This window comes from Natator depressus, chromosome 4 (assembly GCF_965152275.1).
Source record: "Natator depressus isolate rNatDep1 chromosome 4, rNatDep2.hap1, whole genome shotgun sequence".
Classification (NCBI taxonomy): domain Eukaryota; kingdom Metazoa; phylum Chordata; order Testudines; family Cheloniidae; genus Natator; species Natator depressus.
Window position 1 is genome coordinate 60,780,825 of NC_134237.1, and position 72,089 is coordinate 60,852,913.

At 40.4% G+C, this 72,089-nt stretch overlaps 1 protein-coding gene across 7 annotated transcripts; it reads right to left on the reverse strand.

The window, feature by feature from the left end:
* Positions 1-19,462: 19,462 nt before the first annotated feature.
* Positions 19,463-50,673, reverse strand: MAP9 (microtubule associated protein 9). Of its 7 annotated transcripts, none has more exons than XM_074951038.1 (15): positions 50,655-50,673; positions 49,631-49,796; positions 47,906-47,990; positions 44,029-44,268; positions 41,179-41,414; positions 39,399-39,510; positions 36,003-36,262; positions 35,013-35,071; positions 32,985-33,150; positions 31,448-31,537; positions 29,998-30,165; positions 29,380-29,525; positions 28,706-28,838; positions 28,322-28,396; positions 19,463-24,188 (listed from the first exon to the last, which is right to left on the reverse strand). In XM_074951038.1, the coding sequence occupies exons 2-15, from the start codon at positions 49,703-49,705 to the stop codon at positions 24,066-24,068; spliced, it is 1,968 nt and encodes a 655-aa protein (XP_074807139.1). In that variant the 5' UTR covers positions 49,706-49,796; positions 50,655-50,673; the 3' UTR covers positions 19,463-24,065. The 7 variants fall into 7 exon arrangements, with proteins under 7 accessions (XP_074807139.1, XP_074807138.1, XP_074807134.1 ...); XM_074951037.1 differs by lacking the exon at positions 50,655-50,673 and adding an exon at positions 50,178-50,244; XM_074951033.1 differs by lacking the exon at positions 50,655-50,673 and adding an exon at positions 50,052-50,233.
* Between the last annotated feature and the right edge of the window lie 21,416 nt (positions 50,674-72,089).

The following is a 72,089-nucleotide window of genomic DNA, read 5'->3' on the forward strand; positions in this document are numbered from 1 at the left end:
AACGCATCATCAAGAATCTACAACCTATCCTGAAGGACGACCCATCACTCACAGATCTTGGGAGACAGGCTAGTCCTTGCTTACAGACAGCCCCCCAACCTGAAGCAAATACTCACCAGCCATCACACAACAAAACCACTAACCCAGGAACCTATCCTTGCAATAAAGCCCGTTGCCAATTGTGTCCACGTATCTATTCAGGGGACACCATCATAGGGCATAATCACATCAGCCACACTATCAGAGGCTTGTTCACCTGCACATCTACCGATGTGATATATGCCATCATGTGCCAGCAATGCCCCTCTGCCATGTACATTGGCCAAACTGCACAGTCTCTAGGTAAAAGAATAATTGGACACAAATCTGACGTCAAGAATTATAACATTCAAAAAACAGTTGGAGAACCCTTCAATCTCTTTGGTCACTCGATTACAGACCTAAAAGTGGCAATTCTTCAACAAAAAAACCTTCAAAAACAGACTCCAGCAAGAGACTGCTGAATTGGAATTAATTTGAAAACTGGACACAATTAATTTAGGCTTGAATAAAGACTGGGAGTGGATGTGTCATTACACAAAGTAAAACTATTTCCCCATGTTTATTCCCCCCCCCCCACTGTTCTTCACGAGTTCTTGTCAACTGCTGGAAATGGCCCACCTTGATTATCACTACAAAAGGTACCCCCCCCCCCGCTGGTAATAGCTCACCTTACCTAATCACTCTTGTTACAGTGTGTATGGTAACACCCATTGTTTCATGTTCTCTGTGTATATAAAATCTCCCCACTGTATTTTCTACTGCATGCATCCGATGAAGTGAGCTGTAGCTCACGAAAGCTTATGCTCAGATAAATTTGTTAGTCTCTAAGGTGCCACAAGTCCTCCTCCTTTTCTTTTTTGGATTACTCCACAGTGCTAATCAGTGTTCTTGAGGGGATATCTGCAGATACCAGGAAACCAAATAAACTGAGCCTACGAGCTGATCCTTGCTCCACAGGAAAGTGAATGAGTCCCAAGGGTACTGCCACTATGCAGTCAACAAAGCGATCCTTTCTAGCCCCAGGCATTGATAAGAAGTTAGGGCAGAGAATTTGGGAGGACATTTGCTGCAGTGTGCACAAGCTCACTGTTTCTTCATGATAGCCTATAAATACTACAAAAGGAGGCACTTGAAAGTTGCCTTAGACTACAGTTTTGCAGCCCAAATAAGCCTGTACATTTGTACAAGAACCCTCATGGTTAAATCGCTAACACCACCAGCCTAACATGCTGTTCTCCAGTTTTATTATCCCAACCCCATATTGATCCCAGTATAATAGATTTTGCCAGTACCTTATAAGGCAGAAAGTTCTAGACTTATTCTGTGGGAAAAGAGCCCCCATGCCAATGAAAAACACACACACACACACACATATATACACAAGAGGCTTAGATTAGTTACCTTTCCTGTTTCTTCCTAATTCAAACAATGTTAGCTAGCAGAACTGCCTCTAAAAATGCCTATTCTTTACAAAGTCATCTCCTCACACCAATCCTACACTGTTTGTCCAACTGTAGATTAATGCGGCCTGGGTTACAAAGGACAAATTCTAGCCCTTTGTGATCCTGCATAAGGAAAGTTATTCTCATTCTCCAAAACATTGAACTGCTACTAGGTTATCAATTACTTTCAGATAATCTTCTGCATCAGAATTTTGAAGGAAATGTAAGACATTATGAAGGGGCACTTACCTCAAGAACTTTTAAGTATCTGGGTGCAGTACCACAATCCTCTTCTTGTCCCTGGTGTCTCTGTAGACTGCCAGCCAACATTGGTAGGGCTTCAGTGGCTTAGCACTTCAGCCAAGTCACAAAGTCCAAATTCCTTCTAGGATATCATAGTGTCCAAAAAAATAAACATTATTTGCCTTCAGTAGGGTCTTAGGCCAAGCTCTCAGCCCTTTAAATTCAGCCTTTTGTGAGCCTCTTCATACTAGACCTTTCTATCTGCAGCCCTATCTCAAGGGCAACACCCTCATGCTCTTCTCTCTGCAATCCCAGCTGTGTAAATTCAGCCAGCCATCAACTCTGTCTAATGATTAAACTAGTTTAGCCAGCAAGATAGCACATTCAGCCCTCACCTGCTCCCAACTAGACACTACACTGCTAAGCCCCAGAAGCTACTTTTATGTGAGCTACCAGGGCGCCTGATTGACGGTTGCTAGCCCCTCTAGCCCTTGGAGGACCCTCCGTTGCTGCTCTTCTCTTCTCAGCTAGTTGCTTCTTGGTGAGGCATGTAGTAGGACAGCAGGGCCCCCGGGGGGGAGTTTCAGTGGTCAAATACACCCCATAACAGACATGTTCTGAATCATTTAACCATTAGATCAAATTAGAAGCAGAAGTTTAGTTATTTTGTTAAATGCCACAGAAGTGGCACTGGGTAGAGAGTTTTTGAATTGGTCTTCAGTGTCAGATAGTGAGACAAAGTTGTTCCACTTTGTTTTTAGCTGCCTTCATTGAAACCGAAAGATGTGTGTTTTCTGGCAGGAGCTTCCTATGGAACATCCATGAAAGTGAAGGGGACATCTGGAGATACCAGGGTAATCTAGGGTTGCCATACGTCCGTATTTTCCCAGACATGTCCGGCTTTTTAGTTCTTAAATCGCCGTCCGGGAGGAATTTTTAAATATCTAAAAACATCCGGGAAAATAGGGACGTATGGTAACCCTAGATGGGAGCTGCCGGAGCTGCGGAGCGGGGCTTGCAGGCGCCAGCAGCGCTCAGAGAGCCCTCCGCCCTGCCCCCGCCCAACCCGACCCTAAGAGACAGAGGGACCTGCTGGGGGGCGAGGTGGGGAGTCCCATCGGTGCTTACCTGGGGCGGCTCCCGGGAAGCATCTGGCAGGTCCCTCTGGCTCCTAGGGTCGGGTCGGGTCATGGGGCAGAGGGCTCTCTGCCCACTGCCGGCGCCTGCAAGCCGCAACCCGACCCGACCCTAGGAGCCAGAGGGACCTGCCGGATGAATGTTCAAATATGGTAACCCTAGGTAATCTAGCTGTACTGGACTCTTCTTTTCCTTCGAGGTCACATAGCTCCTAAGTAACTAGCACATTCACAGTATATGGTCATAAGCAAATAGGTTTTGACGTTAACATGGCATTAAACTGAACAAAGCAACCTTGTTACTGTGAGTGTTGTTATTTGACTGCTGACTCAACAAGACAACAGTGTGCTAGTTTGTATTTTACGGGTCATCTTTGCAACCGGCAAGACTACAAGCTTCAATTAACAGCAAAACAAATACAAAGTTTTGATACCAGGGGAAGTATAGAAATGCACAGGCAGACTTTAAAGGCTAAATTTCAAAGTAAGCCAACTAAACAAACATCAAAATTGCCATGCACAGCCATTGATCGAACAAAACCTGCATTTGTGTATGCAAATGGGCACTTGTATCCGTACATGCTTTTTTTGTGCATATAGGTTCTTGTTTTGTATCTGCACATATAGTACAATTCATGGTACTCGATATCAGTAAAAGTTGACCCTAGAGCTACAGATTGAGATTTTTTTCCCACAAATTAATCACACAAATAAGATATTCTGAGTCTTTTTGCAAGTACATGTTATATTATTTAAAAATTAGGAGTTTAGGATTTTGGTAATTATTGAAGTTTACGATGTTTGAATGAAAATTTGCTTTCAACATACATTTTGATGTACTGCAGAGGCTGCCTGCAGTAGTTAGAAAGACTGGCAATTTCTCTAGTTCTAGGGCTATTGTTAGGCATCCCATGTGGAATGTTTCCTCCCCCCCCCCGCCCCACACACACACACCGAGAGTGGAGGGAGTATGGTCTAGTGGTTATAAGTGGGGACTGGGAGTCGGTCTTCCTAGATTCCACTAGCATTTTGACATTCACTTAGTATGCCTCTGTCATAAATATAATGGGAAGGGTAACCACCTTTTTGTCCACAGTGCTATAAAATCACTCCTGGACAGAGGCAAACCCCTTTCACCTGTAAAGGGTTAAGAAGCTAAGATATCCTCACTGGCACCTGACCAAAATGACCAATGAGGAGACAAGATACTTTCAAGGCTGGAGGAGGGAACAAAGGTTCTCTCTGTCTGTGTGATGCTTTTGCCGGGAACAGATCAGGAATGCAGCTCAGAACTCCTGTAAAAAGTTAGTAAGTAATCTAGCTAGAAAGGCGTTAGATTTCCTTTTGTTTAAATGGCTGGTAAAATAGCTGTGCTGAATGGAATGTATATTCCTGTTTTTGTGTCTTTTTGTAACTTAAGGTTTTGCCTAGAGGGATTCTCTGTGTTTTGAATCTGATTACCCTGTAAGGTATTTACCATCCTGATTTTACAGAGGTGATTCTTTTACCTTTTCTTTAATTAAAATTCTTCTTTTAAGAACCTGATTGTTTTTTCATTGTTCTTAAGATCCAAGGGTTTGGGTCTGTGTTCACCTGTACAAATTGGTGAGGATTTTTATCAAGCCTTCCCCAGGAAGGGGTGTAGGGCTTGGGGGGATATTTTGGGGGGAAGATGTCTCCAAGTGGGCTCTTTCTCTGTTCTTTGTTTAACACGCTTGGTGGTGGCAGCAATAGGGTTCAAGGACAAGGCAACGTTTGTACCTTGAGGAAGTTTTTAACCTAAGCTGGTAAGAATAAGCTTAGGGGGGTCTTTCATGCAGGTCCCCACATCTGTACCCTAGAGTTCAGAGTGGGGAAGAAACCTTGACCGCCTCCAATTCTTGACTGTGCTAATGGTCGCTTTAATTCAGCAGGATTCCAAGCAGAGCAAGCATGTGTATGGAAGACAGAAGCAGGCCTTTTGTGACCTTTGACAAAATCATGTAACCACTCTCTCGTTTCAGACCTCTGCAAGTGGGTACTGCCCAGTGTCACTATGAGAGTTAGTGTGTGTAATTGTTTAGCTTTCTGATGTTATATAAGATGTTTTGTGCAATATTGAGTTATTATTCAGGTGTGCTCCAATCTACAGTGATAATGTTACATCCGGAACTATAGGGATATGTTGCCAGCATATAATTAAAAGAACAGTGCATGGCCTTTGAGGGCAGGGAAAATGGTATCAAAAGGTGGGCAAGAAAAGTCTTGTGCATTTGGATGAGATTAGAAATGCTGAAGGGATAGGTAGCCCCATCAGGTGATCTTTTTATGACAAAACTACTCCTAAATAACAAGCACAAAACAATCAGATTTAGCTGCTTTAGGGACAGAAAGCTATATTGAGTGTTGCATGGTCTTCTAACTCTGCTTAGGTGCATTCACTTTTGTCCTTTGAACTTTAAACCACCATGGGGATGTCCTTCCTCAATTATAAAAATAGAATGGAGCAGATCTGAAAGAGTCTGGGTTCTGTGAACTGGTGAATCAGAATGTTTTCTGAGCTTCATGTTCCCTGAGCACTGTATGGAGGGGTGCTGTAGCAAAGCCTGCAGATGTTGCAATGGCATGAAACTAAATACATCTGGATAAACACGCTAAGATTTACATGTGGCTGACTGGATTATTGAACCACTTCCCGGCATTCTCATAAGCTTATTTATTGTGAAACAGCGTGATTTGTGATCAGATGCACATCACTTGCCTAGCAAGGAAAAAAGTTAAATATAGACCTAGAAGAATGTTCAAAGATGTTCTTGACAAGCTGTTGATCACAGGGTCAGAGAAGGCAACATTTTTAAGAGGGCTGGACCAATGGACTAAGATACTGACAGACTTTTAGAAACAAGCTAAGTATTATTGATTTATCCAGATTCAAATCTCTGCTTCTCATATCAGAAACCATTAAGTCTTATAAAGCAACTTCACCTGAAGAGCATGATTGGCTGTTCTGAATTTTGAAAGGCTAGATAAATCTTCCCTTGGTTCAGCGGAACCACTTTAGTACTAGCTGGCAGCTTGCGCAAACTAGCTCTCTCAGAGCACTCTGTATGTTAATTTTTGAATATTTTGTGCTGAATGAATAAGTCAAGATATGAAACTGTGTTATAAAAGGGCCATATTCTCTGCTGACTGTTCACTAGATCTCTTTGGTTTGTTTGATGAAATGAAAGGAAAAACACATGGACTAGCCACTCATTGTGCTTTATTTAATGTTTTGTAAAAGGGACACAAAAAGGGAAGTTTTTTAAAAGCATTCTTAACAGACATTTCTCATTTGTTCATTTTGACACATTTCATAGGCTTTCATGCAATGGGACTCATGCCCTTTGATGCACATTTCCTACTTCTAAAGCTATTCAAAAATCTTGTCTATAAAGCACTCAACTCTTCTAATTTACCTTTTCATCAGCCTTGCAGCCTGGTGAAACTGTTCAAGATTTGTCTGGGGCCAAACCCTACATATTTTACTCAGCTACTATGTCAAACAAAACCCCTGGGGTGAAAACCTATCCCTAACTGAAGCCCATGGAGTTTTGTCATTGACTTTAAGGTTGAGCTCCTGGTGAAATTTTATTGATTTTTCTCTGAAGTGGGAAGCTGCCCCAGAAAAACAATTTTTCACCAGCAAACCCAGAGGTATTCTGTTGCAACTCATATTGGAACGTTGAGGACATCCACTAAAGTCAAAACCAAAACTATCAATCCCAGTGGGTAGACGATCAGGCTCCAAGCATAGACTGCTCACTTGGCAAGTCATGCCACGTCCTTGAAAAGCAAGCAGCCCATTGCTATGCTGCCTGATGTGAAGTGGAAAGTATTTTAGAGCCAGGATGAAATGACAGGTATTAGCTTGGATGAAATTGCAGTGGCAAACTAACTTGAGATGAACTGCCCCTCAAACTCTGGAATATGTTGGGCATTCAAAGGAGTTATTTTCTATGTCTGAGTTTTTAAGTGTTGAAAAGATTTCCCCTCCCCACCCCTATTTTAAATGGGCATAAAAAACCTACAAAAGACATTAGAAAGAACAATGTTCTTTGGCCTGTGCTTCCATTTGATGCATACTGTAAGTGGCAGGTTAGGGAAGGTGCACACAGTGTGTTAGGTGGTGGTGAGGGAGAATGGTTTTCGGAGCGCTGTGTATTTTTAGCATACTGTCTGTTTTTCAAGTGTAAAGGGTACATTGCCAAGCCTATGCAAAGTTAATGATTCTCCAGGAAATCTGATTTTATTTGACAGTACATGCTACTTTTTGGAAATGCGCACAAGGTAGGGAGAATACAATTTAAACGTATTCTTTGGCTGAGGATGAAGTCCCTTTTTTTTAAATTAAGTAAATAGGGTGAGATCAGAATCCTTTAGATTTAAAAAAATGTGCAAACAGCCCCGTGTCCTATTCTGGGACACAAATTATCTGTGAAGTGACACGCAGGTAGAACTAGACTTGAGATACCAAACGTAAGTACAGGAACAGTCCTATACCTGCCATCCAAACAACTACTGCTAGAAGGTGTAAAACATGGTTTGAGAAAGAACCTTATGACAATGTCCATAGGAACAAGCTCCTATATTGAAACCCTCCTGGTAAAGACTTAGCCAATTTAATCAGCTGAGAAGAAATGAAACACTCTATTCAAGATATTGGATTTCTTTTAAGAATGTTTCTTCTTAGATAACATAAGGCAAGTGTATCTGTTAGGGGTTATATCCTGCCATCAGTCCACACACTGAATTCCCAGGTAGAAAAAAAATGAGTGTTTTGTTGGGGGGGAACACAAACAACCCCACCCTCCAGTGGTGAGAGATGACCCATATATGCAGAACTTAACATTTTTGTACTTAACGGGGAACAGGAGCAATAAGTGAGGGCTAGCTAGTATTTGTATTGGGTTCTCTTTTCTCTTCATTTTTCATGGGCATTTTAATGTTTCAGGGAATTAAGAAACGACAGTGAAAGACAGGTGCTTGGATACTATAAGGTTGAGCACAGTATACTTTTAAAATAAAATAAACATAAAATCAGTTCTACATCTCTCTCATATTTAGTGTATTATTTTGTGCTTAAAATAGTAAGTTCATTACAAAAAATTAAGATTTCCCGTGTGGCCATCACATTTGCTTAAACACTTATGGAAGGCTTTGCTGCTACGTCGTTTGCCAGTTCATTGCAGATGAAGGCTTGATTTAGTAAGTTCTCTGCGTGAAGAATGCCAAATGACTTCACTGGGACCTGATAATGAGGAAGACTAGCAGAACTGGGTCCAGACACTATTGTCACCAGAAGTGTATGTTTTTCATAGCTATCAAATACAGTTATAACCTAGTAATGGAAGGCTGGTCCCTTTGAAAACCAGTTCCCTTACATGTTTTGAGTTGGGTAAGCTTGCAATATCACCTGCTTTACTAGTTATTTGATATGTAGCGCACAAGCCAGAGTAATGTTCAGATTTTGGGCTCATTCTTCACTGATCCATTACTAAAAGCTGTATAAGAGTGTCCAGGGAGGTGCAGTTTTTGCCTGTTCAGGGACTGCCCAGTTCTCCACCATTAAAATAATGAAGCAGAGGGGTCAAGTGTAAAGATCTTTCTGGTAAGCATTGTTATTAACATACAGAAAAGAGTGAACATCCTGGTCCAGATCCTGGTGTGGGACCACTTTCCACCACATTGTTGTCAGACTCTGGATTACAAACTAGCATAGTCAGCTACTGGAGGATGAGCCCAGCATTAAAAAAAAAAAAATCCTCCAGTGGCCTACATCACTTCCCCTAGCTGTTGGCATAGGGTGTGGCCAGAGGAAAGAAGACATGGTTGGAGGATACCTGCGTGCTGTAGTGATCCCTTGGCTCACTGGTAGTTGATGTAATTTAAGGTAGCCTTCAACTTGCTTTAAGGTACATGGGGGGGTTTGGGGGGGGGAAGGAGAGAGAATGGGTCAGCAGTACAGCTGTGTGAAGTACAAAATTTCCATCCTGTGGGAAACTCTGACACGTCAACTTTTTTCATCACAAATTGTGATAAGTTGAAATTTCAAAATTTGTCATGCAATTCCAAAGTTTCAATTTGACATTTTTGATCTAGACAAAACACTGACAGTCCCAAAAATCAAAACATTCCATTTCAGTTGATTGAACTGACCTGAAACTCTTGTTTCGAGTCGATTAATGTGGATTTCCCCTAGTGACACATTCCAAAGCAACATCACCCATGAGGCACCCTGCTGTCCCTATTCTCCCTGTTGGACTACAGCTTGGCCAAAAGAAAAGGACACATTGAATTATGGGAGATGTAGTCCTTCAGGGCAGTCCAGGAGAGAATGGGGACCTGAACTACCCATAAAGTAACATACCACAAGGGAAAGGCAGTTTAATGTTTTGTTGAACTGATTTGAAAAACAAAACATTTCAGGTCAGTTCAAAAGACAATCATCCCATTTGTGTCAAACCAACCAAAAATGAAATATTTTATTTCTGTTCCTGATGGAGAAACTATATTTTCCATCAAAAATTCACAAACAGCTCTACGTGGCACACAACCAGCCCAGCATCAAGGCAGTGCAAAGGACACCTTTGCACAATCCCTCCTGAGCTGTACGCATGGCCTAGGGTCTGGTCCTTCCACCAGGCTGAAACGCAGCTACAACAGGACTTCTCATAGTTATAGTCCAACAGAAACATACATAATTTGGCTTCATTCAGCCAAGGTCAAGTAAAAGGGGCAAGAGGATATAACTTCCTTTAGCTAAGCCCCAGACTAAAAGCAACAGGAGTTTCTAATAACCAATCACTCCCCAAATTCAGCCTCAGTGCAGTTTTTCCTGACAATGATGAGATACCTTCCCCAGCAACTACAGTCAGGACTTTGGATGCAGGAGCCTCCAATTTCCTACCATGTAGGAGGAAGAGAGATTCTCTTTCTACTCTCTGAGACAGATAACATAGGACACCTCCTTTTTTATTTCCTCTAGCTTTAACAGATGTCACAGGACTCTTCCTCCATGACTGGCAGCTCTGGTAAACGGAAAGGGAACCAAGAAAGAGAGGAGGAGGAGGCAGGAACAGGTGGTAGCTGGGAGACAAAAGGATCAGTGAAAAAGCAGTGGATGAAGTAATGGCATTTGGGAGAGCAGACGTAGCAGCAATGGGGAGAGTAGGGCACAGAAGAGGTGCAGATGCAGGTTGGGAAAGAGAAAGTGGGAGGGAAATAGTAGAAAGCATAGGGGAGAGAGAAGAGGAATAGGGAGTGGGAAGGATGCAGCAGTGAATAGGTGTAAAGAGGAAGGAGATGTAGCATGGAGGCACCAGTAGATGGGTATGGACAGGGAGTAGGGGAACTGGAGGGTGAGGTGTGTCACATTGCAGGGCTAGCTGCACCTCTGACTCCTGTCTTGCCTAAGTGCACACCTTCAGGTGCCAGACCTTGTGTCTTTACTTCTCCTGGGGCAGAATCACATGATTCTCTCATTCTTAGACTGGGTGCTTGGATACAGTATCCTGTGTATTGTCCGTCCTTACCCCAGCAGGTCCAACTGCATTTGGCACCTGCGGTTCTTCCCTTCAGCAGTGACCATACAGCCTTTTTAAATTCAAAGTATTGTTTAATCATAACAGTAGGAACAAAGCATAAGAGGAAAAGGATTTTAAAACAACAAAGGGACTACACATATCTGGCCTACCTTAGCTCTTCCACCTTGTGATGGGAGCCTAGGAAGGCCTACCTTCCTAGGGGGACATGGTAAAAGTCTTCGGGTACATAAAAGATTGTTATAAAGAATAGCGTGATAAACTGTTCTCCTTATCCACTGAGGACAGGACAAGAACTAATGGGCTTAAATTGCAGCAAGGGAGATTTAGATTAGACGTGAGGGAAATTTCTGAACTGTAAGTGTAGCTAAGTGCTGGAGCAAATTACCTAGGGAGGTTTTGGGCTCTCTGTCACTGGAGGGTTTTAAGAGCAGGTTGGACAAACACCTGACAGAGGTGTAACACTTAGTCCTACTTCACTGCAGGGGACTGAACATGTTCTACATTTCTGTGATTCTTCAGACCCGCTAGTGAGATGCTGTGTGTGAGAGAACAGCTTCCCTTCTTTCTAGGGAAGGCCACAACTGCCTCCCTTCCCTAGAAAGATACTTTTCATTCAGACAAAAGTCCTTTGTCTTCTCAGTTTCCCAGGGTTGGTCCTCCCCCTTGACAAACTGGTCCAGTGAGCTCAGCAGGAGGCTGGAGGTAGAACATCATCCTTAGGCATCCATCTACCCACCAACAGGATGATATCTGAAGCCATTGTACTTTTCCCTGACTATGTGCAGTCAGCTTCTTCTTGAATTAAACCGATAAAACTCCTTACAACAATCAGACAAGTCTATAATACTCATAAAACATACACAGCAGTCCCATTTCTGTCCCATTCTGCCTGGAACCAGGTGAGGTGAGGGAAAGGGGAAGGAACAGGGTAGGAGAACAACAGCTGGCTATTGGTAGGGAGGAGGATGGCTAGGGCCTGGAATGGGGGCTGGAAGGAAAGTGGCAGCAGAGTATTTGCAGTGCATCCTACTTCAGCAGTAGAGATCTAACAAGTAAAACATGTATTGTGGAGAAAGATTAAAATGGTATAAAATCTGGTTCCATTTATAACCCTTTCCCTTCCAGATCATTTTAACATAAACCCAGTGCTCGGATGAAGAATCTGTTCCTAGCAACCTGTCCATTGGATGGCATGTGGAAGGCTTCATAGGAAGCATTGGAACATAAATCTTTTCTTGACAGAGCTATTAAAAGCAATGCAGGTTTTAACTGTGGAAGCTCTTCCAGGGTAATTTTTCTTCATTGGAGGGACCTTGGCATTCAATAGCAGGAAAACATTGCACATAAATAAGCTCAGAAGGTGTCCTACTTGGCAGAGCTTCCTGAGTAATGGACTTTAAAAGAAAGTACGTTCAGGAGTGTTCAGATACAGAGGACATGTGCTTACCTATAACTTTTGGTGTCTCTCAGACAATTGTCTGCTTCTCTCTAATCTCGGGACTCCATTGTTTTGCCCAGTTTACTCTGTTGCTTCTCTAGTTTAGCCCTTTTCTGGGATAGACTAAAAATACTTCCCTTTGCTGTCTCTTCCCTTCACTTCCAGTACTCACCTGTCCAGCTAGCCACATCCGGCCTGATTCAAAGCCCCTGAATTTAATGGAGTCTTTCCAATGGGCATTATATCAGGCCCTTTATCTCCTGTCTCCTGCTCAGGGACCCAATGCTGCAAACACATATAAATATGTTTAACTTGATAAATTTATGAACAGGAGTATATGACATGGGTGCCTGTGGTAGCAGGGGACTGGACTTAATGACCCAGAGGTCCCTTTCAGCACTATGTTCTTATGTTTTTAATGAATCCCATTAGTTCTTTCCCCACTTTTAATCATCTATATAAAAAAGACTCAAAACAAATTATGCTGATATAATATATTACATCATTTTGCTATTCCACTCCTTTCAAATAGTTTATATTCCCACATGTGGGTTATGTGAAGTTAGAAGAAAAGGTTAGTGAATTTAACTTCTCCTAGGGCATGTCATTAGGCCCCATACCTATCCCTTGATTATCTATGAAATTAACATATTTTCTTTAATTATTCTTATTCTTGATTTTCCTTATTTGCAAGTTTCATAATGAACTCTACAAAATACCATGTAGCCAAAAACACACTGACAAAAGATTTTATCATATAAATCATATAATTAATTTATCATATAAAAACCAGTCCAAAATGATTTTCAATCAAGTAAAACATGATGCTGCATGTTCCAAGCTTATTTTTCCATGTGAGAAACAATGGAGTATCCACTGTCGTTCACTAGATTGGTTTCATTGGGATCTTGCGCCAGTTTCTCAAGTAGGATGCACATTTATAACAATTCATAACACATAAACTATTTATTTTGTTCTTTAGAATTTTACTGTCTCTCATTTCAGGTTTGTTTTCTGCTGCAGGGGCCCACAAGCCGTGTAGGCTAGGGCTAGGGAAGAGGTTCTCAATCCATGGCCCGGGGCTGCATGTGGTCCAATTAGCACACAGCTGTGTGCTAAAGGCTGTCGGGCCACACGGGGTTCGGGTTCCTGGATGCTTGGCCACCCAGCACGGTGGGAGTCTGGCACTGCCGGCTGGCCCCATGTGGCAGGGGTCTGGAGCTCCCAGCCAGCCCTTTGAGGTCCAGTTGCCACCCAGCCCCACAAACTCCAGGACTACTGCCTGGTCCTGCAAGGTCTGGGGTCTGGGCTTCCACCCAGCTGCCCTACCACCCAGCCCCAAGTGGCCGGGTCCAGGATCCAGGCTGCTGCCTGGCCCCACACAGCAAGGTCTGGGGTCCCTACTGCCCAGCCCCCCCACCCAGGGCTCCACTCCTGGCCCCACTCTGTGGAGGGGTCTCTTGGCAGGAGGCGCTGGGAGGGCACGCTGTGGTTCTCAACCTGCGGCATATACAGCCCACACTGATAAATAGGTTGAGAACCACTGGGCTAGGGGAATCTAATGGACTCAACTAGGGCATGAACTAACTCCTCAGGGGGATTAGGAAGAAATTTTTCCTGGTGTCAGTTTATCCCATAACTGTCCACTGCAGGACATCTTTCATCTTCCTCTGAAGCAGCTGGTGCTTGCCATTCTCAGAGACAGGATATTGGATTAGATCTGATGCAGTGTTACAATTCCTGTTTCCCATATGCATGAGTAGAAGTCCGTGTAGATGGCTTCTGCTTATACAGATTATGGATGCCTTCCCAGCAGATTGCCAGGTTCTGTAGAGTTGGGAGGAACTGCCTACTGCAAACCTTGCAACCTCTTAAGCCCTCCTGTTGAAGAGGGTACGCTGTGGAAAGCTCAGCAGGGTGGAGCTCAGGTTTCTCAGAGCAGGAAGAATTTGGCCCTGAGCTATTTAACTTTTAAATGCAGCTACAACCATAAATCCTGCTTTTTCCCAAGCATTTGCGATAATATGCAGTAGCATGTTTAAGCAGTTTGATATAAGAATGGGTGAACCAGTGTGGGCTAATTCATGCTGCAGGTATTGTCCATGCAACTAGGCATGAGTAATGCACAGTTATTGCCTGTAGAGCATTTTATTGTGACAACAAAATATTCCCTTCTGTAAAATATTAATGTTCATTAAAGGCAAACCCCAACCACTTCTCTCCACAGACAAGGAGGGTTCTGCCCTCAGGGAAACCAGTGTAGTTTTACAGCAGGAGGGCAGCATTTCAGGACCCCAGAATGCTGTAGCACTGAGTTCCCCAACATGCAGGGGGTCTTAGAGAATAACAGATAGGCAGAGGGACCACATTCAAATCCACTGGCCATTTTCTTTTCCTCCTCTCCCTGCCCTGCCGTGCCCCACCCCAGCAGAGGGGAAACATGCTGACTGTGCATGTTATTCCAACCCTGTAACCTCCACCTGAGCAGGACACCCTTGCACAATATGGAGTGGTGCAGAAGTAGTGGTATGGAATTGTATTCCTATGTGATACAGCTAAGAGGTTCCAAGCAGTGACTGTAATCAGTCCAGTGCATTGTTCTGAACTTCCTAAGTTCAAGACAATGATTTTTGAGTATTATAGTCATAGCTCAGAATTCTTTTATCAGCCAGTGAAATTCCATATTCATTTTTCCTGCCCATTTAATGGTCTTGTTTATATATGTAGTTTGTAGATAGCAGAGGTCACAGAAATGATTGTCTTATAGCACTGAGGATATTTCTTAGATACGTACCTACTGCTGGACCAACAAGAATTCACTATATATCACAGATCTTTATACTCTGACTATTCTAACCAGTACATACAACTGTTGAAGATCTGGGGTGGAAAGATGAAAGTGAATCATAAAAAACTGAGTTTGTAACATGAAATAAATTTAACTTCCAAATGTGTGTGTTGGCTTTCTGAAAACACTTAACATGCACTTTGCTACGTTTAGCACTGTACTATTAATCCTGATGTTTCCACTTACTGTTGGCATGGTGTTGTTTGCACATAATCTCACCTTTGAAATGCTACTTGTCAAGCATGCCAAATTTTATAGATTGCTAGTCTTGCTCTGAGCAGGTTACAAGTTCACAGCCATTTGCAAACAGTAGTTCTTTAATGAGAGATTCCAACGTTTTTGTTGATGCACAAGAACGAGACAAACTTTTCCCGAGCAGAAGCTAATCTTTGCTGCCAGAGGAAGGTAACAAATTGTTTCACCTACCACCACTGTAAAAAAAAAAAAAAAAAAAAAAAAAAAAAAGCCTAAATAATTAATTGATGTTGCATAGCTATTTAATACTATTTGCAATATAATACCTAAGAGAGATACTAGGCCTCCTTGAATAGAAGGCTCTAATATGAAGTTGTTGGATAATACTGATGAATAAGAATGGGCAGAATTTTTCTAAGTTAGAGGAAAGGATAAGAATCTTGAGGCACTAGAGAAGGGGAAACCAGTAGAGGTATTGAAAAAGGGAGCTTGGGAACACAGTCAGAACAAGGGGCAGGGAAGGTGATCTCAGAGGCTGTGTTTTGTGGGGGTGGTGCGATGGCAGTCAAGAAGACTAATTGCTGTGACCACTTAAACCAAGATGGAGAGAGCTTCCTGCGCAACAGATCTGCAGATGCGGTGCTAAGACCACTGCCTATCATGCAACCCAATATCACCTCATTGTTTCCTTATGCTCCCCTATCTCTCTGTCTATCCAGTACTTGACTTATACTTAGATTGCAATCTCTTTGGGGAAGTGACTTTCTTTTTGTTCGTTTGTACAGCACCTAGCTCCAGGACTCGGCCTCTTAGGCTATACTGCAATACAACTATAATACTAGTATTACTGATCTACTTGTAAGGGCATCCATGCATTTAAACTTGCCTCACTCTCTTAGACTAGGACAGCTTTAACCTAACCTGATAGGTTTCAGAGTAACAACCGTGTTAGTCTGTATTCGCAAAAAGAAAAGGAGGACTTGTGGCACCTTAGAGACTAACCAATTTATTTGAGCATGCGCTTTCGTGAGCTTATGCTCAAATAAATTGGTTAGTCTCTAACCTAACCTGAGACACTGAAAGTGTTTTCATTTTGCTCCCTGGACTTCTACAATTGAGGTCCTAGCTAGCTCCCATTAAAACCAATGGCAAAGCTCCCCTAGTGCTGCTAGATCAAGTCCTTGCTGAGCAGCAAATATCATCTCAGCAGTGCTATACCTAGATAAAAAACATGGGGAGAAGTGAGGTGTCCATGACATAGAGTAGTTGGTTGAGAATAAGTCTTTCCACTGTTTTGCCCACAATAGTCAGTGAAGAGATGCTTCTGCTTTGGAAAAGAAATAGTCAGTGTGGCTGCACCAGGGTAACAGAATTGAATTTGGATCCCCTGTGTCTCCTAAAGCCACTTCAAAATGGAACTAATCATTCTATCGAACTGCAGAGATCTATGACCAGACATATATAAATGGGTTCTAAATAGCCCTCTGTGCATTATCTGCAATTACACTTTCCATTTTGACAGGGTACCAATTAAGAAGCTTACCGGCACTCAGTGCAGCTAAGGAAGCTTGTTCCAAAGAGACAATTCAAAACCCTGTAATATTTACTTGTGGAGGATGAAACTGATTGGAGGATATTTTGGAATATTTTTATATCCTTTAACAAGTTAGTTCTTCCTGTTTTTCTCATGACCCCTTTTCTCAAAAGAAACACATAGTCCAGGGCCTCTTTCTGTAATGCCGTGGTACAGATCTGAATGGAAAAGAGAAATGTAATCCCACATGGTAGTAATGGTGAATGTTGACAGCATACCAAGGCCCTGAAACAGTTAAGCAATGCAATGATCTATTTGTAGTCAGAGCAGGCTTCTGGAGACCAGTGGTGCTTGGAAGTAACTTCAGCATCCAAGTCATGTGTTGTCATCCAAAGGCCGGACAGGTAAGTTTATTTTAATGAAAAATGTGATTAGCCTATAATGGGAATGTGATGGAAAAGCAAGGTACCACACATGGCATTTCTTTTCTAAAGAGCAGAGGAAATTTATAGACTTGGCTGTGTTTTAAGCATTCCAGTCAGAATCTACCCAGAAATAAAGGATCACACAAGCAACTCATTCATCAATGAGCAAATCGCAATGTAGAAATATACCTTGCAGTACTAGGATGTTTCAATACTTATTCTTCCCTGCTGCAAGAGCATGACCCAAAACCTGTAACCATTGGTGCTATACAGCAAATATATTGTACTCATTTGAATTCAATGGTACTCTAAGCAAGTAAACAGTGACTTGAATTCACTGGTAATATGATGCTGAATCAGCAAGAGAACAGTTAGGCAATCACTAGCACTCAGCACCCATTTAAGAAAAACGTGGGCACCAAAATCTTACTAACCCCTTCCCCCCCAATTTATAAATTGTTTTTTTTTAAGCTAGTATGGACTCAATGAAAATAAAAATTGAGCAAAAATGTGCGGTTATTCATAACGAAGACAGAGTTTGAAAAGGATGACCCTGGTTAAAATGATTTGGGATACTGAACTTCAAAAGATTTGACCCATAATATTTGCTCTTTTGGCGGTCTTAAAAGAAAAGCCTTCTGCCAGGTTTGCCAGATCTCTCTTCTTTAAATTGAGGTCTATTATCTCAAGCAATTTCAGATGATCAAAGATGCCTCAGGTATCCTACAGGGAAAGGGGTGGTCACTCAGTCCGACAAGATCCAGACTATTTAGGACTTCGCAGATCAAAACGAATATTTTAAAATCAGAACTCAATTGGTAGCCAATACATGGAGCATAGGTCTCTTCATCCCACCATTCTTAAAAACCACAGGCAACTGCATTCTGCACTACCTGCAATTTTCAGCTAGTTTGAAAGTGGAGATTGTACAGGAAAAATATGACCTAGAAAGGGTTAACAGTTCAGAGAGATGTGCATGTATATCTTACTTACTTTTTACATGTTTATTACCAACCCTCTAAAAACTTAAAACTGAATCTTTTCAAGTCAGTTTTTTTCTTTTGTGTTATGTAAACGGTGCTTGTTAGCTAACATCCATCATTATGGCAACCTCTCGTGCTCTAGCTCTAGGAGACTTTCATGAACGCTTTCTTCCACTCCTTGAAGAAATAAGATTGTATTTAAACTGTTAAGTCCTCAAAGGTGGAGATGCTGCTGCACCAAAAGTATTTGACGGAAGGCCCAAGGCAGCATTCCATCACCAGCTGAAGGTAGCTCTCGGGGTTCTGTTGCCCCTAAGCAAGCCACCAGATGTCCATCCTAACAGCCCGCATTCATCCTAGCAGCAATTAATAAAGGTTTTGCTACCATCTGTTTTGCCTCTTTGGTAAGCCAATCCTGCCACCAGCCGCTGAAGCCCTGATTAAAAAGATAAGAAGAAACCCCTGAACTACTCATATGATCCTCCCCAACTGAGAAGAGCACACACGGATGCCCCCCAGTAGCCCTCACTCTTCTGTTCACCAGCATTTGAAACATTATTGTGGACCCAGGAAATCACATTTTATGGATTATATATCATTTGTGAGCCTACAAAGATGGCACAGCTTTATTAGTACTAGTTGCAGTTTGCTCTGCCATACTTGCTGAGGCTAATCATAGATTTGTCTAGAAAAACACATCACACCAGTGTAGCTAGAGCGATTTCTTGGCAGAATAGTGAAGGGAACAAATGTGCTTTAGTCAAACACAAGTTACTGGGCTCAAAACGGGTAGACTGAAATTTAATGGGCTTTAATATACAGAAGGCCAGAGTAGATGGGTTTCTGGACTCAAATGCGATGAAATCTTTGAAGAGTTCAGGGGAAAGATGGAAAAGTATCAGTATAGTATCTTTCTTACCCAGAATGGGGGTGTTGGATAAAAATGCATGTTTAGAATCTATGGTCTTAAACAAAAGAGTAGATTGTCCCAGGCACTCCTCTATCCTACATTGCACTTGTTGATTTACTTAAACTTTCCTTTGCTGAGCAGATCCCCAGTTCTGGAGCAAAAGGGGTGGGGAACGTCTGTCCTTCCCTTTGCACAGGTAGGGACACAGAGCCAGCATACCATGATGTTCTTTGGTTGCTGTGGCTTGGAAAGCATTTATAGTTTAACTTGGTCATTCATTTCTACTTTTAATGCATCAACTTAGAAGCTTGACTGATGAATAATATACCTGGGGGGAAATATAAGTCAGATGCTGCTCATATGTCAGGTACATAACTTTGAAACACTGGTGTTCCCCAGCGGTTTCTCTGTATTGGAACAGAAGTAACAGAAAGTAGAGTCAATGAGCCAAACAACCCTAGACTCCTAGCATGAAGGATGGAATGAAAGGGGAGTTCTGCCTCCAAATCTGAGGCCTGGATTTGTCCCTCTGTTCTATTTATAATATTAGCAATCCATGAAAGAATGGTTTGTGTTCATTGAAACTGATTAGGTGATTTAAATACATAGAAAGTTTCTAGTAAAATTTCATAAATTAATTTAAAATGAAACCACTGATTCCACTATATCAAAATAAAATTTAATATCAAAATATTTTCCCCTATGTACAACAATAAATATATTTACAATATTTGCCTAATTAAGGTAAAATGAGAAGATTTTATACAAGTTAAAGTACATTTATTTATGCTTTTATCAGATTTTTCTTGCCAAGTACGTGTCAACCTGTAATTTGACTTAGCACTTAGAAGATAAATTATACAAAAGTCTCACAACTGTTCACCATAATATTTGAAACACTGAACTTGACACACTATAGATGCCTTTGCATGTCTATAATACTTCTTTCATCAATGGTAGAAGTATGCTCTTTGTAGCTGACACCGGAGAAATTCCCCAGATTCCACTTTGTATTCCTAATCTCCATTTTGTATCCCTAGCTTCCTTCTTGAATAAGCAGGAGTCACTTCACCACTGAGAAGCTGCAGATCACATACCACTGGATGCTTTAGGTCACATGACTGGTGCTGCAAGTAGAATGAGGTATGGCCACAAAGTATTTCTGGGCTGAGCATGCCCAGTAGAATGTAGGTTACTTAATGTTGCATCTGAAGAAGTGGGCTTTTACCCACAAAAGCTTATGCCCAAATAAATCTGTTAGTCTTTAAGGTGCCACCAGACCCACTCATTGTTTTTGTGCTTACTAAGGTATGGCCACAAAGTAATGGTGATCTGGAGCATGGGAAGTAAGGTCAGATGAGGTAATCATGGCTCTGAGGAAAAGCAACACAAGTTAGTATGTGCAGAATGAGAAAATGCTTGGCAATGAGCACCTGCAGTATAAGGGTAGAGAGAGGTCAAACAGCTCCAGCCTGGGATGGTTTGGAGCAGCTTTGTCCAGTAGCTACGAATGAGGTAATGTTTAGTAGTGAGCATGCTCAATAAACAGGAATGAGACCATGTTAGATTGTGAGCATGCTCAATAGAGGTCTGACAGTATCCAAAGCAGTTGTACTGTCATGTCTATAATAAAAAAAATTAAGATATATGGGGCAGGGAGCTGTCTTTCTTACTTTGTTAAATGCCCAGCATGCTTCTGAACTCTACAAAACTATTTAGATAAGACAGCATCCCAAATGTCATGTGCTAGTCTGCATTATTTACTTCAAATTCTTCTGATCTTGATGTGATCATATACAGGGAGCAGGGTTGATATATCTTTCATTTTCCTAAATGTTGCTCACTGTGAAGTTTATTCCCAAGATCAGCAAATCTTGTTCTTGAGGGAATCAATAGGTCATTATACATACATAAAATTCACCTCAGTATATTCTCCCGGACAGCATATAAACTTCTCCGTGTTTTACTTCCCTAATTATTCAGTTAAAAAAAATAAAATAAAAAATGGGTATTACTGTTAAACATCTCCCCATATTTCCATATGTAATCACAACTAACGGTAGCCAGAGATTTATTGGCCAAATTCCCAGAGGGGAGGAAACCACACATGGATTTTGAACCTATGGACTGCAAAACATAATCTTTTAATACATTTAGAAAATTATAACACACACAAAATATGTAGAGGAAGGGAAAAATAGACACAGTGTACAATCTAATACGAGAGATACCTATCCTTCCTTTCCGTAGTGTCTGTATTTTAAAACTGTCCTCCAAAATAAAAATTAGCAAACAAAACTATATTTAGTGACAATTAAGGATGTAACAGGACACACTCCATCCAACCAAAACATGAGCAAGGAAATAAAAAGTTAACAAGATAGTCCTTTCCACCTTCATATTACCTCCAAAGCTATTGACAATGCACTCCAATATTCCATGAGGCTTTTACTTCCATCTCCAGCAGATACCCAAAAGCAAGACATACACCCCTTCTAATATAAACTCTTAACAGCATCCTCCTATGCTTTTACAGAAACAGATCAGCACATCTGATCATTACATATTCCACACATTTATAAAGTTATTCTGCCTTAACACTGCCGAGGTCACTGTTAAGATTTTGTATTAGAGTGAAAGTCTAATGAAGCTGGGGTATGCATTACTTTTTGGTATCTGTGGAGGATGGAAGAAAAAAAAATTTATGGAGTGCTAAAGTGCATTATCAACAGTATATGTGTGTGTGTCTCTCTCTCAAATACAGCCTATGTATTATGTATGTATTCTGGAGTCAGCCCATGAGGAGCAACAATGTAGCCAAAGGGCATGGCCCAGAGTATTTCAGATTTCTTGTAAAAGGGGTACAAAAAAAAGAGAGACAATTCAGCAGGGAGGGGAAAATCACCAAGAGGGAAGAATTTTAAACTCTTAAATCTTTCCTTATCAATTCATTTCCATCAAACCACCATGAAAAATTAAAACAGTGCTCAAAGCTTATATTTTATGTATTGATTTTTGCTATTTCAATAAGATTTTTACAAAATAAAGGTTTAATGTCAACCTGTTTTAAATTGAACTCTGCAGTGCAACCTTCACTATTACTGCTGCACCATAATCTCTCCAAGACTAACATGAAAGAACACTTCTATTTAAAGCTCTTTAAAATCTTTGATCATCTCTTTAAAACATTTTACATAGAAGACAGCAATTTTAACAGATATCAGCTCCTTAATTTTGAAGGGTTTACAAATTAGTCAAGACTAATCAAGCAAAAGGCATTAGAACTCTTTTCTCGTTGAAACTCTGCTCATACAGACTAGATTATACCTTTAGGTACAGTCTTGAGCAAGTGATGAGAGCATAAGATGCACCATCAAGAAGTAGACAAAGAGGCACTGTACCTCAGGGACATCCCTCCAAAAGTACAGTTGCCTCCTTACTCTGGGATGAGAGGCAGTAATTTCCTGCTACTCTATACCAGCGTAGGATGATAATGCCCCAACAACAGCTCAGCTGTGCTAGCCAGAGTGTTCCCTTACCTCCCTACCCACTTGTTGCAGTACGGGGAGTAGTGGATGTAATATTGTCCACTTACTCCTGTGTGCTCCACATAGTCCAAATCACAACATGACCATATTATTTAGGCCACTGCTCTTCACTATTTTTGAAGTGGAGGCCTTTGGCAAAAAACCTTCAATGTGAGAGCCATATCAACCCGACACAGATGGTTGAACAAATACCCGACACAGACGGTTGAACACTCTGAGTTCTTTGTTGGTTGATAGGGTAATATTACCGTTATTGGTAATATTTCTTGGGGTGCAGGAGGGGGTATTGAGGGCCGGCTCTGGGAGAGGGCTCAGGGCTGGAGTGCAGGAGGGGGTATTACCATTACTAAGTTGTCAGTCTGAGTCTGCTGACAGTCTAAAACAGCTATGAGGTCACAAATTCTGTTCTCATATTCTCTGGAATAATTCCAGTTATACTGACAGTTAATGAAATTACTGTGCACATACTTGAGTGTATCTGAGAATGGAATTTGGCCTTTAAAAGTTTCATTAGTACAAAAGGCTCATATCTTAGCATCAATCTTTGCACATCAGTAGGAGCTCTACTGCGGCTCAAGGTAGCATATAACCAGAGGCGAAAGTAAGCCAGTCCGGTCCGGCGTACCAGCAAGAACCAGTAGGCCGTGCCGGACCGGACCAGCTTCCCCAGGCTGGTGCTTTAAAGGACCTGGGGCTCCCCGCAGTGGCCGGAGCCCTGGGCTCTTTAAAGCACCACCAGAGCCCTGCCGCCGCTACCCCAGCGGTATTTAAAGGCCCCACCTCTTCTAGTCGAGGCCACACGCTCAGGACTTCGGAGTACCAGTAAGTCCTTTAAGTTACTTTCCCCGCTGCACATAGCCCTATTATTATAGGCTAGGCCCATGGATCATAAAAATATACTTTGGCCCTCTTCACAGAATAAACCTAGCACCATTGATTCAACACGGACAAAATTTACTTCGGTTAAATACATTCCGGACAATTCTGAATGATCCTTTTCTGGAGCTAGCATTATTAGTCCTTTAAACTCGAACTGAAAAAGCGTAAGATATTTGTGCTGTTGCGAAACCTAAGTTATCCTTACATTCTGCACAACTGCACACTGCAAGTCTCATCATACAGTAAAAGCCTCAGGACTGTTTTTTTTACTTCCTTTTGCTTAATGTATTTATTCCCCCTGCCAATCTTCAGGGATTGTTTACCGGTTTATAAATAATGTAGCTCTGAAGCTATGCTTGAATGATGGTTTCAAATATTTTCTACTTCTTCACCCTGCACTTTGTATGGGAACATATCTAGCACTTGCTTGACCACTCATTTTGGGCCAGATTCTGACATCCTTACTCAGGCTGAATCCACAGGCAGGCCCACGGACTTCAATGGCACCATTTGTGGGGTAAAGCGCTACTCGTATGAGGAAGGGTGTGTTAGAGTCCGGCCCTGCGTGTCCCGAACATGAATTTTCACCAAAAGGGGCCAAATGACACAAAGTTTAACCAAGAAATTAATTGCAAAAAAAAAAAAAAATTCACACAAGTTAATCTTTTGGTGAAATGTAATGGAAAAGAACAATTGAGCTATTTAGCACATACACCCAGTTGTTCCAACTGAGGAGTCTAAAAATAATCACCCTAAAAAAGAAAGGATGCAAGAGCCAGTATCAATTCACTTTAAAGTCAGTTGTTGTGAAATATTGATGATTAGACAGTGTCAGAACTTTGGACATGAACTTTCCTCACAAAGGGTAATGGACATCTCAGTAGTTCCTTGAGGAAACAGCTTTGCCAGGCGGGCTCCATGGAGGAGGGGTTTCATCCTCAAGGATAACCTGGAGCTTCTTTTGTTTTTTCTCAATCTGGTCTCTCCTCTCTTTCGTTTCCTGAAATTAGAGGAGGTTGTGTCAGAGGAAAATTAAATAATTACTATTTTACAAAAGATATTAGTTGAAAGTCCATGATGTTTCATTGGTGCAATTCATAAAATGTAAAAAAAGATGAAAATGGCTGAGAACTTGATCGAAACTGAAGACAAATCCCAGCGATGATTGAACCTGGAGATATTTTAAACAAAAAGTGCTCTCTTCACCCTGACTCAGACCATCTACACTTCATAGTGACACAAAGTCTGAGTGACAAGCCTGGCATCGTATTATAGAGAAGATATAGAGGTAATGTTAATGTGCAATGGGGAGTTGTGCTTGGAAGCTCATCCTAGCATCCCTTATAGAAATACAGCTACACAGCATGAGCAGTGCAACATCCATGCTACAGACATATTTCTCCAAGGTTCGGGTGGATGCTTGGAGCTGAGCTATGCTGTGCACTACCCAAACACGGGCATGACATACAAGGCATAGCAAGCTAATTTCTGTATTTATCTTCAATTGCCTATTCATTTCCTAATGCCTCAAATATACGACCCTTGAACTCCAATATTAAATATTGTTTTCAATAAAAAAGGATGGCATTTGATGTCTATACCTTTCAGTGCTTTCTAAATTATTCCGGCACTATGCTGTAATAAAACAGCTTTTTAACAGTTTAGCTATAACAAATCTCTGTCGTTTTAATGTCATGCTAACAGTGTCATAAGGTTCGAATGACTTTTTTATAGTTTTAGACATACCATTGGGAAATTAGAACAATGATATTGAGCAGAATGTTTGCAAAATATTTTCACGTTACGTGAAATTTTTAGTTTGTTCCGTTGTAAAATATTTATAATTCATTCTGTAGAGAACCTTGGTTTTCAACAGAAATTTCAAAATGGGCAGTCAATGAATTCCCAAACTCTGACTCCTTCTAAAATGCTTTTTGAATTAGGGATAGGCAGTCTGGTTTGGCCAAATTCACATCTAATTGTTCCACCGAAATCAATGGAGAGATGCGAGGAATATCTTGGGCCCAAATGATAATATAAGCTTTGAGGTTCCAGACTAGTTGACTTAACTTTTGCCTCTACAAGCTGCCATTGCTCTCTTCTCCCCACTCCATCACAAACCTTCATTTGACTGACAAAGCCTGAGCTTTTTGACCTTCAGTCAAGCTGCAAGTTACTTCTTTAGGATTTTCTAAGGGAACACTGTAGTGGTTTGCGGAGGAAAGAGTTTGTACTGTCAAGGCAAAATTTTATATATTGTTGAAATACTGAGCTGCATATGAGTTTAGGATGGATACATACTCTAAAAAGGAATAAATATATGATTAGTGCACACTATTTGGAATAAATTCACACATACTGCGGATGTATTTCAGAATTAACTTAATTGCAGTCACTCTGGAATCTGTATTGAGTACAGAAATAAATTTTAGGACTGGTATTTGATATGTAATGATTAAAAAAATAGCATTTATCGTATCACTGGTAGCCCGTACTTAACAAATAACATCTTACTAAGGAATTGCACCTTGCTATATGTAACACTGTATTACTGACTACATGCTGCATAGTATGCTTGTTTAACGAAAAACCTAATTTCACAGCATATACTCCAAGATAAGCATTAAAGCTGGTCTGGGCAGCTTAATTAAGAATTTCTTGATTTCTTGAGATTTCAGTTCCTAACCTTAATTTGCATTAATGAAGGGTTTTTTTTTTTTTTTTAATAGTTTGAGTGTTCTTGTTTTGGTTTTGCTGGTTTTTAAAGATAACATTTGATAAGCAAGTCCTGCCAACAGAGCCCTTCTGCTATTATCTCTCCCACCCCTTCAACACAGCCTTTTGTACAATTAGTCCTCACCACTACTCACAACCCCATGAGAAATAAATTTACCAAAAACCTTCCTCCTCCCCTAATAATATATAAGAAGGTTGTGTGCACACAGGTGTTGAGGGAAGCATAATCAGAATTATGAAAGAGATACAGTAAGAAACAAAATAGCAACAGCAGTCTGTCATACATTAAATAATGTTTGTTTCAGAGACCCTGTGTTGGGGTATGTTTACACTGCAGCTGCGAGTGAGCTTCCCAGCCTGGCAGACAGACGTGCGCGCTAGCAGGGCTCGAGTTAGCATGCTAAAAATAGCAGTAGGGATACCGTGTGTCCAGAGTAGACTTGCCCTAGCCACCCAAGCTCAGGCACAGAGGGCTGACTGGACTTGAGAACCTGAGCTGCTGCCTGAGGCTCAACACTCACACTGCTGTTTTGCACACTTGCTTCAACAGACCTAATGAGTCAGTACAACTTTTCTTCATTTACAACATCTGATAAGACCATAGCCCATGGCAGTGTGGCTGCAACATATGTTTTATGCAGTTAATGAAGCATTAGGAAGAAAGATAAAAGGAACAGTAGTAAAGCCCATGTTTCAGCACTGCTGAGCACTACTACACCACTACTGAGCTAGATTTCCAATATATAAAATCTTTCAAAATAAGCCTTAACAACATGTATCTGTAAAATCATCCGAGTTATTTCCAACATAGAAAAATAACAAATCTGTAAAACCCATCTAATTCAACTTACCACAACTTCTAGAGTGTACAAGGTGCATCATGAGATGAATACTGTTAAAAACTGGGTGTTGAGCAGTGCTAAGCCTCAGAATAAGGGCCAAGCTTCTTAGAGGGTACATAAACTTGCTATACTATACAAATCTCCAAGATCTGTAGTTTTGAAAGAGTGCTTACTTGAAATCTCACTGCTCACCAGCTAGAACCAGGTGTGGTGTCAGTATATATGCTGGCAAACATTATAATGTGCCTACATGCATCTGTTCATCTATTTTAGGTATTTATATGACTCCATGGTATCACAAAATGGAAATTGAACCAATATTGCTATTAAATTGAGTAGCTAAGAGGTAAATAATATCACAAAAGTGGAATTTCCCCTAACTGTAGGGGAAACTTAAAGTTATCTTTTTCATGTTAAGAGTTTTGGAAGTGTTAATAACAAAAACTCTGTCTCCATTTCTAGGGTTTTAAATTTCAAGATGGAAAAAGTCCTGTCCATGCCCTTCCCTTCAGATAAGCATCCCTTGAGATAATCAGTGAACTCTATGCCACAGTATGACACTTCAGTAACAACAGAATTCCCTGTTCTATTGTATTTTTATGTTTTAGAAGTATTTAGGGAGGATTTTTAAATTCTTATTTTTGCTATCCATAAAGGCTGCCATTTGCTCCATGAGCTGAAAGATTTAATTAATTCTCAGAACTAGTTTTTCCTACTGATTGCTAGGGGAAGAATTAACAGATTTTCATTAAGTTACTTGTCTTTTAATAGAACACTTTTACTTATTTATCTTCTTAGAACTACTGACACCAATAATCTGGGTACATACAAAAATCCTCCTAGTTACCTAGATAATAAATTGACAGCTTCAGTCACACAAGTGTTCTTTCCCTAAATTTATAAAAAGTGAGTTTTACATTCTCATTGTTTTTATATAAGCCTAAATACTGCTCTGGCCAGCAGAGCAAGGATGAACAGAAACATTGGCTGATGTGACCTCCAAAATACAGAGACTTGAGCCACAGCCAAGGGCTAGATTTTAGAAAATGGACAGAGGAGATGTGATGTGGGGTACAATCTGCTCCTGTTCAGAAGAGCAGCAACAAGCATGCCAGTTAGGCCCTGATCCTACAAACACTTTTGCACATACCCAGCTTTAAGCATGTAAGTAGGTGCTTCGCTTTAGTGGGACTGTTTACAGGATTGATGCCTCAGCGTGCTGCCGACAGCATCACGACAAGTGCTGGTAGGGATGGGGCAAAAGAAGCTAGACATTCTCCTAAAATCATACCCTTTGAGAGCACAGTATATGTTCCTGTGCATTAGCTGTCTGTCTCCTAGGGTTCCCCTGAGCAGTGGTAAAGAAATCTTGACTTATTGGTTTTTGTGGGACTGGAAAGGCTCCTAATGACTTCTTCCCACAATAGCACATCAGAGGTCACCCCTTCCTATCAAATGGAGGTAATCTCAATCCTCAATGTAACCGTTCTTATTTATTTTGATTTATACAACTCCCCATATTTAAAACTGTTTCCTTGAATCTAAATGCACTCACTTTTGCAGCTGGTGCTGCTTCTAGCCTTTGCTGGTTCTGTGCTGTGCTGAGTTGGCCCTTCAGAGGTGGCTCTTCCTGACATTGAATGGGAGAAGAGAAAAGACTGTACTTTCACTGACTGTAAAATGCAAAGAACTCAATGGCATACAGATAGGGAGAATATATCGCATGTATGCCAGATGCTGTATACACTGCACTTTTAAGTGATTTGCTAAAATAACCCTCAGAGGAACTGTATGAAAAGGTATATACTACTGCCATCACCTGGCCATTTTCATAACATGATGAAAAGCATTGAAGATTATAATTCAAAAGTTATTCACATGCATTATTTGTTAAAAAACACAAGGATAAATGTAGTAAAGTGTGAACAAATATGTTTACCAGCCATCTTTCATATTCCTCCATAGCCCTTTTATCTTTTTCTCCCCTCTCAAATTGTTCTATTTCTTGCCGTCTTTTCTCTTGGATTTTTTCTGTCTTCTTTTGTTTTACAAATTCTTCCTTTTTCTCATTCCTAAATATGGAGAGAAATATAACATACTATTCACTGAATTAAAAAAATGCTGCAAATGTGACTGGTTAACCAAACATCATGGACTCTGCCAGGAACTGACATTTATGTCTACTGACAAATTTGATAACATGTAGTTGTAGTGCTTGCTTTTTTAATCCTGGGTTACTAATTAAGCATGGGATTGGTAGTACAAGGTTCCATGCTACCCAATGTACCTCACTTTTGATTTGCAGCATTTTCAAATCATTGGCCTTTCTTGAGAAGGGACTTTCAATTCAACAGATTGACTAGAAGCTGTATGGCAAGTTTTATAAGGTGGACAAATGGGAACGAAAATAAGGCTACCACATTCACATTTGGGAACAACAGGCCTGACCCTGTGAGGTGCTAAGCACCCTTCCCTCCCACTGATTTCCGTGAGAACTGAGGATCCTCAGCCCCTTGCAGGTTCAGGCCCTCAGGCCAAATATTCCCTGCAAAATGATAAGACAAAGGTGCTGGCCCGTACACAGTTATGCAACTAAATCCTCTGTAGCAGTACCATTTATCAACGGCAGACATGCTGTCTCGTTTCTTTTCTGCAATAACTTCCTCTTCTTTCATCTTCTTGATTCTTTCAGCTCGTTTTTCCTTTCTACTTTGCTCTCTTAAATACTCTGCTTTCTTTTCTTTCCATTTTTCAAATGCCTAAAGAAGACCTCAAGTCCATTAGCAAAGTTGCATAACATCTTTGTTCCAAAACTTCCATTACATTATAGATATTTTTTCTTTCCTACCCATCCCCCTTTGGATTGCGCATTCACAGGGTTGTAGCTTAGCAAAGGATACTGCTACAAGGAGCAAGAATTTACTACTCCCAGCTCATTAGAAAAGCCTCTCTGCTGCCAACACGTTACTCTGTTGATTAACTACTTTACGTATATGGAACAAAGTATTTCACATTAAAAAAACCCTAAATGTCAATAGAAAAAATGTGTGTATGTGCATAGGATGAGAGATTAGTCCCTGCTATAAAGATGACAATCTAGACATGAATTCTCCCAAAGATCGGGGTATCCAGCTCTAGGGATATGGTTTGGGTCCCTCTTTTGTTGTTAACAACTACATTTTTACTAAGGACTCTCTTGAGTTAAGTGTCTGTCAGGTATAGATTTCTCACTGCCTTTTGAGCTGCTTCTTTTTTCTCTTCATTCTGTTCTGCTGCTCTCCGTTTCTTCAACTCCTCAAGCTTCTTTTTTTCAGCTAGTTTCTTTTTTGCTTCTCTTTCTTTCATTGCCTTCCAGGCTTCAAAAGACGCAATTGCTTCTTCTTTCTTAGCAGCTTCTTTCTACATAAGAAAAGTTTATACTTCAGAAAACACTGCATTTTCTAAACTCTCAAATGTAGCATTAGCCAAAGAAAAAAATGAAAGAAAATTGACTTGTAGAAAACATTCTAAAATCAATGATTCAGTTGTGATTTGAACTACTGCTTGAGCATGACCAACTTTTTTGACCTACAGTATGAGGCTGTTTTCTACAAGATTGGGAGATATAGAAACTACTATGACTCACTTCTGAAGACTGCGTATAAAAAACAGTTCTTAAATAGGAAAAATTAAGAGAATTTATGAAGAAAGATGAATATAATATAATTGCGTACATGTTGCTTTAAATGTAGATTACTTATGAGGAGAGACTGAGGAACTGGGATTGCAGAAGAAAAGAATGAGGGGGGATTTGATAGTTGCTTTCAACTACCTGAAGGGAGGTTCCAAAGAGGATGGATCTAGACTGTTCTCAGTGGTACCAGATGACAGAACAAGGAGTAATAGTCTCAAGTTGCAGGGGGGGTTAGGTTGGATGTTAGGAAAAACTTTTTCACAAGGAGGGTGGTGAAGCACTGGAATGGGTTACCTAGGGAGGTGGTGGAATCTCCTTCCTTAGAGGTTTTCAAGGTCAGGCTTGACAAAGCCCTGGCTGGATGATTTAGTTGGGGATTGGTCCTACTTTGAGCAGGGGGTTGGACTAGATGACTTCCTGAGGTCCCTTCCAACCCTGATATTCTATGATTATGTACAGCTGAATATAGAAGAGCCAAGATAAGAGCATGAAAATCTTCAGATACATGACTTCTTTAAATTTCATTGCTGAAATACAGACTATCCCATAATCATCATAATAAAAATACAAAGATGGACCCAGACTGCTGGCTGTAGTCAAGACGCACAAAGTGAAACAAGAAGGGAGCTGCAAAGGTAGCTTTAATTTATATGGCATCCAAGGATTCTAAGGGTGCAGGGAAGCACCAGCTACACTCCTCTTTTCCCTAGCCATATTCCCTGTGGCAGCCACAAGGATTAGGACATATAAGAGCTATTACATCAGCTCCATTCCACATAAACTGGAGCCATCTTCTTGTGGCTCTCTATGATGGATTTAGAGATGCTTGTTGATGGCAGAGTGGTTGCAAAGTAGCCCCAATGAAGGGGATAACAACAGTTTTCACTATTTCATTTCTGTGTTTCTTTCCTTTTTTAAATACACCACAACAAATATTGTAATGACATTACTCTATAGAGTGGCAGTTGGCTAGCTCCCATTTAATCAAATATTTTAATTTAAACAAACCTTTTCATTTGCATTCTTTAAATGTTCTGCTTTGTTCCTTTTAATTCTCTGCAGTTCTAGTAGAAAGACTCTTTTCTTTTCCAACCAATCCTAGAAGATCAAGGAAAAAGCTGTAGCTGAAGAGTTTTAAGGAGTAACTAGATCTTGTACCAAAGTAACTGAGTATTATTGATAAAGCAACATCTGATGTAATGACCACAGGCAATACTGACAGTATTTCTGTTTTCATATATAACCATCATCATCATCATCTTATGTATGCAAACTACTTCTATAGCAATAAGCCCATCTGGATGAGTGAGGTGTCATTTAAACCACATTCTGAGGATCTGCAGCACAAAAAATATTCTGATCAAAAGTTTCAACTTTTAAGAATAAAACCTAAGAAATTAAAAACTTTATTTTAACAAAAAGATTTCAGTATGGAAATAAAAGAAAGAGAATGTGAGCATGGAAGGGCAGGAAAGAAGAAGGAGCATCATGGTGGGTTTACCTCCAGTGTTACAATCCTGGGGGGTTGAGGGCAGGGAGAGCAGAGCGATACAAATGACATAATACTACTTCTCAAAATCTTCAATAGGGCCTCAGAAAAATAGTTGTTGGGGAGCGAAGGAAGCATCCCCATGTACACATGTACAAGAATGAGCTGCAGCTATTAAACCTTTTAATACAAAATATTTACAACCACTATTTTAAGTTTCCCCTGGATAATTTTTGTTTTAAAAGTACAGAATACATTTTATCCATTTAGGATCTATAGGACCACAAAATTTAGTAAAAAACCTCTAACCTATTATATGTTTAATTCAGAAATATCTACAGTGAAAAGTCCTCAACCCATTGACTTCAAAGGCAATACACACCCACAAAGTTTTAGGAGTGTTTTCAGGATCAGGGTCAAATTTTGTACATTTGTTCATGTGTTTAGTATGTTGTACTGAGAAGCTAAAATATCTTAATGAAGACTACTTGACTTTAGAAAGTGGCTATGAGTCAATGCACACATACTTGAGACAGCATGATATTTAGAACCATTAAACTGTTAAGTGAATATGATTTTCCTTATGCGGAAACAATTTACGATCAATAAACAGATATGACCACAGTAGAGATTTATGCTAATTTTTACTACAGAGGGCAGAATTCAGATAAATTTTTCCCTAAAGCAGCATAATCTAAGATCTGACATCAAGTTCTTTTTACCTTTCCCATGAAACGTAGCTTTGGAACAGAAAATACAGAGAAAAGAAACTATAGGATACACATTAAAAATAAAAAACAACAAATACAATAACGGAGATAATCTATTGTGTTTGAAAACATTTTGCCACAACAGTAAAACATAGATAAGTATGTTTCTTTCTCATCTGAATCTACCCTTCTTGGCTCATATGCTTTGTAGTGAAGCATAATTTTTAAAAATAAAAAAAAGGTCTCGATTTAAGAAAGGTGCATACAGACATTGAGTATAATTAACAGGCTTTTATTCTTATTAGCAGGATCTTTTCATGCAGGCTTTGGATATGCCAAAATTTACCTGATAAACAGCTGCTCGTAAACTATCTGCTTTGTCAAGCTCAGCACTATATTTTTGCAAGTGTTTATTGTCTAAGACCTTTAATGTTCCCAAGTATTGAGAAGATGTAGTTGTAGATGGAGGGATGGTTTTCCCAGCTTTCTTCAAGTATGTAGAAGACAGAGACCTGTGAAGCATCAATTCATAAATATATCAAAATAAGCTTTGAGTTTCTTATAGTGGATGCCAGGTAGAGTGCCTTCTCATTGCAGTTACATCCAGATATTGCTTATAATCCTGTTTTCACAAGCTTATATCTTTTTTTTTTTTTTTGGCGGGGGGGGGGGAGGAAAGGGGAGAGGGGAAGAGAGGGAAAGAGAAAGAGGAGGAGACAGCCTGCATTGTCCATTTCTGTTTTTACCACTACTAAAAGAACCTGCAGGGCCTACAAAAATTCTGCTAGTCAACCCAATAGAGAATGTGAACTCCACAAACACAATAATTTCAGTTCAAAAGTATTAAAAGCCCTATATTCTTTAACCTAACAAGAACATGTTGAGACAGGTACAAACTGTTATTCCTGAGGGCATTCTGCACCAAAAATTACAAATTCTGCACACAATATTTTAAAATTCTGCAAATTTTATTTATCAAATAAATGTGGAGGCTCCAGCGTGGCTTTGGGGAGCACAGGCCACTGGCTGCACAGAGGTGGGAGATCACTGTGCAGCTCCCCACTGGAACATGGACTCGGTGGAGAGGCTGCACCCAACCCTGACAGAGCGCAAGGACCAGACCTGCCCCAGAAACACCCCAGCACTCTGTTCCTCTATGCCAGGTGCACCAGGTGTGGGCAGGCAGGCTCAGCAAGGCAGGATCCAAGTGTGGAGGGGTTTAGTGTGGGGGATCCAGGTGTGGGTTGAGAGGGTTCTGTGTGGGGCAATCTGGGTGTGGGTGGCTCAGTGGGGGATCGGGGGTGGGGGGGGAATCTGGATGCACAGGGGCTTGTTTGGGGTGTTCTGGGTGCAATGGTAATGGGAGTCTGCACAGGTGTGCAGGTGAAGTGGTTGGGGCTCAGCGGGGGGAGGGGAGGGGTCTGGGTGTGGGGGGCTCAGTGGGGAGTTTACATGCTGGGGAAGTGGGGCTCAGTGGGGTGGGGATCCAGGTGCAGCTGGTCGGGGCTCAGTGGGATGGGGATACAGGTGACTCATCGGGGTGGTTCAGGTGCAGGGGGAGTGGGGCTCATCAGGGGTGTTCTGAGTGCAGGGGTGCAGAAGTCTCGATGAGAGGGACTGGGTATGAGGGGATCTGGATGTATGGGGGTTGGGTGGATGGGGGAGCAGATCCCTGTACAGGGATCCCTCTCCCTGCAACTGAGAAGTGATGGGTGCAGGAAGCAGAGGGGTTGAAGAGTTTGCAGAGATTCCAGCAGCTGGCGGAGAAATCTGGGGGCTCCGGATGCTGTGTAGGGGAAGAGGAAGTCCTGTCCTCCCCAGCCCAGCTGGGACTAGCAGCTGAGCCCAGCGCAGGGTAGGAGCCACCAGCCAGGTCTTCCCCAGTCCTGCCCTCTGCCCCACAGTGATTTACCTCTCTGCAGGCTGCCCTGGGCACCCAAAATATACTGCTGGGGAGGGTCATGTGACCACTCTTGTGGCTTCCCTATCAGAAAGTCATTTTTCTGCACGGAAGCAAAGAAATCTGTGGGGGACATAAATTCTACACATGTGCAGTGGCGCAGAATTCCCCCCAGGAGTAAAACTGTGGGCTAGTCATTTGTGGGTCCCATGGCACAAATAGACGAAGATTTTGATAAAGGCCCTTGGTTGGTCTGATCTGCCAGTGGAGATGTGAAGGGTTGTCACCGTGCAAAAAAGCTGCACTCCCCTCCTCCAGCACCCTTTCACAGAAGGCCAAATGTTGGCGACAAGGTGATGATGGGCACGAATGAGTGGCCAGTGTGTGTCGATCATGTGTATCTTACCTTTCTGCAGAAATCACATCAGATGGGACCAGACTGTAAACATTGACATATCAGTATAGTTTACTTACCTGCTTGATGAAGAAGGTCTCACTTTTTCTGAAAGTGTTTCCTTATATTCAAATTCTTTCTAACAAATGGAAAAGGAAAAATAAAAATATTACACTTACTGTCCAACAACAAAACCTGTTCTGCAGCATATAGCCGCAAATGCTGTATCAGAGGCTTTACAAATACAGGAATGCAAAATATGAATGCAAGGACGGTGAACAAGTATTTTCTGCCATTGTTTGTGCTTATTATAATCAACAAAACATAGCCTAGATGAAGTTCAGCATGATCTTATAAATAAAGACCAAAATAAAGTATACCATAATCTCCATTGTAAGTCTTTACACAGAAACATCACTATTTAGTCAGGATTACATTTTAAAAGTCTCAATATAGAATGAGAAAATAGATAGTATACAGTTATTATTCATTATTTGTATTACCAAAGCGCTGAACAGTCCTAGTTATGGACCAGGACACCAGCGTGCTGGGCTCAGACAGAACAAAAAGATTGTCAGCTTTTTAGGGCTGGGACTATCTAAATATAAGTAAATTCTCTTTTTGCCTTGTACTTTAGCTAACAATTACCATATGCATTACACAAATCACTGGTGTGAACAGCACTTAAAACATAGTAAGTTAGACCCTCCGCTGGTATATTCACCTAAACTGATCTAAGCCAGTTTATACCTCCTAAAGATCTGACTTAGTTTATTTTAAATTCTAGACATGGATTTAAATAAGGCCAGCAAGCACAAAGTTTGATACGTTTTATTTGTTTTTAAATATTCATTGAATGTATGTTCCCCTCATCTTCTCAAAATTGATGCTATAACAGAATCAATACCAGAAACCAGGCAGGAATGGGTGGCTTCTAATGTTGATTCTATTATAAAATAATATCTGTATGTATACAGGATGGAACCAACAAGTTTCATATGATAACGTCTTGGAAGCTTCAATGAAAAGTTATTACAAATTATGATACAAATTATATGTTTAAAAGATACCTTGTTCGAGTCCTCTGAAGTCCTCACTTCCGCCATGTCTTCAGATTTATCATTCAGTGACATTTCTTTTATGCCATCAGCAATGAATTTCTCTTCCAATGTTTGCAAATTTTCTTCAAGCTTGTCATCAGTTGATTTCTGTAGTTTCTTAGTTTTCTCATACACTGTAGTCATCATTAGTTCTATCACAGATGGGGATTTTCTGCCATTATTCTCCAGTTTCAAATCCCTGCAGTCATCATCTTCTGTTTGATCCTGCCCTAAAGCAAGTCAAAAAACCAATTTGGGAGATGAGACATCAAGAGATATAATTTTTAAGAAAAAGTGTGGTTCATTAATTCAGATATTTCTATACCGTACCCAGAATATTCATGTATGAAAAAGCTTATTAAGCTTGATACAAGACTTATTATCTTCTGTATACTTTAATGACTTACAAAAGTATACATAAAAATCATATTACAAGTTAATATTACTGCTGCAATAAATGTATTTTTTATTTTAAGGCAAGTAGCAGCAGTTTTGAGATAAAACAGCTCAGCAAAACTGTAAACTATTAGTCACCTGATCATATCTAGACAAGTTTCTAACATATGAAGTAACAGCAAGAAACATTTGGACCACATCAAGAGCTACTCTGGCGTTCACTGAAGTATTACGGAGATTTTTGCAAAACAATGGCAGAAAACACTTTGTATGCTATTTCTGACTCTCATAAACATTTTCCCCTTTGAAAGAGGAAAATTTTGCTAAGTAGCAAAAACGTATGCCTAACTGGAATAGTTAGTAATTATCATTCATTTTAAAAAGGCTTTAAACGGGTATTCCTAATGTAATTTACACTGTGATAAATATAGGATTTCTATTCTATACCTGTAAAACATAAAGACAAAAATCAAGAGGAGCCATAGTAACTCTCTAGTTGCATTCCTGTGCACATTTTTGGTGGAATTCTGAAAGGAGGAAGTGACAGGGAATTAGCTAGGAGATCACCGCAGCTATGGAAGGTGAGCTGGGCCTACAATTTGGAGAGTGTAATCTAAAGACAAAGAATTGGAGAAATCTGTATCTTATAAGGCTTCTATAGGGTGACATTTGGACACGTTCTAATTTGAAGGTGTGAAAGCTAAGTCACTGGAAAGTCCAGCATACTAATGAGAACTCTAATTGTGCACAATTTCTGCATTACTATATAAACAAGTTTCTGTCTCCTGTGGATAAGTAAAGTTTGCATATTTTATTTGCATATCACTTTCCAATTACAGGTATTAGAGGACTTTACAAAAATGAATTAAACTGCAACACTTGCCATTGTCCTATGGAGTTAGTGGACAAGGCACTGGACTGCAAGTTGGGAAACCTGGGTTCTATTGTTAGCTATGCCACTGATTTACTGTGTGACTTTGGACAAATCACTTTATTTCTGTGCCTCAGTTTGGAAGATAGAGATGACAGTACTATCTTCCCATAGTGCTTTGAGATCTCCAGTTGAAAAATGCTATAAGACAACCATTATAATTGTGATATCTTCCTTGCCAGATCAGACTATAGTATTCCCTCTTAGAACCATTCCACTTGTTCCCCCATCTACAGACTATAGTATCAAGTTTACATTTTCTCATTTTCTCTTTCAATGCCCTGAACAAATCTACCCCAGACTGCATCTCAGTATTGTTTGTCTATCGTATTTGTCCTTCTTCCTTTGCTCCATAGATGTCCTCATCTTCACTACCTCATCTCTTCCTTCCATACATGGAAAACCTCTCCAATCAAGTACAACAGGGATCACTATCCTCTACATGTTCAAAGCTGTGCAAAAGACTTGCTTCATCCATAATGCCCACAAGCATTAACCCATATCAAATGTATTCTTCAACCCAAGAGTACAAATTAAATATAGATATTACATGACACTTTCCAGTCATCCCTCTGTTTATATGTTACACACTTTTTCCCACCCTTTGTCTATCTTGTCTACATTGTAAACTATTCAGGGCAAGGACTACTACCTTTTATACATATTCTATAGCACATAGCACAGCGGGGCCCCATTTAAACACTATTAATTTCTCCTATGAGTCTGCCTGTGCATCTTATCTATCTGTGTCAGTCTTACATATCGTAAACTCTTTGGGGCATGGATTCTCAGTATGTTTGTGTCTTGTACAATGCAGAAACAAAGTAATATTTATCATCCCCATTTAAGCAATAGTTAAACAGAATACAGAGAGGATAAGTAACTTGAGCAAGTTCACACAGCCAGGAACAGAACGCAGGCATTGTAATTTCCACAAGACCATCCTCCCATTATACATAAAATGGTGACCAACAGTTTGTCTACTCAGTTGATCTGTGCCTGGAAGGGATGAAGGAAGATAAGGGAGATGCAGGCAGATGGAGATTATTAATTGAAGAAAGTGACTAGGTTGGAATGGAGAGGGAAATTCAGGAGCAGTGGTTTAAGCAAGTCTCAAAGATGTTTAGACAGTGTTAAGTATACAGAATATGAGCAAAGGATGTTTCTGCATTTCTCAAACTTTAGCCTGTCTCCCTAAAAAGAATGTTTATCTGCTTCTTATGTATCATGCTTTGTGACGCTATTCAGAACCGTTTCTAACAAAGAACCTGAAAACAACATCAGTTATGATTTCAATTTGTTAATGTAACTATAGTAAACTTCCAGAAGCCACCTTAGGTTAGGTCAATACTACACACCACTTTCAGCAGTGTGAAGTGTACATGTAGCTACACACCCTGGGGAAAAGTAGGCTGTGTCCACACTGAGGTGTGTAGCTACACATGTCAGTGAAAGGCTCTGGCAAGAGGGAGTCAGCTGGTAAACCCTGATGCCTCCCCGCTGCCAGAACCTTCCCCCAACTGGGGGACGCTTTCCATGGAGGGGAAAGGCTCCAAAGCCGGAACGCAGCAGGACACTACGCTGCTAAAAATAGCCATGTAGATAGGAAGGCTTGGCTTGGGCAAGTAGAAAAAGTGTAGGTTATGTTTTCACATACCTACCCACATCCTTTAAGTTTGTATTTACTCGCCTACGTCATGCCCCACCGGCTACACTACTATTTATATTAGGGGGGCTACATGGGTATGTATACTATAGGCCACCAAAAGTGGTGTATAGCATAGATGTAACCTTATTGATTACTCCTCTGCAACAAACTGACACCAATAATACACAGCTGATGCATATTGTAGCTAGTCTCAGATTTCTAAAGTAAGCTTAGTGGTTGGATCCACCTCTATCAATGGAAACAGACTACATTGACATCATGGACGCTAGTATCAGACCCTTAAAAGTTGCTTATACAAAGCAATTCTATTATTTCACTGGTTGCACATATTCAAGTATAATGGTTCTATATGAAGTATATTGATTTCTACCTTTTGAAGGAGAGCCTTCTCCACACATTAACAAATCCGAGTCTCCAGACATTTCATCAGCTGAATGAAAATGAATAGGGAATGGTGGTGAAGAGCTTGTTAGCCATGGACCCTTAAAGCAGAAAGTGACAGCATAAGCAACAACATGAACAATTCACACCAAATCAAAATCAGTTAACTTGCTTCTAAAACATAGTTTTCTATGCAATATTTTATTTAGAGTTCCTTAAGAAAAATATGGCTACGGTTTAAATTAAAGGAGATGTAAAGATAAACAGATTTTAAAAACGGTGTAAACTCACCACAAATTAAGGTCAAATCCTGCCCTTAGTAATGAAGCAGATGGCTTGTCTATACTGCCCCACAGTTTGGATTACAGGGGTGTGAAAAGAAGTGATGTTAACGTAAACTAGGAACCTTTTAGTTCGCACCTGCAGCATCCACACAGGGAAGATACAGCTCAGGACTTTGGGGCGCATTGCTAGTCACACCCCCTTAGTGCCAAATGTGAGGCAGCAGACATGGCCAAAGAAGAGCTAAGATGCTGTCAGCTGTACCTTCTGCCATAAGAATCCTGCAGGCACACAGTTAGGCACTTTCCCCATGGCAGGACACAGCAACAAGGAGCAGGGTTCAATCTGCCGCTGCTCTTCTGAACTATTACATACTGCTGATAAGTAGCATATATGCTAGTCAGTTTGAGACTCAACATAGGCAACTACCCTTCCTTTGTAGAAAGGTTCTGCATTTTGACATACTAACTAGGTGTACTGCCTAGAGCATTTTTCTATCTTATGGAGGGAGGATCCTGTCCCCCATGACCTTCTTTCCACACCATCATCCACCAATTTTGAGAAAACAAAACAAATCCAGTCATCTTTAGGTCTCTGTTCACAGTATAAAGAAATCTTTACATACAACTTATTTGTCATGTTACATTGATGAAGAAAATGTGTATGCAAAGGAATAGAACTTTTTTATAACATACTTCTAGGCTTGGACGGATTAGATTTTTACTGATAAATGTCAATTTCACTGTGCACACAAATTCACTAAAAATATTTCTGTCAATAATAATAAAAATGTACAGATAAGTAAAAAAAATGCTGCTTGTTATTTGTTTTGTACATTTAGATATAGGATGTTTACAATTTATGTTTTAATGGTTATAAAGCTTTAACTTTCTGAACCTTAATGTCTACTGTCAAATAATTACTGTTTGACCCACCACCACCCTGACTCCATCCATAATTTCCTTCAACAGTGAAAATTTAAATAGGTAAATACAAAAAATGCTTAAAACCCGTAATTTTGCACAACTATGAAAAACTAAATCAATAAAAAAATAGGGAAAAATGCTTTAAAATAAACACTGATACTATCCATTGAAATTATAAAAAATAAAGATCAAATTCTGCCAATACTACGTATCTCCCAGAGTTAATGACCTATAGTTGAGAACTACTTCCTTGTATATCGATAAAGAGATATAGCAAGGCAACAGAACGCTCAAAGCTGCAGATGTAGGAGACTATTTCCTATAGAAGCTCCACTTTTTCAATCCAAGTAGTAATGCTCTTTGAAAACTTGATTAAATGTACCTCTTTCACCCCCCAATCCCTCTTTTTTTGTGTTATGAAAAATGGTATCACAATCACAGATGAATAAAAAGAGTGTTTGGATGATGTTATTCCAGTGTAGAATAGGCAAAACATATATAGAAGGGAAAAAAATAGATAACTGTGCACATATATAATAAATACTACAGTAATGCTCTTACCTCAGGACTAGGGCTTTCAGCAAGTGCCCTTTTCTCGGATGTTGTTATTTTGTCACTCAGCCTAGTTAGGGAGGATGGTGCAGAAAATGAAGGTAATCTGTAACTAGAAGAAGCAGCCTTATCTTCTGCCCTGGCAACATCTTTGTCTTCTACATGGCTGGTCTTTCTTAACACATTTCTTGGTTGAGGTGATGGTTTATAACGATCATCCAGTGCAGAAATGCTGACATTCTCAGCTGACAATAAATATTATTATTTCAACATCATCCACTAAAGATACTTTATTCAGTTTGGAATATTATTTTGTCAATTTAGGATCGACTAACATTTTTGGATGAATCCCTTTCTTCTGTAAATAAGCAGCATTCACAGCAGGTCAATGACCATGATATATTATTTAAAAAAAATGAAGTGTCCTGAGGCTCTTACTACAATGAAGATGAAAACAATCAAACCAGAACAAATGCAGCCAAGTATGAGAGAGAGAGAGAGAGAGATAAAAATTGTATCTTCAGAAATGTTAACCAAAGTTTTGAAGCTCCGAATGTAATGTAAAGACACAGGTCAGAAGTTCATCTTTCAATTTACTTTGTTCTCTGTATAGTAAAGATCAAATTCTTTATATTCTATATATTTAGATATACACTTTGAGTATTATACTTGGGTGTTTATCTGAGGCCAGGAAGACAAACCTAATAGACTGAAAAGGCAGGAAAAACAGCATGTGTCTAATGTAGCACTGCTGTGGGAAGACTTTCCATTGTGATCCTACTCTATTTTTTTTAATAGGCCCACTGAACTCATTACATAAACCCATGTGCTTCCCTCTGCGCAGGGCAGAATAAATCAAATTTGTGGGGAAAAAATAAATACAGTGAGAAGGGTGGAGGAAGGGACCAGGTGACTACTGGGATATTTGCCCCCTTGTATGCATAAATCTGTGTCCCTTTTGTAAAAAGTTAAGGGCTCAGCAGTCACAAAGAAATAAAGTGTGCTGCCAGGAATGGGGTGGAAGAACCTAGGAACAGCCAGTACATTCAGCATTTTCCCAGACAAGTTGCAGAGCCTTCAGAGCAGTGCTAAATTAGTGCCCCTTTTCAAGCAAAAACTCATTTTCCCCAATCCACAGCTGTCCCCAGGCAGCCAGTGGCAGTACAGCTATCTTGCCTGACATCTTTCACAAGGACTAGATTTATTCAGAAGAGAGGGAACAGTGAAATGTGTTGCTTGGTGTGCTCCTCTGCATGCGAACCCACATCCAAAATGAACCTCCAAAGCTAGCCATGGAAGTATTGGTGTATGAGCATTAGGAAGTAACAGTACAATGTGTGTGTGCTTAGTGCCATTTTCTAAAATATCATTTCTTAAAGTGCAAACAAGGGTGAAATTCATCCCAGTGCACAGGGCTCATCAAGGCCATCCACATTGCTTAAACACTAATTCAGCTCTTAGTTGGAGGAAGGACTTGCAAATAAATAAAGTGAATTTGTCCTCAATAAGCCATTAGAATATCAAAAGAGGCCAAGCTTATCCTTCATTAAAGGAAGTCACTGACCAGAGATTAGATCAAATTTTCTAAACATGAGATAATTTTAAATTAGTTGCCTGTTGGAGAAGAGAAGCAGGTGTCTGTGTACTTGCTTTTTTGATAAAAAGAAAAGGAGTACTTGTGGCACCTTAGACACTAACCAATTTATTTGAGCATAAGCTTTCGTGAGCTACAGCTCACTTCATCGGTTGCAAACTGTGGAAAGTACAGCAGATCTTTTTATACACACAAACCATGAAAAAAATGGGTGTTTACCAATACAGAAGGTTTTCTCTCCCCCCACCCCACTCTCCTGCTGGTAATAGCTTATCTAAAGTGATCACTCTCCTTACAATGCGTATGATAATCAAGCTGGGCCATTGTGCTGGAAATGGCCCACCTTGATTATCATACACATTGCAAGGAGAGTGATCACTTTAGATAAGCTATTACCAGCAGGAGAGTGGGGTGGGGGGAGAGAAAACCTTTTGTAGCGGTAAACACCCATTTTTTCATGGTTTGTGTGTATAAAAAGATCTTCTGTACTTTCCACAGTATGCATCCGATGAAGTGAGCTGTAGCTCACGAAAGCTTATGCTCAAATAAATTGGTTAGTCTCTAAGGTGCCACAAGTACTCCTTTTCTTTTTGCGAATACAGACTAACACGGCTGTTACTCTGAAACCTGTTTTTTGATAAAGGACGTCTGAACTTTTGTCTGTCCAAAGTAAGATTTTCAAATTAAAGTACCTGAAGCTTTACTGCCACCGTGTGTATGGAAGTGGGGAATTACAAAGCGTTTGCTATTGTTCATCATGCACCACTCATTGCAGTTTGTGTTTTCCCATCATTAATAGTAAATGGGCCATGGATTTATCTCAAGATAAAATATCATTGCTAAGTGGCAAGTTACTGCATGGCAAACAAAGGTCTGAATCAACAGTGCACAAGCTTGCCACGCAGTAATGTCCCTTGTGGACACTGCTACAGTGTAAAGTCCCAGAGCGTAGCTTACCACATACTACTCTCTATTCCCTCTTTCTGACATAGTCTATCATGTGATTTCAGCAATCCTCTATTTGCCTATAATTTGTTTGTTTATCTAGTTACTTGTGGCAGCCAGTTGCAGAATATTAAAAGGAGCACTTAAAAAATTAGTTAAAAACTGTGATCCTCTTTGATATTAAAGATATTGAAACCACACCCTATACTGAAGTCTAAAAATAATTCTAACATTTTCATTTCCAACATTCGATTAATTTTAAAATATTATAATATGAATATACAAATAGCAGTAACAATATTCAAGTGCCTTCTTTTTACCTGATGATATATTTTTGATTCTGTGCTCCCTTAGCTTTGGTACTGGTTTGTTTTCAAATTCATGTTGAGTAATTTCTTCCCTTTCATTCTGCAGTACAGCCATATGTGATTCATTACAGTGGTCACCTTCATTACCATGACAAGTTGATTTTTCAATGAATGACCATTCTGTTTCATCTTCTCTGTCACCAGTCAAGTTTTGGCTATTCAAAATTGTCATCTGTTGATGTTTCTCTTCATCTAATAGTGAAGACAAGTCATCAGCAATTTCACTTTTGAAAAGGGCCTTTTTCTGAGTAGTCTCATCATCTGAGAGGGTAATATCAAAGGCAACTGATTTCTTATTTGTGTTTTCAACAGCTGAATTATTTTCAGAAAGTTCTTCTAGAATACCCCAAAACAATGTATTTTCATCTACTTCTATATTAGATTTGTATTTCATATATAAAAGGAATACAGCCATCTCATATTTTATACCATAAGAAAATTCTTTGTACAGCTCTGCTCTGGCCAACATCTCTGATCTTAACTCCTATTATGTTGCCCCCGATTCCACTAATCTTAATTTACTTTGCTTCCTTTTCCCACTCCTGTTCTCCTGCCTTTTTCAATTCTAAACCCTATGCATAGAATGCCCTCCCAGTCTTCATTAGTTAATTCATACCAATCACTAGATTCAAGTTCCTTCTAAAAACCCACTTCTCCACGACTACAAGAAGTGAGTTAAGTTAAAAAAAAACAACATATTTCAAGCAGAATCATAAAGATGGACACATACTATAAAATGAGCAACCTTAGGATCTTATTAATGGAACCTTTGTGATACCTCATGCCCTTCTATTGTTACACTCACTGGTTGTGTCCAATAGAAATTTACATTGTAAACTTCACAAATAAGACACGGTCCTTGCCCTGTTCTGTACAACACCCTGAGGCAGGGCCGGACCACCTCAGCAACCGCTAAAACATGCCATGGTCCAAAACCATGTGGGGGGCACCACACAGCAGCGCAGAGCTGTGCACTGCTGGCATAAAGTCAGAAACTGCTCCTGGCTGGCAGGAGAGCGTTGCGTGGCGTGGCGGTGTGGGGGGACGCACCCCGATTTTTCCCTGCTTCCTCCTGGCATAGGAAGCTGGTGGGGGAAGAGGGAGCGGTGATGCAGATTCCGCTTTCCCTCTCAATGTTCCTCTGCGTCCCCCTAAGGGGCTGTGATGGGGGGAGCGAGGAGCGATACCAAGCGCTCCGTGCATACAGGTCACTTTCCCCACCTGTTTCAGAGTAACAGCCGTGTTAGTCTGTATTCGCAAAAAGAAAAAAAGAGTACTTGTGGCACCTTAGAGACGAACCAATTTATTTGAGCATAAGCTTTCGTGAGCTACAGCTCACTTCATTGGATGCATAAAGTGGAAAATACAGTGAGGATGTTTTTACACACACAGACCGTGAAAAAATGGGTGTTTATCACTACAAAAGGTTTTCTCTCCCCCCACCCCACTCTCCTGCTGGTAATAGCTTATCTAAAGTGATCACTCTCCTAACAATGTGTATGATAATCAAGGTGGGCCATTTCCAGCACAAATCCAGGGTTTAACAAGAACGTCTGAGGAACAGTGGGCGGGGGGGAGGAATAAACAAGGAGAAATAGGTTACTTTTTATAATGACTCAACCACTCCCAGTCTCTATTCAAGCCTAAGTTAATTGTATCCAATTTGCAAATTAATTCCAATTCAGCAGTCTCTCATTGGAGTCTGTTTTCGAAGTTTTTTTGTTGAAGGATTGTCACTTTGAGATCAGAAATCGAGTGACCAGAGAGATTGAAGTGTTCTCCGACTGGTTTATGAATGTTATAATTCTTGACATCTGATTTGTGTCCATTTATTCTTTTACGTAGAGACTGTCCAGTCTGACCAATGTACATGGCAAAGGGGCATTGCTGGCACATGATGGCATATATCACATTGGTAGATGTGCAGAGGAACGAGCCTCTGATAGTGTGGCTGATGTTATTAGGCCCTGTGATGGTGTCCCCTGAATAGATATGTTGGCACAGTTGGCAACGGGCTTTGCTGCAAGGATAGGTTCCTGGGTTAGTGGTTCTGTTGTGTGGTATGTGGTTGCTGGTGAGTATTTGCTTCAGGTTGGGGGGCTGTCTGTAGGCAAGGACTGGCCTGTCTCCCAAGATTTGTGAGAGTGATGAGTCGTCCTTCAGGATAGGTTGTAGATCCTTGATCATGCGTTGGAGGGGTTTTAGTTGGGGGCTGAAGGTGACGGCTAGTGGCGTTCTGTTATTTTCTTTGTTAGGCCTGTCCTGGTACCTACTACTGTTCCTCAGACGTTCTTGTTAAACCCTGGATTTGTGCTGGAAATGGCCCATCTTGATTATCATACATATTGTAAGGAGAGTGATCACTTTAGATAAGCTATTACCAGCAGGAGAGTGGGGTGGGGGGAGAGAATACCTTTTGTAGTGATAAAACACCCATTTTTTCATGGTCTGTGTGTATAAAAACATCCTCACTGTATTTTCCACTTTATGCATCCGATGAAGTGAGCTGTAGCTCACGAAAGCTTATGCTCAAATAAATTGGTTCGTCTCTAAGGTGCCACAAGTACTCCTTTTCTTTTTCCCCACCTGGGCTGTGCTGTGAAGCGAGCATCAGGAGCTGCTGTTCTCCTGCCCTCTCCTTACTCAGCCCAGGTGGGGAAAGTGAGCTGGATGCACGGAGCCCTGACATCGCTCCTCGCTCCCCACCTCACAACCCTCTAGGAGTACACAGAGGAGCAGCATTTGGGGGAGCAAGCATCAATGCCAGCTGCTCCATGCATCCAGCTCAGTTTCTCCACATGGGTCTAGGAGGGGAGTGCAGAGCTTAGGGGCACAGGAGAGGAGTGCAAGGGTTAGCGGCAAAGGGTGCACAGTGCAGGGGTTAAGGGTGCAGATGCGGCACAGTGCAGGGGTTAGAGGTGTAGAGGATGGTGGGGAGCCTGGGGCCCGTGTCAATGGGGGGCACTCGCGGGGGCCAGGGGCAATGGGAGGTCACCATGCCCACGGGGGCCAGGAGCACCAAAATACAAGTTTGCCCAGAGTGCCATTTTCCCTAAGGCAGGCCCTGCCCCAAAGTATAGTTTTGATTAAGAAAGCTGTTTTATAGAACCTTGTCCCTGTTGTTACTAATTGCTCGGAGTTGTTTCAGGTTAAAAAAAAAAAAAAAAAAGGCCCACTAAAGAACACAGAATTATCAACGGTTTCAGAGTAGCAGCCGTGTAAGTCTGTATTCGCAAAAAGAAAAGGAGTACTTGTGGCACCTTAGAGACTAACAAATCTATTTCAGCATAAGCTTTCGTGAGCTACAACTCACTTCATCGGATGCATTCAGACATGTAACATGTGTCAAATTCAGGAAGGAAGGGACTTGCTGTGTAGTCTGTATTTAAAGGAATGTCTGGGCCTTTGCACATCAGTGTAATATAAAAGATCTGGACAGATATGGTGAGTAAAACCAGGTATCACATGGACGAAGTGTCTTAAAATTACAACGTAATGTAATGTAATTTATGACATTTAAAAGGCCAAACTTCCTTTAAAGAGATAGGGAGGGAACTGATTCATTAGGGCTTCGTCTGCATAAAAAAAGTAAAAAATCCTTTAAAATTATATAGACCCTGGACTGAGGAAAAACAATGGCCCAATCTTGCACCTACTGATGTCAATAGGAATTCTGGCCCTAACTTTATTGAGCAGGACAGGGTACATAATTTAGGAGTAGTTGTAATGTGGAATCTTAAACCATATTGGCTCCAAAGGATCTTTAGTGATCTATCAGCGAAGGGTGGGAGGGGGAGAACACAAACAAAACTGCTGCTATTTAACATACCATCCTCATCACTGTCAAAGTCATCTGAGTATTCAGCAGTTTGCTGTCTTGCTGCACGAGCAGAAATTGCTTCTTGTAGCTCATCCTGAAATATTTTAATAGATTCCTTTTGAATAAAAGTTAAGATCCATTACTTCAAGTTCAACTCTCATTCTTCCCACTACCAAAAAGTGTTTTGGGACAGTAACAGATATGAATCTTTGGGGGCGAGAGGGAGTGGGTGAGCAAACTGGTGTAGTATAGTGTTTCCCAAAATTTTGAAAGCTGATGCACCTTTCAGGAAAACAACACCAATTGGACCCCCCTCTCCATCCTTGCCACATACTGATAAAAGTCTATGCATCTTAGTTTATATATCTTTTGAGTAAAACCCACAACCCCTTAGAACTTTGTGCTCCCTCTTCCCCAGTGGGCTTGCCCACTCTTTGGAAAATATTTGCCTAGTTAAGAAATTGCTTGACTGGGAGTCAGAAGACATGGCCTGTTTCTGATAGTGCCTGCTGTGTGACATTGGGTATGTCACTTCAGCCCAGATCCAAAGGGACTTAGGAACTACACTGCTGTCACAAGGCCTTACTTTTAGGTGCCTTGAAGAGCACTGAAAACCACAAAGCCTGAGTTAGGTATCTAGGCTCCCTATACAATGAATGGGGAGAGATAAGCATTTAAGAATGGGATCCACAAAAGCAAGCATATTAGACAGCTCCCCTCCTAAGCTAGTCAATAGTAGAGAGTGTTTTCTTGCTCAAAAATTACCAGCCACTAGCAACCTGGAAGCAGTGAGACCCTCCAGTAAAGTGCATATAATCTTCATTGATGTGCTTTCACAAAGAGACCACACAGATCTTTTCAGGTCCTATAGAATCTACCACCAAAAATAAAGGATCTGATGATGGATAAGTGAGGAACTATGAATTAATTAATTAATTAATATACCTAACAGGATATCTTAGAAGCACCACAAAAATCTTCAAGACAAAGTTTTTCTTTTCCTCAGTCACCTGCTGTGTAGTTTATTACTAGACAGGAGACATCTTCTATAAACATCACCTGCAACCTATAAAACTTAAACCCTGATCATGCAAAGATTTATGCATGTGCTTATCTTCAAGCATATAACAAATCCCATTGACTTAGAAATTAAGCATATGCTAAAATCTTTTCATGACCAATACCAAAGCTACTGTAACAAACTGGCTGCATGCAAAAGTTACCCACCCAGGATTTGTAGTCCGAAGTTCCTTGCTTTTATTGGTTTAAACTAGATGTTTTACTTTAAACTAGGACAATTATTGTGTACATTTAGGAGATCAAGAAAACCTCAGTATGATTTTTCTAAAGAAGCACACCGAAACTAAATGAGAATGTCAATTCTACTTTTAAGATAGGAAAGTTTTTGCTTTTCTTGCACATTGACAGCAGAGTTGTTTTCGTCGCTAACCTTAGTAACACAAAGGCCAGGTCTACAATAGAAACTTTAGCCAGTATAGCAATGTCGTTTAGGGGTGTGATTTTGGTGACATTTCTAAACTGGCAAAAACTCCACTGTACATGTACCTGCATAAAAAAGTGCTTTTATTTCACTTGCCAAACGGGTACAGATTATCCTGGCAAAAGCACGTTTTTACTAGGATAAGCTGTACCTGCACTAGGAGGGTTTGCCAGTTTAGCTAGCCTAGAGTTGGCCGACTTTTTAATCGGACAACGTGGGGTAAAATAGTTTACCTGAAAAGGGGTTCTCCTGGAGACCTTGGGGCTCTTGGTATACGCTAAAGTGGTGCCAATATCTTCATCAGACATGGTGAGGAAAAAGGCTGGAGAAATGACTCTTATGCAGGTTCTTCGTGTTTTCACGCCCTCAGCACTGGGCTCCAGTGAACTCAAATCTCTCCTGCGGGTTTAAACAACGGATCAGACAGAGTGATTGAAGCAAGGCTCTGTCTGCCCCTAAAGGGAATGCATCTGGCCAGCTCCGCTCGGGCTGGCCCGGGGCGATGCAGGAGGCGCCGGCGTGCGGCGGATTCCCCCGCCCCGGGCAGGTCTGCGCTGCAGGGCGCACACGAGCTCTGACCCACTGAACCCCAGCCCCGGGGCCGGACGGCGCCCTCCTGCCCCACGAGCCGCGCCCTGCACGGACGGGTCCCACCTCCCGTGGCTGCCTGTCCCGTGCCCGCCTGTCCCGTGCCCACGCGGGCCCGTCCGAGGGAGGCTCGCCCTAGGCGCTGCGCAGCAGCCGCTCCACTCCTGCCGTCGCCGTCGCAGCTGCATTAACCTGAGAGGTGGAAACTGAGCCCCTGCCGGCCCGCGCGGCCATACACGTTACCTAGCAACCCACCAACACCGGAAGTGACCGCATAGACCGAGCCCCCGCTACTCGGGGGACCGAGCCCCGCCCTCTCCCCTGCCAGTTGGGAAGGGGATACGGTCACGTGTCTGGCTCTGTCTCCTGGAGTCCGGGACCTGGCCGCGCTTAGAACCGAACCAGAGCCGGGCGAGCGGGCGGGGGCTGGTGGGGAGAGGTTGCGCGGGGAGTGGGGCAGCCCCAGGGCCCCGCCTCTGCAGCCGATTTGCCGGGGTTTGTCTAATAGCGTCTTCAGGGCCGCAGAGCACGGAGGCGATCCGGACGTGTCCGGCCCTGGGCTGAGTTGTTTCAGATGCTGGCCTTGAATGTACCTGAGCAGAATGACTGGCTGCGCCTTTCACACGCTCCATTTTGCGTCCCTCTTAAGTCTTACCCATTAACGCTTACCAAATGCGTTCCCTCTTCTCCGAGTGGGTCCTGACGCCTCACCCGTTCTGCCAGGCCCGTGTGCTCCCACTGCCCCGTGCAACTTCATTAAACGGCACTGCAACTTTTGTTAATTACAACGAACCTGCGTATATCTCAAAACCCAAGCTTCCCGCAGGAGACCCCCAGCGCTTGTATGGAAAAATGTGTGAACAGCTGTGTCTCTGTTTGCACTGGAAATTATCACTGTGGTAGGGGCAGAGTGGGTGTTTGTGCATGCAAGTGCCATTTAAACACCTAGCTGTTCGCACGTGACTTCTATAATCGTTCACACAATAGTCAAAACGCAGTTGCAAATACATTTTTGCCCATGAAACTTGGGCCTCTGTTTTTGAACATTTGGTTTTCAAGCTGTATGGGCTGCTGGGCACAGGTCTTGCGTGGACCAAACTCCACCCTGCTTGATGCTTTATACAAGCTGAGGGAAGTCAATGGGATTTGTCAGGATTGACTTTAAGGCAGAACCTAACTCCTCCCTTTCTTAGGGCTGAGGGAAAACATACGTACATGTAATTGAATTATTTGGGACTCATACCCTTAAGTATTCAGCTTCCATTTTCTCTAAAATGGTAGGTAGCAGTGCAACCTTTGCTAAAAACAATTCATGCTTGAATGAGTGATCAATTTGCAAAGGAGTATTAATTCTTTTGGGACTGTCTGTTGTGAGTGTCACTAATCTCCTCTATGAGCAGGTTAATGATTGCAAGCCGGCAAATCTTCAGAACATTGCAGCAATACTTAAGTCATCTATATTTGAAAAAAACTTAACTTTAAACCATTTAATTTAAAACTCCACAAACACATGGATAATGATCATTCTCTTTTTTATTAAATCTAGTATACTCACATTCTCTCCCTCCAGATTAAATGCTTGTGATTTCTTCTTTCTGTAGAATAAGACTGTCTTTAATCATTCCAGAGCATCAGTCATCTTAATAACAATGAACCTGACATATTTTTAATATTGTTAAAAGACATTTTTATTATATTTGCATATATTAATCTTCCCTTAACAAACTGCATATACATATTTTGTAGGAAGAAAATCTGATTAAATAATAAATTGGACAGAACCCACAGCTTTAGTTTTTTTTTTTTTTCTTGTTTATTAATATAGAGTGGAGTTTTGAAAGCAACTCTATTGTGCTAGTGCGTGACTGCCACGGAAAAGGTTTGGAACTGAAATGGCACTCTCAAGGTTAATATTAGATTTGAACATATAATACATTGTGAGTAATTTAATCTATGTTTGTGAATTGTCTGTGAGCAGTTTACAATGTTGCCAAGTTTAGTTATTTGAAATCATAGAATAATTTTTGTGAATAATTCTTGGTCTGTAGATTACTCATAAACAGTGTAGGTAATAATGCTGGATACTCAAAACTCTGTTGTTACATTTTGATTGGTTCTTTTCCTTGCATTAGAATAACAATTGGAATGAGGTTTCTAGTACAGACAATCATATATACCAGTTCAACATTTGGTTTCTGCCAGTGTACTTCTGTATTCACTTAAAATGTAATTCAGGTGACCAGACAGCAAGTGTGAAAAATCGGGACAGGAAGTGGCGGGTAATAGGAGCCTATATAAGAAAAAGACCCAACAATCGGGATTGTCCCTATAAAATCGGTACATCTGGTCACCCTAAATGTAATGCTTCTGCAAACATTCCTGTCAGTAAACTAATTTTCTAGAATATTCACAGAAAGTGAACAACAAGGGGCTCAACAAAGTCTAAGGTTTCAGAGTAACAGCCGTGTTAGTAGCTCACGAAAGCTTATGCTCAAATAAATTGGTTAGTCTCTAAGGTGCCACAAGTACTCCTTTTCTACAAAGTCTAAGTAACTTCCATCTTTAATTTAAATCAATATTTGCAGGTAATTTTGAATAATTTACACTGCTCTACTTAATATAATATGACAATAACATGCAGATTTCTGTATCTTATGCCCTGTCTGCTCTTGGAATTAGTCCCAATTTCAGTCTTTGATATAGCTGAATGAGTATAAATCCATAATATAAAAATGGAAAGCTGCCTTTTGCACCAGTAGAAGCAGGGGTAAATTCTACTAGTGCAAATTGTTGCTTTGGTTGTCTACATTAGAGTTTTGCATCAATGCACTTAAGTTGATATGTGAAATCAGGGCTAATTCCAAGTGCAGACCAGAGTGGATAAAAATCAATTATTTAAAAAAAAAATCAGATTTTTTTATTTTGAAAGCAATTCTATTGTGCTAGTGCGTGATTTAAAAAAAATCAGATTTTTTTATTTAAATCGGATTTTTTTGGATAAAATGCTTTTTGAGGAAAAAACCTAATCTAAAGTTAGTTTTAATTAAGATACTTTATAGCTCAAAGATTTCTGATCAGGGATTATAAATTCTAATTCTATAGTATGAGACAATATATTCATGTAAAGTTTAAGAAAAGTTTTGTAAATGAGTTCCAAAGGTTCATGGCGTAGGGACCCAATCTGATGGAGTTCCAGGGGCTTCTGTATAGATTATTTAGGTTAATCTTTCTATCTACCCAATGGGACTCAGTGCTCAGTCTAGAAGATACCATCAGAGATGCTTAGTTGTGCAGTTCTCAAACTGTGGATTTGTCTCTCCAGAGATAACATGCTTGTTAACAGCAAAAATGCTTTTAAATAAAAAATATATATAATATATAGAGCTGAGAAATAACAGACCTCAACCGTATTGTCCCTCTGCACATTTGTGTACACAGAGTCAATCTCTCGCTAAAAGTGAAAAGTTTCAAAAAGCTCAATGAATAGAACATTGTTGGGGGCGGAATAGAGCTGGACAAGGAGAAGTCTGGAGATAAATGTGAGAAGGAAGGGACAGGCAGTAGAAACAAAAGTGAAACTGTTTGAACAGCATATTCCATAAGTCTTGAGGTCTTTCTGAGTGTAGTCTTCATTGATTTGAGATCTACCATACAATTCTCTCACTAAAAGGGAAAACCTATCATGGCAGCAGGTCGTAAAAGAGACCCAGTTTTGGAATATTTTAATGAAGTTCCTCTACCTGTGGGTAAGACAGGCATGCGTGCAAAATGCAAACAGTGCAACAAAGAAATGCAAGGCTTCGTCGCCCGAATGAAACAAGATCATGAGAAGTGTTACTTCTCAGGAGGAAGATGCATTGAAGATGATGAAAGGAACATGTCTGAACATGCAGGACCTTCAGGTTGGTAAACTTTTTTATTTCATACTTCTTTCTTAAGGACTTTCTGTCTTCCTTCTGGACCATTCTTGAATTCTCATGTTTGAACAAAAAATATAGTTGTTACTCTTTGGTACTATCATTTTAGATGGAGTTGTGATAAAAAATAAATAGCTGAAATAGGCAGATCTTCCTTTTACAATTTCATCTTTAAAGTAGTACGGCCCGTCAGTGAATGCAATGAGTAATACTAAATGAGCAGTATCGTAACAGTAATTAACTGCATTGACTTATTTTGTTTAGAAGAATTCTGGATTCTGAAGACTATTCATACTCAAGATCACCATCATTTTCTATAGTTTCAGAGTTATCTGCCAACAATAGTGTTTCAGTCACATCATGTATGTCACATAGCCACAGTATATCACCTGTAGCAAAAAGGAAAAAAAAATTCCACCATCCAGAAACAACCATAGTTAAGTTTGTGATAAGAACCAGCAGATTACAAAAGGAGGTAATTGATTAAAAAATTGCCCAGTTTGTTTATGCAACAAACTCTCCTTTCCATATGATTGAGAACCTACACTTCATTGACCTGGTTCAGTCATTAAGACCAGGATACAGTCCAGCCAACAGAGCAGATGTCACAGGCAAATCGCTGGATAAAGTGTATGAAAGAGAAATTGACCAGTGTGCGAAAGATCTAGAGGGTAAAATTGTTAACCTGAGTCTTCATGGGTGGAGCAATGTCCACAGTGATCTTGTTGTATGTACTTGTGTGACAACAGAAGAAGGGACTGCCTTCCTTACAGAAACAATTGAGACATCAGGAAATGTACACACAGTAGAATACTTACAAGAAGTAGCAGTAAAAGCTATAACGAACTGTGAAAAAAAATTCAAATGTCTAGTACGCAGCTTGGTCACAGACAATGCTGCAAATGTATCCAAGATGAGAAGAAATTATTTAGAAGAGAGTCCTAAGCTAATAACATATGGTTGCAGTGCTCATTTGATGCACCTCCTAGCCAAAGACTTCAGTGTTCCAGAAATAAAGGCTAAAGTTGTTGAGATTGCAAAATACTTCCGTAACTACGACTTTGCAGCAGCTGCTCTGAAAAAAGTGGGAGGAACCAAGCTAACTCTCCCACAAGACGTGCGATGGAACTCAGTAGTGGACTGTTTTGAGCACTATATCAAGAACTGGCCTAATCTGATGACAGTTGGTGAACAAAATTGTGAAAAAATAGATGGCACTGCCACAGCCAAAGTTCTCAACATTGGATTTAAGAGAAATGTTGAACACATGCTGAGTGCCCTGAAGCCTATTTCTGTAGCCTGGAACAAAATGCAGGGAAATAGCTGTTTTATTGCTGACGCTGTTGAAATTTGGAAGGAACTGAGTGAGATCTTAAAAAGAGAAATATGCAACGACAGAGTTAAATTACAAGCATTAAAAAAAAGAATGGGACAAGCACTCTCTCCAGCTCATTTTCTTGCAGATATTCTCAATACTCAGTACCAGGGTCAAATCTTAACTGCTGAAGAAGAGGAGTTGGCTATGACATGGACATCCAGCAATCATCCCTCCATAATGCCAATTATAATAAACTTCAGAGGTAAGGGTGAACCATTCAAGAAATCTATGTTTGCTGATGTTTTAAAGAAAATCACACCAGTGAATTGATGTAAGTCACTTAAGCACTTGGATTCAGAGACTGTTGAAGTAATAATTTCACTTTTAAGAGCAGTAGCTTCTTCTGCCGGTGTAGAAAGAATATTTTCTTCCTTTGGACTAATTCATTCCAAATTGAGAAATTGGGACCTGAAAAAGCAGGAAAGCTTGTTTTTCTTTTCCAGATTAAGAACAAACAAGAAAATGAAGGTGAAGACGACTGAGTTAGCTGCAGAAGCCAAAATTTTATGTTTCTCATGTTGACCTGGCTGACACAGTAGATTTAATTTTTTTTTTTTAAAAAAATTTCATTTAACTATTTTAGTTAAAAACAATTTTAACAAAAACAAACCTGATTTTAAAAAACTTAAATGTTTAACTAAATTCAAATGCTTGTTTTGTTAAAATATTATATGTTTGCTGTTGCAGAAAAATATCCAGAATACATAAAGTTGTTGTTTTAGATAAATAAAACAATTTAGATGTTTGTCTGGTGATGTTCTCCTAATACAGCATGGCAAGAAAATCCTCCAAATATTAATGATTAACCTGTTGAACTGGAGATAGTTCACCTCCCAATGACTTCATAAATATCTGCTTCAATCACCTTTGGTAAATGAAATAATCAAACAATCATTCATTTTCTGATAGAGCTGTAAAACTAATCTGCCTTGCTCTGCCTCTTCCCCCAAGCCCCACCCCTGAGCCCCACCCCCAAGTCAGACCCCTGTTTGCTCCTCCCCTCCCCCGGTGCTTGCTGCTTTCCCCCTCACCCCCCCGCATCCCCTCTGACCGGGTCGGGCGGGGCTTGCCTGCCCAGCTGGGGCTGGAAGCTGTAGCCACCTGAGATAGGTAGGAGGCGGCCCTGGCTGAGTAGGGGCTGGTGTGAGTGATGAGCTAGCGTTTCCCTGCCTCCTCCACCTGCAATAACCGGATTTTGGGTGTCAGTAGATCTGACCAGACACTGTCAGGTCCCCTTATCAACCAGACACCTGGCACTCTACTTGCTATATGCTGGGTTTTTTCTTATCAAAATTACAGGTATATCCAAATCCTGAATATTAATCCTTAATGAGCATTCCAATATGGGCAGATTAGCATTTTTCTCCCGGAATTTGTGATTGCTTATCCAAATCTGGAATGGTCACATTCTATTCGAGTTGTTTATATGAAATCTGGCTTAGCTCTTCTTTAATAAGCAAAGCTAGCACTTTGAGATCAGAAACTTCCTGGTTTACTTTTTAACCTGGATGGAGTCTTACAAATTCAGAATCATTTCAAAAGGCAATCCTGTAGAAACTATACTCAACCTGTGCTACTGCATAGCCATAGAAAGTCACAGATGCTAGCTTCACAGCAGGCTTACCTATGCAGTAAACTGGCTATTGTGCAGCGGAAGCAAACATAAAACAAACCCTCCAGCTGTGTGGCTAGCAGTTATGGAGTTGCCGGGGAGAGAAAAGCTTATGTAAATGAGCTTCCTAGTGCTTGTGCTCCAAAAAGACTGATTGTTTTGACAGTTTGCTCACCTCCCTAGGCCACAGAACTGTCTGGAATGACTTCCCTGTGTAGACCCCCCTGGGAGAAATGGAACAATTCCAGGACTAGGCTCTGAATGATAGGCTACAAATCTCTGTCGTGTGTGAATGGTAAAACATTTCAGAAAGGATTGCTTTCCTGTGGTAGTGAACAAGAATTTCTTTTTAGAATAAGAAAAAGATATTATCTCTTTATCTCCTCTCCCTCTGCTTCGCTGTGGAGCATCTGCCTGGGCTTGAAGTACAGTTTTAATGAAACAGTGTGTGCTGCAACTAACTCATATCACTGAGCTGCTGCAATAGAAAGCCCCCATTCAATTTACAAGTCTGAGGCCGTGGAAGACAGGCTCAGATAAGCAAAGATGAGCATTCCTTCCACCAATCTGGACTCCAGCTTGAAGGGTTCTTTGTTCAATGTTTTTTGGGTCTGAGGGAGAAAATCTAGCAGATTGGGTTTTTTTTATCTGCAGCACTGTTTTCTTTGTCAGTCTGAGTTGCCTGTTGACTATAAGAGCTCTAAACCAGCTGTGCTTCAGGAATCCTCAACCTCCCTATTAGGACAGTTTTTCAGCCCTTTGGCATACCCAGAGTGGCACAAAAGGTCCAGGACACAGGCTGGGCTCTTGCCCCTAAATGTACTTCTGTTGAGTTGACACAGCTCTTATTTTAACTTCTGGGAAAATGGTTTTTCACAGTGCTGCATTTAGTAGTTTAATTTCTCAAATCTATTTAGCACAATAATAGACATTCATATCCAGTTATTTGAATTAAGGGTAGGTCATATTATCTGGTTGCAAACAGATACTGGAGCAAAAGTACCTGAGAAAGTGACTTTTTGAACACAGCACAAACTTGATTAGAAAAAAAAAAAAGGAGCTTTAATGAGAAACATTTTGAGCCCAGTGCTGCATTTACTAGCCACCTTGAACCTCTTGAAAGTAATGGGCCTTGAGGCAGAGAGAGAACAGAAGGGGACATAAGGAATGAGGCTGGGGCACTGTGCATTTTAATTTTAAGATGCAAAATCAGTGATGTCATGAATATCTAATAAAAAGTTATCTTGCACTAATCTCTTTAGTTCCAGTATTAAACTTTTTGAAGTCAATGGGAGGCTTGCCTGAACTGGGACTGCAGGACTGGGTTTATACTGTAGTAAAATATTGGTACAATTCATCTCCATCTGAATCTTCAGTGAGGTGATGAGTAATATTTCACGTGTTATTCAAATGTTGACAGAATCCTTACAAGATTTAAAAGCCCATAGTTCCAAACCTTCTCAGAGATAATATTGCTTTTGTATTTCAATTATGTAAGCTGACAATCTTCAGTTTCTACCTATACCTTTATATAGAGGAAATCAATTATATTGATAAAGGTTAGTTAGTGCTCCCTACTCAAATACACTGGAATAGTATTGCCTTCAAAATGGATGGTATTAGCACAAGGCTCTAAATTGACAGCAGTCAACACTGTACAGCAGTGATGAGGAGAGAATTCTGATGCCTTATGTACTCAGTCTGTTTTAATTGATAAAGATAAATCTCTACACCTTATTTCATTATTTTATAAACATAACACAACCTAAAATCCTGGATTTGCACTATCCCATCTCTCAGTGGAACATAAAATCTGTGCATGCATGTTTAAAATGGCAAACATATTGAAGTAGAGAATATATGTATTGTTTGTCTGTACTAATGCCAGCAATTGTTACTGAAGACAAAAATATGTCATAGTGCTAAATATATATATATATATATATATACACACAACCGCCACACAAAGCCCGACAATCATACTGTTCTTAAACTCCAGAAGGTGGCAGCAAAAGATTTGAAAGGGATAAAATCATTGCCTTGCTGGCCAATTGTCCATATTGTTCATGTTTCTTTTACATTATCACTGCTGTCTAAGCTTTACCTTTGTGGAAGTAGATAAAGGGAATTTGGATGCAGGCCTCTGAAATGAGCAGGAGTCAGGCTAACTCTAGCTTTAATAACGCGAGATTTGTAGAAGCGGGGATAGTGCAAAGCGAGTGGAAAAGAACTGTGAAAGAGGCTGTTGTGACCTTGTATTAGATAAGAATAGAATGTAGACCAGGGGTCGGCAACCTTTCAGAGGTGGTGTGCTGAGTCTTCATTTATACACTCTAATTTAAGGCTTCGCGTGCCATTAATACATTTTAACATTTTTTAGAAGTCTATATAGTATAGAACCAAACTACTGTTATATGTAAAGTAAACAAGGTTTTCAAAATGTTTCAGAAGCTTTATTTAAAATTAAATTAAAATGCAGATCTTATCAGTTTAGTGTGATTCTTGCCCTTGCTTTTCCTTGCTGAGTTTTCCAATGTCTGGCACGTATTTGGATACTTTAAGCTGCACACAGGCTTCTGAGTGATCAGTTGTTAACCGGCTGCGAGAGGGACATAGGACAGATTTCATGTGTGAAAATACCTGTTCACACAGGTATGTGGATCCAAATGCTGAAAGCATTGTAAACGCAATTTTCTTCAAACAGTTAAATTTCACTGGCAGGGACATCCAGCAGCTCAGAATAGGGGCCCCAGGATCTTTCTCGGTAGCTTCAAGTGCGCTCCGCAGATCCACAAACTTTGATGTCCACAATTCTGAGCTTTTTAACTGAAGAGTTGCATTTCGAAATCTTCAACACCCATCCATTGAAATACAGACACATCCAAGTCGCTTTCTTTGAACTTTTCAGGTTTAATTAGAAAAGAAAGCATTGGGCCAAATTGCTGGAAATCTTGAAATCTGTCAGAAAATTCTGATTCCAGTTCTTGCATGTACTTTCCAATCTCATCGACATTGACAGTGCAACGTGTCGATAGCTCTTTTATGAGTTGGAAGTAGCGGAAAGTTTGAATATCCCTGGAAAAAACTGCTAGTTTCACAACAAATGCTTTCCAGGCTTCATAAAGATCCAGAACTGGTTGCCCTGCACCCTGGAGACAGAGGTTGAGTTCGTTTAGGTGAGCGGTGATATCAGTTAGAAACATGAGCTTACACAGCCATTTGTCATCATCCAGTTCGGGGTAGTTTTGTTCTTTTTCCGACAAAAAGGCCTTGATTGCATCAAAACAGTTTACAAAGCGCAACAAAACCTTGCCACGACTTAGCCACCGAATGTTGCTGTGAAGTGGGATGTCGTTACAAGCACTGTCCATCTCTTCTAGCAGTGCTTAAAATTGTCGGTGAGTCAAAGCAGATTGAGCAACAAGGAAATTCACAATTCGCACCACTGTATTCATCACATTATTAAGCTCTGAATTAGAAATTTTAGCACACAGGTTTTCTTGATGGATGATACAGTGAAATTTGACTGTCAGACGGCCAATTTGATCTCCAAGTAACTTTACAGATCCCTTCTGTTTTCTGACCATGGCAGGAGCACCATCTGTTGTCACACAAAATATTTTTCTGATGTCAACTCCTCGTTCTTCAAAATGGTTTACAAAACTTTCCAGTATATCTTCCCCCTTTGTTGTGCCATGCAGGGGTTTTAGGCAACAAAGTTCCTCTTGGATTTCATCGGAAGTACAATATCTTGCAACAACTGCCAAACATGGAACGTCGTTTATATCCACGCTCTCATCAATTGCAACACTAAACACTGCTGTGTCTTTCAATGCAGTTGTCTGCATTTCTTAATGTTTTCTGCCATTTCACTTATGCGTCTCTCAACTGTTCTGGCAGAGATGGGCAGTTCTTTTATTCTAGATATGATTGTATCTTTATTTGGCAAATCATTGAACAAAATCTCCGAACTGCTGAGAAAAACTTTTTATATATTCCCCATCCGTAAACGGCTTTCCATTTTTTGCAATGTACTGTGCAATTTTGTAACTTCCTTCTGTAGCTTGATTTTTACTTACACTTAAGCTTTTAAAAACACTGCTTTGCTTTTCATAGGCTGCTACTGCCTTTTTGATCGATTCAGTCTTGTCTGCTTCATCAAGAAAGGTTTTCTCATGCTTCGTTTCAAAATGTCGAACACTTGATGTGCAACAAACAACACTTTTGTAACAGAAAGCAGAAATAGCACTGACCTTCTTTTCAATAAATCCAAATGCGTCTGTCCAAGCAGGTTGAAATGATCGGACATCTAGATTCACTTTCTTAGGAGCTGCCATTTTGTTAAATGTTCCCTTCAACTCTCAGTGGGAAAAAAAATGGCGATAGAAGGCAGGCAAGTGGTCAAATGCAGCGTGGTCTGATATAAGCAATTTTAAGATGGGGGTGCTGAGCTGCGCCCTCTCTTGCCTCGTGTGCAACCCTCACTGTCCCAGGCTGGGGACGGTGGGCCACAGCAGGGAGGCTGCAGAGCACTGATCCAAGGCCCGGAGCAGAGCCCCGGGTGGCCTGCTGGGACTCCAGGACGGAAAGCAGGCTGAGCAAGGCTGGAGATCCAGACCCCGGCTGGCAGGAGGTCAGCAGCTGGAACCCCAGATTGGCAGCTGAGGTGAGTGGAGCTGGCCGCTGATACCCCAGACCAGCAGCAGGCTGAGCAGGGCCGGAGGCCTGGACCCTGTCTGAGAAGGGGCCTGAACTCCAAGGTGAGTGGGGCTGCAGCCGGAACCCCAGAGCTGTGACTGAGTGGCTCAGCACGCCCCTGCTCTGGGGTTCCAGCCCCCGGCTCCTGCCAGCCTGGGTCTCAGCCCGCTGCCAGCCTGGGGTTCCTTCACCCAGGCCAGCAGCAGGCGCTGAGTGGGACCGGTGCGGGGACTCTGGCTGGCAAGGGGCCAGCAGGGGAACCCCAGAGCAGCGGCAGGCTGAGCGGCTCAGCCCGCCCCCGCTCTGGGGTTCCAGCCCCTGGCTCCTGCCAGCTGGGGTCTCAGCCCGCTGCCAGCCTGGGGTTCCTTCACCCAGGCCAGCAGCAGGCGCTGAGTGGGACCGGCGGGGGACCCTGGCTGGCAGGAGCCGGCAGCGGAAACCCTAGAGCGGCGGCGGCTCAGCCCACCGCTGCGTGTCATCAGAAATCGGCTCACATGCCACCTTTGGCACGTGTGCCATAGATTGCCGACCTCTGATGTAGACTATAAGAGAAATTGGTGAGAAAAATAAGATATCATGAAGGAATACGTATAAACAATATGCAGCTGTTGCTTATTATTGTCTGTAAAAAAGGTATAAATGCTTGCTCTAATTGTTTATCTTTAGAGAGACCTGCCTAGGTGGGGGAAACCCTGTGTCCTAGTGCACTCTCTCCCTCTGTGCAATTGCTTGAGATAATAAAGTGTATCTGACTTGCTGCACCCAACCTGAGATTGAGGACTGTGTTTTTCTCTGACGCCTGAAATGCATGTTAGTATCAGTTCTCAGTGTTTTCACAGTCTAAAAAGAGAGAAGACTTGTTTTTTTAATACTAATCACACAAAGAGGCCTGAAATCAGAAGTATTTTTTAAAAAATAATCTATATAACTTATGTAGGCGATATTTGAATAAAAAGTTGAGACTTCCCAGTACTGAGGGACTGAAAATGTGTGAATGTGTCTGTCAAAGCATAAAATAGTAGTTAGTTCCAGAACTTGCATTCCTTACTCAGGCAAAACTCCCTTTGATATATGTAAATTACATTGAGATGAATGGGATTTTTGCCTAAAGAATGCAGGATCCAAACGCAAATATAAATGTATTTTAAAGGTCTTGCTTATTTTTAAACGACACTGATGAAACTAAAATAAACAGACCTGAGGTATTTAGGAATTCTGTTGCTCAAACGTTTGTGAAGCACCATCGACGTCTGATAGCAGAAAAAGAGAACCTTTTAAGGACAGAAAAAATAATACAGAGACACACATCATAAATACAATATAATTCAAAGAGTGTTACAACCAGAATGTAATCTGCTGTGATGATTATTTTTAGGTGTTTATTGACTACTTAAAGACTCTGATCCTATAACTCTTACTCATGTAATTAAATACAGCTACTTGTGAAAGAGTTACTTATGTGAGTAAGGATTGCAGGATCAGATCCAGTATTTCGTCAGAACAATGATACACAGATTCTTATATCCGAAGTCAAATACTATATATCTGTGTTGGACAGAGCAGTGTTTAATTTGCTTTGATATATTATTTCCTTATGGTGAAAGTTAACCTGAAATGAGATTTTTAGCTACATAAACTGCTTAAGTAGCTGCACGTATCAGAGGGGTAGCCGTGTTAGTCTGTATCCACAAAAACAACGAGGAGTCCAGTGGCATTTTAAAGACTAACAGATTTATTTGGGCACAAGCTTTTGTGGGTAAAAACCCACTTCTTCAGATGCAAGTGTATAAAGTGATTTTTGTTGTTGTATGACTTGAATCTTAAAGATATACTGATTTAACTTGGACAATTGGGTATGGAATTACAAACTATTTTTTTCAAATATAAATAAATTTAAAAATCCCTAAATCCTACTCAATCTCTCAGTAATTTTTTTCTTGACAATCAAATATACAGCATTACACTCTCTCTTTCTGCATCATATAAAATAACCCTTCCTCTATAACACATCCGATTTTGGAAATCCATTCTTGCAGAATATATATATAACCTTGATATATTCAACTTAGATACTTTTTGTTACCATCCTTTTCATTTGGTGTATAAAAACATTGTAGCATCCTTCCTGAAGACAAATATTTGTGTACTATAATAAATAGAACTGCACATAGTCTAATGTCTGTGTTATTATAATACTTTGTGTTTGTATAGAAACTTGTATCTTAGTGTTTTAAGCTTTATAATTAATGAGGTAGCTAAGCATTACTGGCTTGATCCAAAACCCATTGAACTCAATGGAAAGATTCCTACTGAGTTCAAAGACTTTGGGTCAAGCCCTATTATTGTATCTAATTTGTAGATGGATAAATTGAGGCACATAGAGGTTAAGTTACTAGCATGAGATGATACATATGAATCAGTGGCAAATATGGGAATATAACTCAGAAGTTCTATCTGTCACTAGACCTTATTAATTGGGATTCCACCTATTTATTTTAGTATTTAAAGGTGTGAGCACTTCCTAACATTTCAGCAGCGTGATCTCTTTAAAAAAAAATGGCAGGAAAAGAATTGCTCTATTAATGTCTTTGCAGCCTATACAAAACTTGTAATGGGTTCTTTTCACTAGAAAAAACCACAACAACAGTGTCTAAGGTCTTGATTCTGATTTTTTAGGCATCTATTTACTTGAGTGGGCGTTTGGGTGTGAAAAAACAACAGAAGGGTCTCGAGTATGAAACGGGATCCAGTCTCCATTTGAACCAGTAATGAAGTCCCTTCAGCGATACATAGCTGTTAACTCCCTGCTCTGGGGTTCTCTGTTCGGTGAACCCTTCTGGATCCCTGATTTTCACCCTGTGACCCTCACACCCATCTCTGTTTTCTCATTAGTTGTCCCCTAGAATTGTTTGGGATCTGGGTCAGGGAGCTTTTAGCTGTGGGCAAGCTTGTGCCCACCCATCCCCGGCTTCCCAATAGGTGCTAACTCCATGCACTTTGTCATAGCTTCCTTAATAATCATTTTCTGAGGTGAGATCCTTGTCAAAATTTAGCTGAATTACAAAATGGCATTTTGAGTGAATTATAATCTCTTCATTTTTCTATCACAGAATTCCAGAAGCAATAATACTGTATCCTTTTATTCTTCATAGTTATTTTGAGTAAACTTCATTCATTCTCAGAGAAAGGTTTGTCCAGACTGTGAGCGGTATTTAATGACTGACCTAGATAACTATACTAATGGGCTTCTATGTGCATACCTTGATCAAATCTGCAACTACATTTTCAAAAGCAGAAAGACTTTGGGGCCAACCCTTCTAAACATCAATTTTGGCTCCTCCAAACTTGGTTCTAGGAAGACAGTTTTATTGTCTTCTTTGGACACCTAAACTATTCTAAACAAAAAATGATGTTAAGAAATGTGAATGTTGCACAACTATGAGTACAAAAGTTAGGAAATGTCAACTGAAAGGTTGCCCAAACAACTTTGCCTCTGTCACCTTGTGCATATTCATTGTGATCTAGTCTCTCATTATATGATAACATACACATTTTAATTTAGTTTAATTACAAAAACCGCAGAACAAAACTACTTCAAGGCCAAATACACATAGCTCCTTTTTTTATTTTTCATTAAAAGAAAGTGTCATCATCTGATGAGTAATACCCTAGCTGAGTCTCCACTGTGTGTAGAAAAAGGCTTGTGTTTCAATAGGGCACAAATAACATTTTTCAGGCATATCTGAAAACAAAACTAAGGAAGGGTGTCAAATTCAAAACCAACAACTTTAAATTGAACTTTATCTTCAGTCATTCCTGTAGTGAGTCTCTCAGTGGAAAAACATAATTCCTGACTTTTGTATTTGACAGACACCATGTTTCTAATGCAGAGCAGCAAAGTCAGTGAATGTATGCACAAATTAATTAGCCATGATATCAGCATGATAATGTGGTATCATGGGGATCTGTGGAGAAGGGTCTACATGCATCAAATATAATAGCTGTGCTAGCATCAGGATGGTCTTCCTACTCTTACATATTTATCCTCATTTGTAAACGGGTAAAAAAAATCTGAGTAAGGATTTTGAGAAATGGAAGTTTTTATGAACCAGATCATTAAACTAGAATTGTATATACTGCTTTCAAGGTCAGCAGTCACAGATACATTGAAGGAAAGAACTGGGAGGTTTTTCATGTTTGTCTAATTTAGGGGTTTTTCCCCATACTTTAAGGCTATATTTCTTTAGGCTGCAGTTTGTTAAGAATACATGATGTGATTTATGTAATGCAATTTATAAGAAATGAGACAATTTTAACACTTCCATCAATCACAGTAATAGGCACTTTTAAACTAGACAAAGTTTGTTTGTGACAGCAGAAAAGACTTTCTGTAAGTGTAGCTAAAGTGTCCAGTCCTGCAAACCCTTGCTCATCTATGGAGTCCCTTTATAGACAAGTGTTGCATGTGAATAGTACCATTTATATATAAAGACTTTCCTCTCATGAGTAAAGGGTTACAGAATTGGACTTACGATGGCCCAGTACCTTTTGGCCAGCATGGAAACCACAGTCAAGCCTAACCGTTTCATAAACATCTTGCATACTCAAAGCATCTCTAAGTGCACTGTCAAATAATGAGCAAATAATACTGCTGGGAAAACACATCAGCCATTAAATGTTGAGCAATAAATCTTAACATTACAGCATGTTTCACTCAGAGAGGGAGAATGTCAGTGAGGTTATCACCTACACTTTTCAGAAGTGCTGTAGAACCACAAACTGTCACCTGCAGAATCACCAGAGGCACAGACGGGACCTTAGATTAAAGACGTGGATGGTATTCCACAACCTTCTAGCTCTAAGGAGAGAGCCATGCTGTCACCATTAAAATTAATCCTAGAAAACACACATTATATGACAAACAAAGCCAAATTAAATGGATTTATGGTCAAAAAGGTTGACTGACTAATGCTCCCTGATGATAGTAATGTTTGCCTCTGCTTGTCATATAATCAGTCCTTAACAACCAGTGGGGCCCCTGGACGATCGCCCCTGGACGATCGAGATACAAAAGGAGCACTTAAAGACACTACAGTCATTGCAGAGAAACTAAATGAATTCTTTGCTTCAGTCTTCACGGCTGAGGATGTTAGGGAGATTCCCAAACCTGAGCCATCTTTTGTAGGTGACAAATCTGAGGAATTGTCATAGATTGAAGAGGAGGTTGTGGAATTAATTGAGACACTTAACAGTAACAAGTCACCAGGACCAGATGGCATTCACCCAAGAGTTCTGAAAGAACTCAAGTATGAAATTGCGGAACTATTAACTATGGTTTGTAACCTGTCCTTTAAATCAGCTACTGCACCCAGTGACTGGAGGATAGCTAATGCCAATATTTAAGAAGGCCTCTAGAGGTGATCCTGGCAATTACAGACCGGTTAGTCTAATGTCAGTACCGGGCAAATTAGTTGAAACAATAATAAAGAATAAAATTGTCAGACACATAGAAGAGCATAAATTGTTGCGCAAAAGTCAACATGATTTCTGTAAAGGGAGATCATGTCTTACTGATCTATTAGACTTCTTTGCGGGGGTCAACAAACATGTGGACAAGGGGGATCCAGTGGACATAGTGTACTTAGATTTCCAGAAAGCCTTTGACAAGGTCCCTCACCAAAGGCTCTTACATAAATTAAGTTGTCATGGGATAAGAGGGAAGATCCTTTCATGGATTGAGAATTGGTTAAAAGACAGGGAACAAAAGGTAGGAATAAATGGTAAATATTCAGAATGGAGAGGGGTAACTAGTGGTGTTCCCCAAGGGTCAGTCCTAGGACCAATCCTATTCAACTTTTTTAGTCAGAAATGATCTGGAGAAAGGTGTAAACAGTGAGGTGGCAAAGTTTGCAGATGATACTAAACTGCTCAAGATAGTTAAGACCAGAGCAGACTGAAGAACTTCAAAAAGATCTCGCAAAACTAAGTGATTGGGCAACAAAATGGCAAATTAAATTTAATGTGGATAAATGTAAAGTAATGCACATTGGAAAAAATAACCCAAACTATACATACAATATGATGGGGGCTAATTTAGCTACAACTAATCAGGAGAAAGATCTTGGAGTCATCGTAGATAGTTCTCTGAAGACATCCACGCAGCATGTACGGCAGTCAAAAAAGCAAACGGGATGTTAGGAATCATTAAAAGAGGGATAGAAAATAAGACAGAGAATATCTTATTGCCCTTAGATAAATCCATGGTACGCCCACATCTTGAATACTGCGTACAGATGTGGTCCCCCATCTCAAAAAAGATATACTGGCATTAGAAAAAGTTCAGAAAAGGGCAACTAAAATGATTAGGAGTTTGGAACGGGTCCCATATGAGGAGAGATTAAAGAGGCTAGGACTTTTCAGCTTGAAAAAGAGGAGACTAAGGGGGGATATGATAGAGGAATATAAAATCATGAGGGGTGTGGAGAAAGCGAATAAGGAAAAGTTATTTACTTGTTCCCATAATATAAGAACTAGGGGCCACCAAATGAAATTAATGGGTAGCAGGTTTAAAACAAATAAAAGGAAGTTCTTCTTCACTCAGCGCACAGTCAACCTGTGGAACTCCTTGCCTGAGGAGGTTGTGAAGGCTAGGACTATAACAGGGTTTAAAAGAGAACTGGATAAATTCATGGAGGTTAAGTTCATTCATGGCTATTAGCCAGGATGGGTAAGGAATGGTGTCCCTAGCCTCTGTTTGTCAGAGGGTGGTGATGGATGGCAGGAGAGAGATCACTAGATCATTACCTGTTAGGTTCACTCCCTCTGGGGCACCTGGTATTGGCCACTGTCGGTAGACAGGATACTGGGCTGGATGGACCTTTCATTTGACTCAGTATGGCCTTTCTTGTGTTCTTATATTCCTTATTTCTCTTTTAAATCTCCCTTGCTATTATGGCTACCCTAGAATAGACGATTTAAAAATAGATTTGAATGCAGGATGTGATTCTTGCCACCCTCACTCATATTGAGTAGTACTTTACATTGCAGATAGTCTCACTGAGTAAGGTACTAACTATTCAACTTGAGTAAAGATGGCACAATTGGGCCTATAGTGTGTAAATCAAGTATTGATCAGAAACTTCACTTGTTTGTTGAAGTAACTGATCATAATACTTATATACCCTCCTTCCCCCCCATATTATTGAGCACCACATGATCTTTATGTATTTAGCCTCACCATACCCCTGTGAAGAGGGGAAGTGCTATTATCCCTGTTTCACAGTTGGGAATTAAAGTACAGAAAGGGTAAGTAACTTGCCCAACGTCACACAGGAAATGTGTGATAGAGCAGAGACCTGACCCCAGACCTCTCAAGTCATAGACCAACAGCTTAGCCACTGCTCCATCCTTCTCTCTAGCTAGATGGTCTGATAAGTACTTGTGTCGTGACATCACATGGGCAATATAATTAAAATTTGAAAATTAATAGTCTTCTGTAAAATACTATTTTTATTATCTTGAATTATGATTACTTTTAAGATATGTTTAAATACTGTACCTACTGATGTTCCTCTTAGATTTTTAACATAGCTGGGTTTTTTGTTGTTTAGCTATATCATTTTGTGTTTCTCTTTTCCTCTGTTTTCCATTATCACAATGCTACTATGAATGAGATGATGTATGTTTGTACAATGAATAAATAAGCCAGAAATGATGCATGCAGGTTCTTGAAGCTTGAATCCCAGCTGCAAATGTCAATAGGATTTTGTTTGCTGTAGAAATGCAAGATATCCAACCCTGACCAATCAGATGGACTTATTTTCTTTTGCTTGATTTTTATCTAAGAAAATAAAAGAGTAGACTCAAATTAGAAAGAAATCTTGCTGAAAACTATAAAGATATCTGAGTACAGCTACATGGATCTCTGAGTGTTTGATACGTTTGAGTTCCATTTCAAGGACAAGAACAAAAACATTTCCCACTAGGAATCTTGTTTTATGGAAACATGGGTTTCTCATTCTTAATTAGCTTTCTTAGCTCCTACTATCATGCATCATATCACTGTTGTCTGTGCTTGACACAAACCTGCATGACAAAATTTAAAGCCAAGGAGAAAAAGAACAGGCAAAATGTATTCCTTGTCAGTATGTCTACACTTTTACAATGCTACACAAATATTATTCATATTCATCACCAGGAGTCTGAGGCTGCTGCTACTGATTAAAATGAAGTTGGAAATGCTCAGATAGAACCATATAAGGCGCATAATAAATGCCTAAATAGATCTTTAGGGGTTCAGATGAAAGTTCTCATACTATTCCCATTCACCAATATTTCTGTTGAGCAATTGTACCTCAATATTTTCTTGCTGTGAAGAACTAGACCTATGCATGTGCGCGCACACACACACAAACAAAAATGTTAGAATTTGACCATACATTTTTGTTTATGCATGAGGGTGCGTGCACAGATTAGTCCTTCAGAGCAAGAGAATATTGAGGCCAGTTGTAGACCTGGGAATAGAATCCAGATTTTCTTGGTCCCTGTGTACCATGCTATTGACTAGGCCACCCCCCCCCCGCCCCCTTACTCATTAATACACTACAGCATTCTGTCTGGGCCTGATCTAGCTCCCATTGCAATCACATGTACTTCGATAGGAGCTGGATCATGACGCTATGAGCAGCCACACATGGCATCCCTTTCAGATGCCCAGTACAAACAGTTTTTATTACACCAAATAACCCTTTCTCAGCTTCTGTCATGGGAGACTCGGAGTGTGGCAACGAGGCAACATCTTGAAGACGGCAACATCGTGAATGGACGACTTCTGCCCATGTTCCTGATGCCAGCTATTAGTTTTCTGGTGTGCATATATAGAGCACCAGCCAGAACTTGGGTTTTATTTGACAAAGCTTATGATGCACTGGTATGATTGAATTTTACATGTATTCTAGGGATATGAATTGTGTTGTATGTGTGAGGTTCCTAGAATACTACTGTAGACATTAGTTTGATTAACTATTACTGTTTTTTGAAAAGCAATACATGCAGCCTTTTGACTTTTTGAGCTATTTCAAACAGTAGCATTTTTCAGTGACTAAAAATCACTTTTGATGCCTCCTCCTACACAGCAGAGAAACTATAGAAAAGCTGGAATTTAGAGGCGTTGTAGCCCTTGACCCAGTGGCTGGTAAGGCTACCACTCACAGGAGCACAACAACAAAAATAATATCTCAAGACATCTCACTAACCTATTGGGGAGCCAAGGACCTACTAAAGGCCCAAGCATGTAGTGCTTATTCAGGCAATGCTTCTATTAAAGTCAATGGAACTTTTGCTCTGTAAGCCTCAAACACCACACTATTATAACAAATCATTCAGCTGGGGAGAGAGCTTTACAAGCCTGGTTCTAAAGAACCATTTTAATTGATGGTATTTGCAGATCCTTCTCTTTTTTGTGGGCTAGCTATTAAAGGGCAACATAACTCACTCTTTCTAAGGATTGCAGGATGGTGCTCTAAAATGGTAACACTTGAAAGGCCAGTTATGTGGCCTGGATTTTGTGTAATTTTTTACGAGACTCATCCCACATGATGATATTTTTCTCAGATTGAGAAGTATGCTGAGTTCATCTATTTTTATTATTATCACTGTATTGTCATCACCGCTTAAAAGGTCATGGAACCAAGTTTCCAATCGGATTCATTATAAAAAAGCAATTATCCGCAAGCACTTTGAAAGTAAATAATCTAAGTAAAGAATCTTAAACATTTAAGTCCAATTCAGTATTTGCAAAAGAAGCTTAGGAATTCATCATTCCTGGTCTTCCATGTTTTAATGTGATTCCTTCCTTCCATTTTGTAACTAAGCTTATAGCCCCACTGACTGATCTGAAGTTTTGCAGCTGTCTATTTGGATCAACTTCAGTTTAGATTAAGCTGAAAATGTTATCCTGCCCTTGTTTAATTGAATCTTTCATTTCACCTGCTGGTTCTTTCTAGATGATTTGTTTTGAGATTACCAGAGGTTCTCTACAGTCTGTATAAGAGTTGAATAACAATGTATATTGTAGGAAGAAAAAATCAAAATATAATCTATAAAACTGCATGACCAGGTTTTAGAATCAAAATTTCATCTTCTTCATTAATCATCAAAATGCCCAAATGGCAATGCTTAATGATTTGTTGTGCTTACTTATTTAACTCTCATGGAAAGATTATGCTGATTGTAGTGGCCAAATTGAGCTCTAGTCAATAAACAAAACAGTGTGACATTTTCAACTAACTGCAGTCCAATATGCTAAAGTAGTACGTTCAACAGATAATAAGGGCCTGATCCTATGAGGTTCTGAGTGCGCTCATGAGAAGAGCATAGCTCCTTTGAGAATCAGGCCTTAATTCTCAAAACTTCTATAGTTTTGCAACCTGCATATTCTTAATCTTTTGATGCCATATGAGGACCAGATGATACTCTCGTTTATAGTGGAGTACATCACG

Bases quoted from the DNA above. Each gene is read 5' to 3' on its own strand.
- MAP9 (XM_074951033.1), bottom strand. From the start codon at position 50,173: ATGCAGCTGCGACGGCGACGGCAGGAGTGGAGCGGCTGCTGCGCAGCG. The intron at 31,538-32,984 runs GTAAATTTTGGC...TTGATCTTCTAG, and splicing joins TACGAGCAGCTGTTTATCAG to GATTGGTTGGAAAAGAAAAG. The intron at 29,526-29,997 runs GTGAGAAATCTA...GGTCTTCTTTAG, and splicing joins AAGAAGCAGCTCAAAAGGCA to GCATTTGAAAAATGGAAAGA.